This window comes from Mixophyes fleayi, chromosome 7, assembly GCF_038048845.1.
Source record: "Mixophyes fleayi isolate aMixFle1 chromosome 7, aMixFle1.hap1, whole genome shotgun sequence".
In the NCBI taxonomy this organism is placed as follows: Eukaryota; Metazoa; Chordata; class Amphibia; order Anura; family Limnodynastidae; genus Mixophyes; species Mixophyes fleayi.
In genome coordinates, this window is record NC_134408.1 from 89085734 (window position 1) to 89157822 (window position 72089).

Below are 72089 nucleotides of genomic sequence, written 5' to 3' on the forward strand. Positions count from 1 at the left end.
TAGAACCCCTGCGCCATCTGTTCTGCCCAATTTTTGACCTAAGGTAGCCACAAACCCTATTTGATACTTAGTTCTTTTTAAGGATATCCTTATGTCTATGACAAGCAAGTTTTAATTGCTCTACTGTATTAACCTCTACCACCTCTGATGGGAGGCTATTCCACTTATCCACTACTATCTTTGAAGTAATTTTTCCTCAAATTTAATCTGAACCTATTCCCTCCAGTTTCACTGCATGTCCTCGTGTTCTAATACTTCTCTTCCTTTGAAGAATGTTTCCCTCCTGTACCTTGTTAAAACCCTTAATATATTTGAACATTTCTATCATGTCCCCTTTTTCCCTTCTCTGCTCCCTAGCTGGAACAAATTACATATTACTGCCCAGAACAGTAGGGGATACTGCTCTGGGCAGTAATATAGTCTGCCACTGCTGTAGGCCCTTAAGGCAAGCCTGATTACTTTGTATCCACACACCCAATGGTGCCCCTGCATATTCCATGGTATTTAAATTAGGGATGTGCACCGGCGACTTTTGAGGTCTCGTGTTTTGTGTTTTGGATCCGGATTTTCGCGATGTTTTGGGTTCGGATTTGTTTCGCAAAACACCTGCCGAAAGGTTTTGGTTCGGATTTAAGCTTTTGGATTCAGATTTTTTTTGAAAAAAAAATAAAAAGTGTAAAAATCAAGTTTTTGGGCTTATTTTCACTCCTACGCTATTATTAACCTCAATAACATTAAATAACAATCATTTCCACTAATTTAAAGGCTATTCTGAACACCTAACACCTCACAATATTTTATTTTTTTTAGTACAAAACGTTACAACGAGGTATCTTTCTGGACTGCGTAGAGGAGTGTTCCCCACAATATAATTAAAAACCCATCAACTGGTCTGAATTACACCCAAAAATAGTATCTGGACTGCGTAGAGTAGTGGGCACTGTACACCACAATAAAATATATAGAAAACCTTCAACAGGTCTGCATTACACCCAAAAATAGTATCTGGACTGCGTAGAGGACTGGCCACTGGCCACCACAATATAATATATAGAAAACCTTAAACAGGTCTGCATTACACCCAAAAATAGTATCTGGACTGCGTAGAGGACTGGCCACTGGCCACCACAATATAATATATAGAAAACCTTCAACAGGTCTGCATTACACCCAAAAATAGTATCTGGACTGCGTAGAGGACTGGCCACTGGCCACCACAATATAATATATAGAAAACCTTCAACAGGTCTGCATTACACCCAAAAATAGTATCTGGACTGCGTAGAATAGTGGGCACTGGGCACCACAATAAAAAATATATAGAAAACCTTCAACAGGTCTGAATTACACCCAAAAATAGTATCTCTACTGCGTAGAGGACTGGCCACTGGCTACCACAATATAATATATAGAAAACCTTCAACAGGTCTGCATTACACCCAAAAATAGTATCTGGACTGCGTAGAGGACTGGCCACTGGCCACCACAATATAATATATAGAAAACCTTCAACAGGTCTGCATTACACCCAAAAATAGTATCTGGACTGCGTAGAGTAGTGGGCACTGGGCACCACAATAAAAAATATATAGAAAACCTTCAACAGGTCTGAATTACACCCAAAAATAGTATCTGGACTGCGTAGAGGACTAGCCACTGGCCACCACAATATAATATATAGAAAACCTTCAACAGGTCTGCAATACACCCAAAAATAGTATCTGGACTGCGTAGAGTAGTGGGCACTGGGCACCACAATAAAAAATATATAGAAAACCTTCAACAGGTCTGAATTACACCCAAAAATAGTATCTGGACTGCGTAGAGGACTGGCCACTGGCCACCACAATATAATATATAGAAAACCTTCAACAGGTCTGCATTACACCCAAAAATAGTATCTGGACTGCGTAGAGGACTGGCCACTGGCCACCACAATATAATATATAGAAAATCTTCAACAGGTCTGAATTACACCCAAAAATAGTATCTGGACTGCGTAGAGGACTGGCCACTGGCCACTGGCTACCACAATATAATATATAGAAAACCTTCAACAGGTCTGCATTACACCCAAAAATAGTATCTGGACTGCGTAGAGTAGTGGGCACTGGGCACCACAATAAAAAATATATAGAAAACCTTCAACAGGTCTGAATTACACCCAAAAATAGTATCTGGACTGCGTAGAGAACTAGCCACCGGCCACCACAATATAATATATAGAAAACCTTCAACAGGTCTGCATTACACTGCACATACGGCTGTTCCTCCATCCTCTCCATCATATACATGTTGGAGTTTCAGCGTGTCAAAACCTCTTGTTTTTGATAACGACAGTGCATTTTGAATATTTTTCGATTTGCCCCACAACACTGAATGTACTTTATCTATGATACGCATCTTTCTTTCTTGACTGCGTAGTGTGGTGGCCCCGGTACACAATTTGGTACCGAGGCCACAGTATAATTAAAAAACCCCTTCACGGGTCAGAATTCCACCAAAAAAGGGTATGGACTGCGTAGTGTGGTGTGCCCGGAACTAGGGATGAGCGCACTCGGATTTATGAAATCCGAGCCCACCCGAACGTTGCGGATCCGAGTCGGATCCGAGACAGATCCGGGTATTGGCGCCAAATTCAAATCTGAAACTGAGGCTCTGACTCATAATCCCGTTGTCGGATCTCGCGATACTCGGATCCTATAAATTCCCCGCTAGTCGCCGCCATCTTCACTCGGGCATTGATCAGGGTAGAGGGAGGGCGTGTTAGGTGGTCCTCTGTCCTGGTAGATCTCGTGCTGTGCTGTTTAGTTCTGTGCTGTGCTGTTTAGTTCTGTGCTGTGCTGTGCTGTGCTGTGCTGTGTTCTGCAGTATCAGTCCAGTGGTGCTGTGTGCTGTGCTCTGTCCTTCTGAGGTCAGTGGTGCTGCTGGGTCCTGTGCTGTGTCCTGTTCAGTCCAGTGGTGCTGTGTCCTGTGCTCTGTGCTTCTAAGGGCATAGTTATTTCCCCAATATTCCCCTGTGTTTAAAAAAATAAAAAAAAGTTATTTAAAAAAATACCAAAAACTACTTTAATTTTTTTTAATTACCACAATATTTGCACAACCAATCCTGCAGTATAAGCCCATTGGTACTGCAATATTACCAAGTTCACACATTCAGCAGTAAAAGTCCAGTGGTACTGCAATATTACAAAGTTTACACATTCTGCAGTATCAGTCCAGTGGTGCTGTGTCCTGTGCTCTGTCCTGCTGAGTTCCGTAGTGCTGCTGGGTCCTGTGCCGTGTCCTGTTCAGTCCAGTGGGGCTGTGTCCTGTGCTCTGTGCTTCTAAGGGCATAGTTATTTCCCCATTATTCCCAAGTTTTTAAAAAATAAAAAAAAAGTATAAAAAAAATTACAATTAAAAATTAAAAAAAAAAAATATATAATTATAACCAAATTTGCAAAACCAATCCAGCAGTATAAGTCCATTGGTACTGCAATATTACAAAGTTCACACATTCTGCAGTATCAGTCCAGTGGTGCTGTGTCCTGTGCTCTGTCCTGCTGAGTTCCGTAGTGCTGCTGGGTCCTGTGCCGTGTCCTGTTCAGTCCAGTGGTGCTGTGTCCTGTGCTCTGTGCTTCTAAGGGCATAGTTATTTCCCCATTATTCCCAAGTTTTTAAAAAATAAAAAAAAAGTAAAAAAAAATAAAATTTTTTAAAAAAAATAAAAATATAATAATTATAACCAAATTTGCAAAACCAATACAGCAGTATAAGTCCATTGGTACTGCAATATTACCAAGTTCACACATTCTGCAGTATCTTGTGCTACATATAATGGAGACCAAAAATTTGGAGGATAAAGTAGGGAAAGATCAAGACCCACTTCCTCCTAATGCTGAAGCTGCTGCCACTAGTCATGACATAGACGATGAAATGCCATCAACGTCGTCTTCCAAGCCCGATGCCCAATCTCGTAGTACCGGGCATGTAAAATCCAAAAAGCCCAAGTTAAGAAAAAGTAGCAAAAAGAGAAACTTAAAATCATCTGAGGAGAAACGTAAAGTTGCCAATATGCCATTTACGACACGGAGTGGCAAGGAACGGCTTAGGCCCTGGCCCGTGTTCATGACTAGTGGTTCAGCTTCACCCACGGATCTTAGCCCTCCTCCTCCTCCCCCCCCTACAAAAAATTGAAGAGAGTTATGCTGTCAGCAACAAAACAGCAAACAACTCTGCCTTCTAAAGAGAAATTATCACAAATCCACAAGGCGAGTCCAAGGATGTTGGTGGTTGTCAAGCCTGACCTTCCCATCACTGTACGGGAAGAGGTGGCTCGGGAGGAGGCTATTGATGATGTAGCTGGCGCTGTGGAGGAACTTGATGATGAGGATGGTGATGTGGTTATTGTAAATGAGGCACCAGGGGGGGAAACAGCTGATGTCCATGGGATGAAAAAGCCCATCGTCATGCCTGGTCAGAAGACCAAAAAATGCACCTCTTCGGTCTGGAGTTATTTTTATCCAAATCCAGACAACCAATGTATGGCCATATGTAGCTTATGTAAAGCTCAAATAAGCAGGGGTAAGGATCTTGCCCACCTAGGAACATCCTCCCTTATACGTCACCTGAATAACCTTCATAGTTCAGTGGTTAGTTCAGGAACTGGGGCTAGGACCCTCATCGGTACAGGGACACCTAAATCCCGTGGTCCAGTTGGATACACACCAGCAACACCCTCCTCGTCAACTTCCTCCACAATCTCCATCAGATTCAGTCCTGCAGCCCAAGTCAGCAGCCAGACTGAGTCCTCCTCAATACGGGATTCATCCGAGGAATCCTGCAGCGGTACGCCTACTACTGCCACTGCTGCTGTTGCTGCTGTTAGTCGGTCATCTTCCCAGAGGGGAAGTCGTAAGACCGCTAAGTCTTTCACAAAACAATTGACCGTCCAACAGTCGGTACCAAATTGTGTACCGGGGCCACCACACTACGCAGTCCATACCCTTTTTTGGTGGAATTCTGACACGTGGAGGGTTTTTTAATTATATTGTGGCCTCGGTACCAAATTGTGTACCGGGGCCACCACACTACGCAGTCCATACCCTTTTTTGGTGGAATTCTGACACGTGGAGGGTTTTTTAATTATATTGTGGCCTCGGTACCAAATTGTGTACCGGGGCCACCACACTACGCAGTCCAGATACTTGTTTGGTGGAATTCAGACCAGTTGAGGGTTTTATTATTATATTGTGGGGACCACTCTATCTATACCACACTACAACTCTATACCACTCTATTTAATACTTTAATTCTATTTAATACTTTAATTCTATTTAATACTTTAATTCTATTACTAATTACCATAAAGAGGAACTGCCGCTTCTATTTAATACTTTAATTCTATTAGTAGTTACCATAAAGAGGAACAAAATAAACCAATTTTACCAAAAGTATAATATGACTTAGACTTACAAACACTACACTTGAAAGATGGTGCCTTCAAATGAAAAAGTCAGTCTTCATTGCACGACTATGTGCAACAGGGACAGTTTTTTGGTTTACAAAGTCAACCAATAACACTTCGACCCTGTCTGTCTTTAACATACTTGATGGGATCTCAATGACGAATTGTCTGTACCATGTTTGGAGGAGGTATTGTGGCCCCGGTATCAAATTGGGTACCGGGGCCACCCCACTACGCAGTCCAGATACTTGTTTGGTGGAATTCAGACCAGTTGAGGGTGTATTTATTTTATTGTGGCCCCGGCACCAAATTTACTACCGGGGCCACTCCACTGTGCAGTCCATATTTAGGTGTATCAGATATTAAACAACGGTGACAGTTGATGCCCAATTTTTTAATTATATTGTGGCCTCGGTACCAAATTGTGTACCGGGGCCACCACACTACGCAGTCCATACCCTTTTTTGGTGGAATTCTGACACGTGGAGGGTTTTTTAATTATATTGTGGCCTCGGTACCAAATTGTGTACCGGGGCCACCACACTACGCAGTCAAGATAGATAGATGCGTATCATAGATAAAGTACATTCAGTGGTGTGGGGCAAATTGAAAAATATTCAAAATGCACTGACATTATCAAAAACAAGAGGTTGTCACACGCTAAAACTCCAACATGTATATGATGGAGAGGATGGAGGAGCAGCCGTATGTGTAGTGTAATGCAGACCTGTTGAAGGTTTTTTATATATTTTATTGTGGTGCCCAGTGCCCACTCCTCTAGGCAGTCCAGGTACATTTATTGGTGCGAATCATACAAGTTGATGGTTTTCTTATTATATATATTGTGGTAACCCACTCCTCTACGCAGTCCAGGTACATTTATTGGTGCGAATCATAAAAGTTCAGGGTTTTTAATATATATTGTGGTGACCCACTCCTCTACGCAGTCCAGGTACATTTATTGGTGCGAATCAAACAAGTTGATGGTTTTCTTATTATATATATTGTGGTGACCCACTCCTCTACGCAGTCCAGGTACATTTATTGGTGCGATTCATAAAAGTTCAGGGTTTTTAATATATTGTGGTGACCCACTCCTCTACGCAGTCCAGGTACATTTATTGGTGCGATTCATAAAAGTTCAGGGTTTTTAATATATTGTGGTGACCCACTCCTCTACGCAGTCCAGGTACATTTATTGGTGCGATTCATAAAAGTTCAGGGTTTTTAATATATTGTGGTGACCCACTCCTCTACGCAGTCCAGGTACATTTATTGGTGCGATTCATAAAAGTTCAGGGTTTTTAATATATTGTGGTGACCCACTCCTCTACGCAGTCCAGGTACATTTATTGGTGCGATTCATAAAAGTTCAGGGTTTTTAATATATTGTGGTGACCCACTCCTCTACGCAGTCCAGGTACATTTATTGGTGCGAATCATACAAGTTGATGGTTTTCTTATTATATATATTGTGGTGACCCACTCCTCTACGCAGTCCAGGTACATTTATTGGTGCGAATCATAAAAGTTCAGGGTTTTTAATATATATTGTGGTGACTCACTCCTCTACGCAGTCCAGGTACATTTATTGGTGCGATTCATAAAAGTTCAGGGTTTTTAATATATTGTGGTGACCCACTCCTCTACCCAGTCCAGGTACATTTATTGGTGCGAATCATACAAGTTGATGGTTTTCTTATTATATATATTGTGGTGACCCACTCCTCTACGCAGTCCAGGTACATTTATTGGTGCGAATCATAAAAGTTCAGGGTTTTTAATATATATTGTGGTGACCCACTCCTCTACGCAGTCCAGGTACATTTATTGGTGCGAATCATACAAGTTGATGGTTTTCTTATTATATATATTGTGGTGACCCACTCCTCTACGCAGTCCAGGTACATTTATTGGTGCGAATCATAAAAGTTCAGGGTTTTTAATATATATTGTGGTGACCCACTCCTCTACGCAGTCCAGAAAGATACCTTGTTGCAACGTTTTGGACTAATAACTATATTGTGAGGTGTTCAGAATACACTGTAAATTAGTGGAAATGCTTGTTATTGAATGTTATTGAGGTTAATAATAGCCTAGGAGTGAAAATAAGCCCAAAAACTTGATTTTTAAACTTTTTATGTTTTTTTCAAAAAAAATCCGAATCCAAAACCTTAAATCCGAACCGAGACCTTTCGTCAAGTGTTTTGCGAGACAAATCCGAACCCCAAAAATAACGAAAATCCGGATCCAAAACACAAAACACGAGACCTCAAAAGTCGCCGGTGCACATCCCTACCCGGAACACAATTTTTTACAGCGCCAACAATATAATTTAAAAATTGGGCATCAACTGTCACCGTTGTTTAATATCTGATACACCTAAATATGGACTGCACAGTGGGGTGGCCCCGGTAGTAAATTTGATGTCGGGGCCACAATACCTCCTCCAACTTCCAAGTGTAGTGTTTATAAAGACAGACAGCGTCGAAGTGTTATTTGTTGACTTTCTTAACCCTAAAATTGTCCCTGTTGCAAATATTCGTGCAATGGAGAGTTACTTTTTCATTGAAAGACTCAAGCTTTCAAGTGTAGTGTTTATAAAATATAAACAACAATACAGTAGTTCCAGAGCACGTCAATCCCTCTTGTTTTAAATTATGACAGGGCATTTTACTTTTGGTTTAATTTCTTGAATTTGTTTAAATTTGGTTTTACTTTTTGAACATGGCAAACGACTGTTGATTGGTCATATAATGCAAAAAAAAAAGTTCCAAGATAGAATTGTCCTTGGGCCCTCCCACCCACCCTTATGTTGTTGAAATAGGACATGCACACTTTAACAAACCAATCATTTCAGCGACAGGGCCTACCAAACAACTTTGGCTGAAATGATTGGTTTGTTTGGGCCCCCACACCAATAAAACAATTCATCTCTCCCTGTACAAACTAAACAGGCTCTACTGAGGAAAGATGTCGTCTTCATCCTCAACCTCTGATTCCTCTCCCCCTACAGTGTGTACTTCCTCCTCCTCACACATTATCAATTCGTCCCCGCTGGACTCCACAACCACAGGTCCCTCTGTACTGTCTGGAGGGCAGTGCTGTACTTCATTGAGTAACTGATTATTCATTTTTATAAACATCATTTTTTTCAACGTTGTGAGGAAGCAACCTCCTTCGCCGCTCACTGACCAGGTTCCCTGCTGCACTAAAAACTCTTTCCGAGTACACACTGGAGGGGGGACAACTCAGTTAAAAAATAGAGCCAGTTTGTACAGGGGCTTCCAAACTGCCTTTTGGAGTTCTACCACGTCACTACCTCTAGTTAATTTAGATTGCAAGGCTTGTAAATATAAATACTTTGAAGATAAAAAAAAGCAGGCTGCACAGACTAGAAAGTGTAATTAAATGGACCACATTACTTTGGTGGCTATCTATGCCCCCCCCCCCCCGCCCTACACTTGTAATTGAATATAAATAAAGCAGCCTGCATAGACTGTAGAACTAGAAATTCAAATATACAAAGAAATGGACAAAGGCAGTTTGGTATCTGTCTGCATCAGATCCCCTCTCCACTAGGAGTAAAACAGAAAACTATTCAGCCGTTATATAATCTAGAATATAAATAGAAATTGAGAAAGGCAATTTGGTATCTGTCTGCATCATAATCATCAACATCCTCCTCTGCGCCAGCTACATCAATATCCTCCTCCCGGTGTACAACATTCACACCTTCATTAGCCAAATCTGTAACTGGACTGTGGGTGATCCTTCCAGCATATGCAGAGGGCGTGCTGCAAATGCTGGATGGAGTCATCTCTTCCCGTACAGTGATGGGAAGGTCAGGGTTCACAACCAACAACACCCTTGGACTCGCCTTGGGGATTTGTGATGTCATCTGTTTAGAAGGCAGTGTTCTTTGCTGTTTTGTTGTTGTTGCTGACAGCATAACTCTCTTAAATTTTTTGTAGGGGGGGAAGAGGAGGGCTTAGATCCTTGGGTGAAGCTGGACCACTAGTCATGAACACGGGCCAGGGCCTAAGCCGTTCCTTGCCACTACGTGTCGTAAATGGCATATTGCCAACTTTACGTTTCTCCTCAGCTGATTTTAAGCTTCTCTTTTTGCTATTTTTTGAGAACTTGGGTTTTTGGATTTTACATGCCCTGTACTAGGAGATTGGGCTTCGGGCTTGCCAGACGACGTTGATGGCATTTCATCGTCTATGTCATGACTAGTGGCAGCAGCTTCAGCATTAGGAGGAAGTGGGTCTTGATCTTTCCCTACTTTATCCTCCAAATTTTGGTTTTCCATTATATGTAGCACAAGAGAGCGTACCCCTGCGCTGTCAAGAAGAATCCTCGGCAGTGCTGTATTATACTACAATACAGCACTGCCGTGGATGCTTCTTTGACAGCACCGCGGCTGCTGTGGAGTACCGTTGGTTCCAAGAGGGGAGGGGTTTCTGGGGCGTGTGCCACTGGGGGTAATGTTCCCCCTATCTGTGCCCGGATTCTGGTGCTGGTTCAAGGCTGTGTGACCAGAGGTTGCACGAGTTCTGCTTTCTCTACAGGTGCTGGGACGGTCACGGAGGTATGCTGGGCCACTTAGTGTGCGGGTTCATGGTAAAGTGCATGTGTGCTGGTCTAGCCTCGCAGTTATGATGAGCCACTTGGGACGTGGGCTTGTGGTAAGGTACTGGTGTGCTGATCTAGCCCCATGGTATGATGGGCCAATTGGTAATGTACGGGTGTGCTGGCCTAGCCCCGGACGTATGATGGGCCAATTAATGTGCAGGTTCGTGGTAAGGCACGGGTATGGTGGTCTAGCCCAGGTGACCCGTGATGGGACATCCTGATTATTGTGATCAGTAGTCAAGGCTGAGTACAGTATTTTCCCTCCACCATATCAATATAAGGTTAATTCAATAAACAAAGTTAATTGCCAACAAGTCAGTGCAAGTTCTTTTATTACATAGCATAAGTGTTAAGGTTAAGATTAACGGTTTATGATTATGTCATCAACCATTAAGCATTTTATTACCTTCTCTGATAGTGACAAGTTCTATCAAGGAATACTTTAAAATGAGTTATGTGACCCAAGTGATATCCCTACTCTCCAAAAAATAGTGACTAGCTGAAGTACTCGGCATTGCTCGTGTTTAAATCTTTAAGTTATTAAGTTAACAATGAGTTGGATGTAACTGTCAACATTTAAAAAATAATTAGTAGCTCAGAAGCACCTCCAACACACCCATTAGGTGGCTGCCCAGTGTCGTTTTTGTTTTTATATTAAATGTTTTCCAAATCCATCCAGTGGAATGCCTAGGTCAGGTTGCCCTGTTCAAAGCTCAGGCCAGCGTACACCAACGGGAGGTCTGACTGGGACTTCAACCCCCAAGTAAGTCTTCTGGGATCCAATGTTACCAGTCTGTTAAGGTTTTTGTCCAAATCCATCAGTGGAAAGCTCAGAACAGGCTCCCCAAGTTAAAGTTATGCCCAGTGTACACCAATGGCAGGTTCAACCAGGACCCGAAATCTCTTAAAACCTAGCCAGGATCCAAATGGACCACCTCGCATTAGTTTCTTCTCAATCGGTACAGGGGTGTCTGAATGCATAACCGAACAGACAAACAAACCAAATCCATCCAGTGGGAGGCCCAGAACAGGCTACCCAGCCCAAAACTCTGGCCAGCGTACACCAACGGGAGGTCCGATCAGGACCCTAATTTCCCTTACCCCTGGCCAGGATGCAAATGGACTACCTCACGTCGGTGTCTTCCCAATCGGTACAGGGGTGTCCATATGCATACCCAGACATACAAACAAACAAAATCCATCCAGCATACACCAATGGGAGGTCCAACCGGGACTCTAACCCCCTTAAACCCTGGCCAGGATCCAACTGGACTGCTTTGTATTGTTTTCAACCCAATCGATGCAGGGGTATTGAAGGTATTCGCCAACAAACAAAGAAACAAACTTCTTTTGAATATAAAGATGTTTTCCAAATCCATTCAGTGGAAGGCAAAGAACAGGCTCCCCAGGTCAAAGTTCTGGCCAGGGTACACTAACGGGAGGTCCGACCAGGACCCTAACCTCCTTAAAACCTGCCCAGAATCCAACTGGAGTACCTTGTATTGGTTTCATCCCAATTGGTGCAGGGGTGTCCAAATGTATAACCAGACTGACAAACAAAACAAATCCATACAGTGGAAGGCCCAGAACAGGTCCCCGGGTCAAAGTTCTGGCCTGCATACACCAACGTGAGGTCCATCCGGGACCTTAACCTCCTAATATGTTTTCTGGGATGCAATGTTACCAGTCTGTGAAGTTTTGTCCACACCCATTCAGTGGAATGCTCAGAACAGGCTCTCCGGTTCAAAGTTCTGGCCAGCGTACACCAACAGGATGTTTGACCGGGACCCTAACTCCCTTACAACCTGCCCAAAATTCAACTGGACCACCTTGCGTTGGATTCACCTCAATCGGTGCAGGGATATTCAAATGCAAACAAACCAAATCCATCCAGTGGAGGGCCCAGAACAGGCTCCCCCAGGTCAAAGTTCTGGCCAGCTTACACCATTACACTCCCTAGTATGTCTTTTGGGATGCAATGTTCAAAGTCTTTGAATTTTTCGTCCAAATCCATCCAGTGGAAGGCTGAGGACAGGCTCTGCAGGTCAAATTTCTGGCCAGTGTACACCAATGAAAGGTCCGACCGGATCCCTAAACCCCTTAAAATCTGTCCGGGATCTAACTGTACCACCTCGCATTGGTTTTATCTGAATCGGTGCAGGGGTGACGAAGATATTCACCTGCAAACAAACAAACAAACTTCTTTTATATATATAGATGTTTCACATAAATTACATAAATATTTACAAAGTAGAAAATATATTTTACATTATATTTTAAATATATTTATGACACTTGTGCTAAGACTAAGTCTAAGGGTTCGATGCAGAGTTGACCACAATTGCATCCCAAATTGCAAGTGCAAGTTGCGTTCACCAAAAAGCTACTATTGCGGGCATATGCAAAGCTGCAAGGTACATGCAGGTCTGCACCAGTAGTATATGCGCATGGGCTATGTCAGGCATTCCCCACAAACACACTCATATTTGTTTTGTTAGCAAAATATGTACTCTATATTAGGCAATAATAGAACTTTAAAAACATCTCTAATACAGGCGAAACAACTGCCTGTCTCAAGTACGAGAAAATTGTGTTTGCTTAAACGCACACAAAAAACAAAATATATGCACATGAAGCGAAGAAAGCATGTTTCTGCTTTGGCAGAGAATTTGCAAACAGTCACAAATGGTTCGCTATTGCTGGCGACCGTCATTATCATCCATTATTTGCACCTGCCTTTGACCAACCGCATATAATACAGCTTGGACAGGTATATATGCATTGGTTCCCCTGTATCACTTACACAAACACTCCCTTAATGTACTTGGCTTAAGTTATAATACATATTTATCATATTTATAATTCAGGACCCCTATATTTCTGGTGGTGTTCCAATAAACACTCCGAAATCTCTGTTAGCTTCATAATGCTAACCACCCAAAATATCTGCTGGCTTCACTATACAGACCCCAGATCTTTGATGGCTCTATAATGTAGATCCACCCTAATCATTACTGGCTTTACTATACAGACCCCAGACCAATGGTGGCTTTACTATACAGATCCCAGATCTCTGGTGAGTTTACTAAGGAGGCTCCTGACCTAGTGTGGCTTTACTGTGCAGAACCCAGATCTCTAGTTGCGTCACTATACAGACTGAAGGCATATGCTGGGGTATGTAGACATTAATTACCCCTCCTGCAGTCTCACATATTCCCTGGCTGTTCTGATTGTGTTTATAATAAAATACATTTAGAATGGCTGGGGAGAAACTGTTGACTACTTCCGGCTATCTGGCATGGCCAAGAACTGTGCAACCACAATTGGAGCATCCCAGGAAATTTTAAATTGCCCATTTGCCCCATGAACCATCCCTACCCTGCACCTGAGCAACAAGTGGGTGTGCTACAACACCTATTCACATCAGCTGCATCGATACTCACAGAGTCCAAACTGAGTTTTTTTCATTTTGTACAATATATATATATAGATATGTAATGCAGTATGTAAACCATGAGTCTGTATTTCAGCTCCTAGGAAAACTACATTAAAGGAGAAAGGAAAAGCAAGTGGAAAATGATTTCTGAGTGAAGGGGAAGACAAAAAAGACAATAATGATAGATAGTTCAAAATATTTGTGTGTGCGGTTTGTATAATTTTTTTGCATTAGGAGTAGTTGTTTTGAGTTGGCAGGCTTTTTTGTGAAACAGAAAAAAGCAGTTGAGCTCTACTCCTATTGTTGCAAGAGCAGCATTAACACAGGGTATCCCTCCCTATACACTGAAAATTCACTGGAAAGTTAAGCGCTCATTGACTGATATGTGAATACAGATCTAACTGTACCAATGATTGATTTAAAATCATATACACAAAATGCAATCACATAAAACATATTGTTTTATGTGATTGCGTTTTGTGTGTATGATTTTAATAAATTGTGGATTTTATCAACCGCAGACATTATCAGATTGACTTCACTATTGCAGAGTCACATACAGGTGAGATGCAGGTTACCTATAGGTGTACCAGCACTTATTAGAATCAATCATTGGTACAATTAGATCTGGATTCACATATCAGTCGATGAGCGCTTAACTTTCCAGTGAATTTGCAGGCTTTCTTTGTGGTCTATAGAGGAGTTTGTTGAGATTGAGACTGAAATATATAGATGGTGGTGGACGGGCAAGATGGATGGACCATTGAAATTGAATCCTCTACTTGAATATTCATTTTGATAACTTCTTTTATGCCCTATGTTACATTTAGCTTGGTGAAGTCTTGCACCAAATAACAAACATACTTTACATTTATTTTGATGGAAACCAGCAGTATTAGTTTGTAAAACACATAAATAAAGGGTATATCAAATTCAATCTGTATTTTAATAGTATTATTTAGGCAGAATGGATTGTGAATGTGTAAAAAGGGTCACTTAACTGGCACATTACCTGGATATTACACAACTAACATTTTTTCTGACATTTAATACATTCAGTTCCATTGCCATTGTACATTCTTTGTTCTATTTAGTAAAACTTCACTGCAGACACTTGTCTTGTATTCATACACACTCTCTAACATTTCTATTCACAGTTAGCAATGTTTCTGCAGACTGATTATTAAATTAGTATAAGTTTTCTTATATAAAACATTGAATGTATTTGATAAATGCTGTTCTTCCTATGTATAAGAACAACACTCCACATTTTTATTGGATGTCATCTCTATTATGACTTTCTCTCTATCCAATTATTGAAACAAATAAATACAGATTGTTATTTTCAAAATCTTTTTATTACAGCTTTTCCACTTAATAGGGCCCAAGTCTCTTATTATACTATAACATAGCAAAACACAATACAGCGTAGACAATACATATTGCAATGCCTCTAGCTGTCAATTAGACAAAGAATTCAAGTAGATACAGCTGCATACTCCCTACCCCCCTTGCGTTCCCTTCTCCCTTTTAATTCTGATGTGGGATGCACTAAACCACTCAATTATGCGATAAACAATTCACTCAATCAACAACACGCTTTTGCACTTTTTGAAATGGTGTTTAGAGGTAGATAAATGAAAACAAGCATGGCAGCCTGCCACCGAGTATTCTGCTCCCTGGATCTTTGCAGGGCACTGAGCAAGAAGAGACTTAACGTAAGTGTTTCCTGGAGCCCAAGACAAGTCATTTGTGAGCAGACAATAGTGGTTTGTTTTCAGGATAGCTGATGTCTAGTTTAATGCTAGTTGGCATTTTCGAGCAGTAATGGGCTCACAAGCTGTTCTGAGCATTGGGTAAAGGATATACTTTTTCATCCTTTTGCTCCTCCACATATTTCCAAACTGTAAACAATTCAAAGAGCTGTATAATATAGTCACAGTGAGATAAAATATTAAGTTCTAAGAATAATTGAACTTCCATATGTAATAATGTGCAAGAAAATAATTTGGTCAATAGTGATACTGGCCTCATAGGAAGCTGATTCTAAACTGAGTCTGTTTGGTTCACTTCTAATACACAGAATAAATTAAGAATTTCAAAGCTTAATTTTGTTTCCTGCTGTGTTATTGCAATCCTGAATTCAGATGTGCCAGATGGGTTTGTGCTATATGCTGTGTTGTTATTTTTGGCAATGAACGGGTTACTTTCTTTATCAGAAACCAACAAAGCAGTTAGTTTAATTTGGTCTCTTGCTGTGCTAATTGGTTTATTAAGCTTTTTGTGTTTTTCATTGACTATGGCCACATATATAAGTTACTGTAATTGTATGAATATATTTATTACAAAGAGTGGATTCCATCAAATTCTTAACTATATAAGAATAAATATAACTTTATGTAAATTAATTGCTTAGCTCTTTATGATAAATACTACTACTAATACTACTGCTATATATAATAGCCCCTTTTCCATCTGTGAATTGGTGTAGGTGTAAATTCCTTACGTCTGGATATTGCCACCCAGACCTAGCTCAGTCCTCTTCTTCTGAGAATATAGTATGTAGTTACACAAATAGGTTGCAGGTTTTGCAACAAGACTGTTAAGTATGGAGCTGACACAAACATGGTAGCGCAGTACAATCACATCTAAAAAATGAATAGCCACTTGATGAAATACAGAATCACTATTATTACATCCCTGCTCTCCTTTCCCACATACTTATCTCCTGGTCATTGATTATATTTTGCCCCTACAACTTCCATTGTCACACATTATGCCCCTCATCCTCGTACCTTTAGTGACAAATGATGCCTAACCCCCCTCTCTTTGCCATATTTTGTATGTGACAATGAAAGAGAGGCCTTTGGGCACACAAAGGAGCATAAAGTAAAGGGTGAACATATGATTCAAGGCGAGAGCGGATAGTGCATATGTTGTCATGTGTTCCCGAAACCCCATTCCCCACAGGTTCCTACCTGCTAAGGTGTAAGGAGGAGGAGGGCTCTAGTCTTAACAGCAGCTCCCACAGCTGCACTGTGAGGGAAGGATCCCTGTGCAGAACACCGTTGACTACCACTAATGACATCAACGGTGCTCTAGAGCTGACACAGTGGAATGTTGGGGTCCTATTTAACAAAAGGGATATGTACTAATCATCTCCTGGAAAGAAGAGCCCATAACCACCATAGCAACCAAATTAATAGAAACCATAATAAAAAACAGGCTTCCTGCCTTCCAACTAGCACCATTCATTAAATTATTATCCCCTATATGTAATAAAGAGAAACCACATTGCATTATTAGCCCCAACAATATAATAGTAACCATTAACCCCACTTTCTATTAATATTCTTCACATTTAATAACAAGAGACTCCATATTAAATAGCCCCCACCAGCTGCAAAATGAGATTAATAACTGCTCACATGACAATACCTCTACAAGGAACCACATTACATTAATACCCTGTCCAGCCTCCACATTATATTAATACCCCACTAAATTCCATTAACACCCCACCATCATCACAATTATTTGATTTGCAGAGTTTGAATGTTGTTGGAGGCAGTTTTCTCTGTCTGCTTTCAGTGCTGTCTTAGCTCCAGCACTAGGTATGTTGAAGGATGAATAGGGGGGCTGGCTTACGTGGAAAGAAGGAAAGTGGAGGAGCCAAAGGAGAGGATGAGGACAGAGCAGGAGAGGCGGTGGGCATAGCTAAAGTGGAGGTGTCAAGTGAACACTGAAACCCAGGAGGAAAGGTGAGTGAATGGAGAGGAGAGAGGGGAAGAAATGGAGGATATAGGGAAGTTGTGATTCAGTTGGGCATTAGGAAGGAGGAGCAGATTAGCTCCCCTGCCTGACTTGCTGTGCATCCAGTCTGTCAGGCTAGGCATTCTACCCTACGCTGAACCGCTCAGGGTTTTGGCCTAATCTCCACCATCATCAGTAGGACACTTAAAAGATAGCTATTCCCTTTGGAGGGACCAGTCACCATAAAGTTCCACAATGCCAGGACAGGCGTCGATAAATTCAGGCACGCCAGATTAAGACCTCGGGTTCCACTCACCCTGTGTCAGTTAACAAGAAAATTTAAAATCTATAAAATAAGGGCAGATGGGGCTGGAGCCTATTGCTGTGAGCCTTGGAAGTCACCATTTCCAATACTATTAAAATCTGCCACTGAACACTGCTCAGTGGGCTGACTTGTGCGGAGGGTGGCGGAGCAGGAGGGAAAGGGGAGGAGCAAGAGTGATTGATTCAGGAGAGAGGAAAGTGAAAAACAGGAGGAAAGGGGAGGGGCAGATGTACAGAGGAGATATTAAATACTAATAACACTCTTCTCTCTGAAAGTCAGGCTGAAAAGTAGTTACCAATCAGGGCAGGTGTCAGTTTGAGTTGCAGGTGAGAGGAGTCCAAGTGATCACACCCAAGATAAGAACAACACTGCAGCAGCAAAAAGAAAACAGCAGTTACCTTCTGTTCCTAACATCCAGAAAGTTCATAAAATAAACCAGAAAGTTGTGCCTTTTATTTGTAAACATAATCCATTTTTTTTAAAACTGGATGTAAAAAAAAAAATGAAAATTCTGAAATTGCAGAATATCTTAATCTACTAAATAAAAGTTTTTAAATTTCGATAGTAATTAAGATCATTTTAACATTATATCCAGCTTCTATACAGGCTTCTAACATAACTTTTTCACATATGTGAAACAGGTAATTTTTCTCCAGTTTGTGGAACTGTTTCTTCACTTCATTTATGTTAGCCCTCAATTCTTTAAAATATTCATTCAACTTTTCCATATTCTCGGCCACACCTTTCCCATCACCGAAAGTTATAGAAATAATGGTGCCTGTGCCCTCCTTTTCTCTTTCCGAACTTTCATCATAAATGATGGTATTTATAGATACATAGTTGATGAAGTTGAAAAAAAGACACCAGTCCATCAAGTTCAACCTATTTTGGATCTCCTGCGATCCCTCACTTATATTTGCAAATTAATCCAGATTAAGCAACCGCCAATTTGTTTCAATTGGGAAAAATCCCTCCAGACCCAATATTGCAGTCCTATTTTTTCCTTGTATCCAATACTGTCCTTCATTTTACTTAACGGTCATATCCCTGGATATACTTTTCTGCTAAAAATTTGTCTAAGACTTTCTTAAACCTATCAATAGAACCTTCCGTGGCAATGAATTCCATATCTTGACTGCCCTTACTGTAAAGAACCCCTTCCTTTGTTGGTTGCAAAACGTCCTCTCTCCTTAGGGGGTGACCAACCTGTCCTGTGTGTAGTTCTTGGGGTAAAAAGTTCCCATGAAAGTTCTCTACATTGTCCCTTAATGTATTTGTACATAGTAATCATATACCCTCTTAAATGCTTCTTTTGTAGAGTAAACATGCCTAAACGGGCTAACCTTTTCTCATAATTTAATGACTTCATACCCTTTATCAATTTTCTCACCCTTCTCTGAACCCTTTCTAGTTCCAAATTATCTTTTTTATAGATTGGTGCCCATAACTGTATTCAAGATGAGGTCTTATCAATGATTTATACAGTGGAAAAATTACACATCTTCCATTGCTTCTATGCCCCTTTTTATGCATGCCAATACTTTATTTGCCCTTTGGCGCACGCCAGTTCCCCGGGACTTCCGCCCGGGGACCGGCACACTCACCTTTCCTCCGATCCCCGCTCCGTCCGACTGTCAGCTATCTAGTCATCGGCGGTTCTGCGCATGCGCGGAACCGCTTCCCCTTCTAGCCACTGTCTTGCTCCCATTTCCTGCCCAGTCATTGGCAGCCCTATATCTAGCTCCCCCTCTCTATCCTGATTGCTGGTTCTTCTAGGCAGTTTGCTGCCTTTAGGACTTGGTGGTAGAGCTCTGCAGACCCTCACACCCATTGTGTTCACTCCACTCCTTAGTGGTAAAGTTCTGCAGACCATCGCACTTGCTGCCTCCGTGAGCCTGCTGCAGACCATTGTCTCCTGTGCATCCTCTCCACTCCTTAGTGGCAACGCTCTGCAGACCATCACACCCAGCGTGTTCTCTTCAGTCCTTAGTGGTAAAGTTCTGCAGACCATCACATCAGTTGTCATCATGAAGTTGCCCACAGACCATCACCTTTTCCTCTCAGGATTCGTTGGGAACTTCCATAGGGAGCCGCGACCTGCAACGTGGAAGCCGCGAAGTCCAAATTCCCTTGCGGGGATCCCTGGTGAAAACCTTCCGCTCTGTTAGACTCCGCGCCCTTAGGAGAAATAGCGTCAATCCCTGCAGAATCCAGTAGGATCCAATTAATCCTTGAAAGTTCCTGACAGTAAGAACCAGCCATGACGGATCCTGCGGTAGAACCTTCTGCTAAGGATTTGTTTCAGCACCTCGGAAGGTTAGAGCTACAAGACGCCGTCCAAATACAGCTACTACAATGTACGCAGACCTTAGCTGCTCATCTGGACGCGTTGCAGGTTGCTCCTCCTCCTTCCTTGGTGGCTCAGGCTTCTGAGGTACTACCCGCCGCATCTTCTACTTTGCGTTTACCTACTCCTTCTAAATCTGATGGTGACCCAAAGACTTGCAGAGGATTTTTAAATCAATGTTCCATCCAATTTGAACTCCTGCCGCAGAATTTCCCCACACCAAGATCCAAAGTGGCGTACATCATCTCCCTACTTTTAAGACAGACGCTGGCTTGGGCTTCTCCATTGTGGGAATGCAATGATGACCTCCTGAACGATAGTTCTGCTTTCATTTCCGCATTCCGTAAGATCTTTTACAAACCTGGGCGAGTTAACTCCGCCGCCTCTAGTATCCTCAGGTTATGCCAGGGATCACGTTCTGTGGCGCAATTTGTCATTGAATTTTGGACCCTTTCCTTGGAACTTCAGTGGAATGACGAAGCCCTGGTTGCTACCTTCTGGCAGGGTCTTTCAGACAGGGTAAAGGACGTTCTCTCCTCTCAAGAACTACTTTCCTCCTTGCTTTCCTTGCTTTCACTTTGCAACCGAGTGGATCTTCGGTTTCGGGAAAGATCGTCGGAGAAGGAACCTCCCCGACGGCCATCGTTTAAGCTGGCACCCCATTTTCAACATCCTAATCCCCTTGAAGAACCCATGCAGTTGGGTCATTCTTGTTTGACTCCGGAAGAGAGAGAAAGGAGAATGAAGGATAAATTATATATCTACTGAGGGGATCCTGGTCACATTCTGAGTTAGTGCCCTAAACGCTCGGGAAACGGTAAACCCTAGCTTGAGCTTGCACAGGTGAGGTCAGGCTGGGGATGTCCTAATCCTCTCCAAATGCTTGTGGGGGGCAAGCTTAAGCTTTTCCTGTTTCCCTACACTGGCCTTCTGGATCCGGCCACTCTAACGCATATTGGGAATTTTATTTCTCAGTCTCTAGTGTCCCAACTGGCCCTACCTTCTGTTCCCTTGAAAACCCCTGTGGCGGTTACCAGTACTGATGGATCCTGCCATTCAAATCATCTTGTTCATAGGCACACCAAACTACTCTTTCTCCAAAATGGAGACGTTACATGGGGAGCAAAACTCCTTCTTTTTCCTTCTCTAACCACCAGTCCAGTTATTTAAGGTCTGCCTTTGGCTTGGGGCACAGCCTGCGCAGGAAGGTTTCTTACTCAAATTAAACCGCTGTACACTATCCATACTTCGCTGGATTCCCTCTTCTCTTCCCTGCCATCCCAATACTACTCATTTTCCGATGTCTTCTGCAAGGCCTACTCTGAGCGCTTCCCACCTCATCGGTCCTGGGACTGGCCTATTGACTTACAACCTGGGAAAATTCCTCCGCATGGTCGTGTCTATCCTACTTTTTTACCTGAAACCGAGGCTACGACGCAATATATTAAAGAAAACTTGCAAAATGGTTTCATCAGACTCTCTTCCTCTCCACCCGGAACCGGCTTCTTTTTCGTGAAGAAGAAAGATGGAACCCTTCACCCTTGTATTAACTATCGTGGCTTAAATGCTATCACCATCAAAAACCGTTACCCCATTCCGTTGATCACCGAGCTCTTCGATCGTATTAAGGGAGCCAGAATCGTCGTGAAATTAGACTTTTGTAGGGCCTACAACCTTATCAGGATTCAAGCCGGGGATGAATGGAAAACGGCTTTTAATACACGAGATGGCCAATACAAATATCTGGTTATGCCATTCGGATTGTGCAATGTTCCTTCTGTTTTCCAGAATTTCTTCAATTAAATCTTTCACGTTCTCCTGTATTCTTATGTAGTGGTTTACCTTGATGACATTTTGATTTTGATTTTCTCTAAGGACCTAATCTCTCATCATCATCATGTAGCCGAAGTCTTCTATAGGCTGCGCAAAAGCAACCTCTACTGCAAACTTGAAAAGTGTTCATTTGAAGCATCAAAATTACCTTTCCTCGGATATATTGTCTCTGGGTCTGATCTACAAATGGACCCTGAGAAAGTCTGGACTATTCTGGAGTGACCACAGCCGACCACTCTCAAGTCCATCCAACGCTTCTTAGGGTTCGCCAATTATTATAGATGTTTTATTTCAGGCTACTCTCTACTCTAATATTGTGGCACCCATTGTAGCTCTCCCCCGGCAGGAGCCGAGACCCACTCCTAGTCACCGAAGGCCATCAAAGCTTTTCTTTTTCTAAAAATTGCATTTTCTTCTGCACCCATTCTGGAGCAGCCAGACTTGTCCCCAGTTCCTTGAAGTGGATGCCTCCACGTAGGGGTAGGGGCCATACAATCAGAAAGATCCTCTCAAGGCAAGTTCTAACCATGTGCCTTCTATTCTCGCAAGTTTCTACCAGCAGAGAGAAATTACGCTATTGGAGATAAGGAACTCCTGGCTATGAAGCTGGCTCTAAGTGAATGACCTTTTGGAAGGGGCCCGACTGTTAGGTCCGTCTGACACCCGGCGCTATACTTCCGGGTAGCGCTGCCGTGATAACGTGACCTGAGAGGCGGGGAATTCAAACTTCCTCACTATTTAGTCTTCACTCTGACACTCTCCTGTGTCAGAGCAACAAGTGTACTTAGCGTCTGGCTGCTCCTGAGCCCTGTGCTTTCCCTGTGCCTTTATCCTTGTGAAAACTGGCTGATCTTCTGTGTACCGAACCGGCTTGTCTGATTAACCCTGCATCTGCTGAATCCCTTGCAACACGTCCTGGCTGACCTTCTGTGTACCGACCCGGCTTATCTGATTAACCCTGCATCTGCTGAACCCCTGACAACATGCACTGGCTGACCTTCTGTGAACCGACCCGGCTACAGTTCCTGACTCTTCTCGTGTTTGCCTCACTGTGCCTCTCTACTAGACAGCAAGGTACGTCTGGCTTCCAGCTTCTTAAAGTTAAGCTGTTTATTATCCAGATAGATGAGGTCTTTTACTGTGTTCCCGGAACCGTTCACCATCCAACTACCCCTCTACCATGCTGGTGGGCTAACCTAGGGGCTGCGACCTGCGAGCCTCCGGCAGCTAAAACCATCCCGCCTTGCAGCGGTTCTTGGAGAAGACCGTGGGTTCCTTTAGACTCCGTGCCCTGGGAAGGCCAGTGCCAATACCGGTTGGTAGTTGTCTCCAGTGAGACGTAACAACAACATCCGGTCACCATTTTCACGGATCATAAAAACTTACTCTACCTGCAAGCTGCCCAGTGTCAAAATCCCCACCAAGCCCAGTGGTCTCTCTTTTTCACAAGCTTTGACCTCCATGTTACTTCCAGGACTTAGGAAGAAAAAGGCGGAAACTATATCCCATGCTCTTCCTGATGCTTCCGAACCCAACAACTTCCTTGATCCTGAATCCTAAATGCTTGAATTCTGGCGCCCTATCTCCTGCACCTACCCCTCCTCCTGGGAAGACTTTCGTTCCTCCTCGTCTGCGGAGAAGACTTCTGGTGTGGGTCCATGCTTTTCGGTTCGCTGGTCATGTTGGCATTCGTAAGACCTTTCAACTCATCTCCCGGAATTATTGGTGGCCTAATTGTCAGTCTGACATTAGAGAATTTGTGGTGGCCTGCACTGTGTGTGCTAAACATAAATCTCCTCGTCAGTCCCAGCCGTGTCTGCTCCATCCACTCCCTTTACCCATCAAACCTTGGAACCACATCAGTATGGATTTCATCACAGACCTACCTGCCAGCAAAAAATGTAATACCATCTGGGTAATAGTGGATCGCTTTTCTAAGATGGCACACTTCGTTCCCCTTGTGGAGTTACCTCCTTCTGCACTGTTGGCCCGGTATTTCATCAAGGAGATTTTCCACCTACATGACTGACCCTCTGACCGCGAGGTGCAATTTGTGTCTAAATTCTGTAGAGCCCTTTGTCATCTTCTTGGTATTTGTCTGAAGATCTCCTCTGCATACCACCCTAACTAATGGAAACAGCAGAAAGGGTCAATCAAGACCTTGAACCCTTTCTTATAATGTTTTCCTTTGCTAATCAATACAACTGGGTCGTCCTCCTACCATGGACAAAGTTTTTGCGTAACAATTCCTTTCACAAGTCCACCTCGGCCAGCCCGTTCTCGATTGTGTTTGGTGTTCATCCTTGTCTTCCTGAATTCTCTGAACACCCTCCCTCCCAAGTCCCGGCTGTCAACTCCTTACGAAGGGACTTCTTATCGGTTTGGTCTCAATTCCGGAGGACCCTTAAAAAATCTTCGGTTTGCAACAACTTCTTCACGGATAAGAAGCGCAGGGCGACTCCTCTTCTGAGAGTTGGTGACAAGGTGTGGCTATCTATGAAGAACATTTGACTCAAGGTTCTGTGTATGACATTTTCTCCCCAGTTTATTAACCCTCATAAGATTTCACAAGTGATTAGTCATGTTTGTTTCAAGTTGCATTTATCTTCCTCTCTTCGCATAGCCAACGCCTTCCACATCTCTTTATTGAGACCACTCATTATTAATCGGTTTTCTTCCTCTGCAGCTACTTCCTCCCTTCCTATTGTTCAACAAAATTAAGAGTTTGAAATGAGTCAGATTTTGGATTTCAAGAATTCCAGGGGAGGAATCAGGTCCCTTGTGGATTGGAAGGGATTCGGTCCCGAGGAGTGCTCCTGAGGGCATGCTTCTGATGTCAATGCACCCCTGCTTTTAAAGAAATTGCACATTAAATTTCTCAGTAAACCAGGATTTAGGTGATCGGTGACCACCTTTAAATGGTGAGGTACTCTCAAACGCCAGTCCCGTGGGCTTCCACCCAGGGTCCGGCACACTCACCTCTCCTCCAATCCCCGCTCCGTCTGGCTGTCAGAGGTCGCGTCATTGGTGGTTCTGCGCATCCAGGGAACCGGTTCCCCTTCTAGCCTCTATCTCGATCCCATTTGCTGCCAATTCATTGGCAGCCCTATATCTTGCTCCCCCTCTCTATCCTGCGTGCTGGTTCTTCTAGTCAGTTTGCTGCCTTTAGGACTTGGCTCCACTTGTGTTTCCTGCTGTCAGTGTGTGTTCTGCCTGCAGCCTATGTCCTTCAGTTTCTCCTGTGCATCCTCTTCACTTCTTAGTGGAAAAGCTCTGCAGACCATCCCATACCTTTTTCCATTTCAGATTCCACTAAATTAATCCTTTTTAATTTATAGATTGCTTGCTTTTTTTGATCCCTAAATGCATAACCTTACATTTATATTAAACCTCATATTCCATTTGGTCGCCCAATCATCCAGTTTAAATCCGTTTGTAGAGAAACTACATCTTGCTCTGATTTTATTACCTTACAAAGTTTAGTGTCATCTGCAAAAAGGGAAACTTTACTCTCTAAACCATCACCAAGGTCATTAATAAATAAATTAAAAAGGAGTGGCCCCAGCACCAAACCTTGAGGCACTCCACTTAAATATTTTGACCAATTTCAAAATATTCTATATATTACAACTATCTGTTCCCTATTCTCTAAGCAGTTTTCAACCCAAGTACAAATGTTATTTCCTAAACCCAGTTCCCTTATTTTGCAAACTAACCTCTTGTGTGGCACTGTACCAAAGGCCTTTGCAAAATCTAAGTAGACCACATCTACTGTACTACCATGGTCTACAAACTACCAAGTTCCCACTAACTTCCTCGCAGAAACTAATTAGATTAGTTTGACATGACCATGCTAAAATCCATGACCATGATAAATCCATGCTGATTCACACTAATATTCTTATTGCACACCAAATAATCCTGAATACTATGAGTAACTCCCTGAGTAACTTTGGTCCCCTCTATGCTGGAGAGACTGTTTCTCTGGTTGCTAGAGGAAGCAGTCTCCCCTAACTCTACCAATTCTGAACTGCCTTCCACAGTATCTTTATCTATTAAGGCAAATCTGCTGGGATTGCTTAGCTCAGAACTGGCCTCCCACTTCATCCCCCTGCTACCCCTAGTAACCATTAACCAGCGGCCTACCTGTGCATCCTTCTCTGTCTCTGCTCTACCCTGCTCAGCTAATGCATCAACGGTGATGTGTAAACTGCTCAAGATTGGCAATCTCTCTCAATGTTGCAATGATCTGCCTTAGAGCAGTTACCTGGGCTTCCAAACAGACCAACAGCTCACATTTCTCAAGGTATAAACCTTGGAACAGTTGATTCAAGGCTGCTATCACTCATCTTATTATGACTAACTTAACATCTTATAGCCTACAATGAACTTGAAAGTAATAACCTTTGCTAGCCCCTTACAAGATTAAACCCCTTCCTGGATTCAACTCCTTACTGGATCAAACTCCACACTTTAACCTAAAAGCACTTGAAATCAAAATGTAGTTGAAATCACCACCGCTTACCACTTCTTGTTAAGTAGCGCTTGCACTAACTATCTGTATCAACTGATGCAATTTAACCACACCCACTAGCTCTAACAAGAAAAAAACTTAATAAACACACAGAAAAGCAAATCCCCTTCAATAAGCACTCAGAAGAATTCCCCAATGTATCTTACACGCTCAGCACAGCACTCCTTACTGGATCTAATTCCACACTTTAAACAAAAAGCACTTGGAATCAAGATGCAGTTGAAATCACCAGATCCAAGATGAAGAAAGGTAAATTATTTTAATGGAACACAACATCCTTATTTACAATGGGACTACTACTATTTACTCACCTTGGACACTGCTTGAAATCACATTATGCTGATGGCCCTCCTGGGTCTGGCCAGGCATGCTACTGTGCTGGTCCATACCAACTGATATATAGAAGCCATTTTTTAATATAACGGTACAGGGTACACCTTACGTTTTTTAACCTTTTTAACAATGTTTAATTACTGTAACGGACAGAGGATCAGATGGGCCAATTGCAATTATTAATGTAACCGAACAAAGAGGTGCAGAGTCTAACGTACCCATGGACCCCCGCAAGGGAGTATGGACTGAAAAGGGTGCGTAGTTCGCGGTTCTCTGAGACAGTCATCAGCTAAGTGGTAGGTGAAGTAGGGTAGTCAACAATCCAGGTCAGAACCAGCTGAGCTGCAAGGTACAAGGGGATATCCAGAGAAGGGTCGGGATAAGCCAGAAGTCAAAACCTGAGAGATCAGTATGAGTCCAAATCACAATCCAAAAGGAAGGACCGGAGGCAAGCTGGGTCTTGAGCCAAAATTCACTGCAGCAAGGGAAGAACGCTGGAGCTAGGATTTGACATAGTACTCTGGCACTGTAGTGGTTCCAAAGCCTTCTATTTATAGGGTGGACAGAAACCTGATTGGCCAGGGGAAAATTCAGGTGGTAAGTATGTCACTGACTGCCAAAAAAGGAAGCAAAGAAGCATCCCATTGCCTAGTGAATGAGACGCAGCACCTGCTATGCATGCGCCCGCTATGCATGCGCCCGCTATGTACTGAGCCAAAAAAAAGGAGAAGTGTCCCGTTGCTAGACAAGAGGACACACCCGGCAGGAGGAGGCAAGTGGACGTCCCCAGCACATGGAGGAAGTGCGGGGACTGCACCTGACAATTACCTTCTTTTGGTTCCTCTTTTATTTCCAAAATTTCTATGTCTATTTCTTTTTTTATAGTCGCTACAGCATCTTCTTCCATTTTTATTTTCTGTGTAGCTACACAGCATATCTCATAGGGCTTTTTTCTTTCTGTAAATAGATGTCAAAGTTTTACTAATCAAACTAATCATTATTGTTGCCATTAATTACTAACACCATTGACTAGTTTTACAAAGTTTTAATAACCACTTTTGATACTCACTTTTTTTTTATGTTCGTTCAAATTCTCTTCAGCCTTCTTTGCTACTTGTTGTTTAGTTTGGACCACCTATTTTGAATCTGAAACTTGTTCTTTTTTTAACAAATTTTTCTGCCTAGCATCTTTAGGAGCTTCTCTCTAATTAGTTCCTTTCGATTAATGATTTTTTGTTATTTCTTTTATGACAGTCTTAGTCGTGCTGGTCCAGTACTTTCACTATCATCTCTAATTATTTGTTCTTTTAACCTCCTCCAATTGCATCTCTTCTTCTTCTCCACCCTCCTCCACCCCTCCATAACTTCTTTCCTTCATCTGTTCATCTACTATCATATCACATACCGCTGGCAACAGACTGGCTCCTCTATAATTTTTTAGAAGCAGATATGTGCATTCACAGTTGGTATGGACCAGTCACGGCAGCTGTAGCAACAGAGGGGAGTATTGTGGGTGAACGTGCATTCGTTCATTCGTCTACAGCAGCTGTGTTGAAAGAATTTTGGCTGAAGTTTCCGTATCATGCGAATGTATACAAGTATTTATTTACCTTATTTAATCGCTACTATAGCAAGTAAGTTCTTTATAGCATAAGACTTTGTGTATATTTTTTTGGGTGTGTATGTAAATATGACAAGACGTTATTTTTTGTAGGAAAACATTAAGGGGTCTATGCATCAAGCAAAAACTTACTCAAAAGATGCGGAAAGGACTGTTTCCGCATATTTTAAGTTTGCTATAAAATCTCCTCCGTTTAGGCTGACACCGTGCAGCATCGCAGTCCCCATAGATTATTATGGGGACTGCGTAAAATATTTATTTTCCATGTCGCTGACAATGAAAGTTATTTAATTTAACATACAATACAAATGTGCATACATTACAAAATGTACTGCCAGGACACAGCACCCTCACCATTGAAATATTCTAAATAAGCCTCCCTGTTTAACTTTGCCATGTGGCTGGTATATCTCATCAGTGAAGACTCCAATGGTGTCAAACCTACCACTTGCTCTACTTTTACAGTATTCTCTATACTACTGGGGTTTTTACACCTAAGAAAGCCATCACCACCTTGTCTATTTTGCCTAAGTGCAGATTTATGGTGGAATAGAAAATCCTAAATCTGTTACTCAATATACCAAAAGTATTTTACACAACTCACCTTACTCTTGACAATCGATAATTAAAGATCTTCTTTTCTGGTGGGATACTTTTTTGGGTATAAGGTTTTAATAAGGTTTTAGAAATTCATAATTGGAATTCACTATGGCCATCAGAATAATGTTGAAGAATCGTTTGTAGTTGTAGCAATAGGATCCACTTTTTGAGTATGGCACAATTCTCACATGTTTGCCATCTATGGCCCTGCCACAATTTGGGAAATTTCAAAGTGTTTCAAAATCTTGCGCAACAAGTTGCCATTCCTCAACCGTCACAGGAAGCTGTAAGAGAAAGATTGTTGTAATTTTAAATCGATACATTCATGTATTATCATACTAATTAGATTCTGTTTTTATTACACAGCCAGCTGTTTAATCTGAAACCTGATTTTATTATGTGGCACAGAAATTTGGGACAACACTGCATGTCCCCCAGCTGACAAAAGCCAGCCAGGAAACCACAGACATACCCACAAAGCTTTCCACAGGTGGAACCACACAGGACACTGCTAAAGCCAGCCGCCACAATGGGATAAAATAGGCAGGAGGGGGGGGGGGAGGCATGTGACCATGAACAAAACGATGTGTTTACAAGAAAATTGTCAGTCTGCAAACCTGCTAATGACAAAGGAACTAGACAAATGTGACATGCTTGGGGCAACAGCGGCAAAACACTGAGAAGGTTGCCTGTTGAAATGTGAATGGAGAAGGAAAGTTTGGTTAAAAATATGATCTATAAGGCACAGAGGGGGATCTCTCACAATACACTATTTTGACACAATGCTCCCACAAACAGGAGCATGGGCAATTCCGGCCGGTCCAATCTCAATCATTCTATCTGCTACCACTCCACAGCCAACCTCCCATCATGGGAAGCCAAACAAACAACCCTCCTGCCTACAGGACTTCAACACTAATGGGAAGCACAAATATGTCACAATACACAGAAAGTATGGCATAATTGGAAAATAGTGAGCATTACCATTATAAACAGCTGTGACAACTGTGATGGGTTTTATATAATAATGTTTTTTGTTAAAGTTTTTATATGTTTTATTTGTGCCCTATTTTACTTAAAATATTCATGTTGTTTTCCTTCTTCAGCCCAGATGGGTCTCATATCCCTCCCACCTATTGGACTAAATCAGTGCATCCACTGTATGCTGCCATATAGTTGAAGTGCATATTTGCCCTCAATTCTCATAAATTTTTGTTTCACTATTCCATCTTCAACCATCTATGATGCGCAGAGATGATTTCCATATCCTGACCGCCTATAGGACCATATCAGCACTTTCTACACTTCTACTGTATGCTGGCAATGTATATATTTTGTTTGTGTATTTTTTAATATGTTGATATGTTCAGTTTCTATTTTTTAAAAGAAAAGGTTTGTGGAACATAGGGGTTGTCGGTCAACTACACCAATATATTCCTACGTTTGTAAACACTTTGTATGCTTATTGTGCTCAATGTAACTAATTTGCTTATTTTTTGTTGTCAATCTCATAAATAAAAATGTTAAAAAAAGAAAAGGAGAAAAGGTTTGTTTCAAATTATACTATTTCTTTCACCAACCTTCCATATATTGTCCATGCAGAACTGGTACAATAGCCTCACAGTTCTCAGGTATTATCAAACCCAGAACTTGCAGTGAAATTGCTGTGCTGTATTTGAGATCAGCCAGTGTCCTTCTTGTGGCCAACAATTGTAAGGTAGCAACCAGTCTCTACTCTGCATTTATGGGTCTCCTTAAATGGGAGTCCTCCTTATGGATGACTGGGGTGACAAGCTGGAGCAGCTCCTGGAATGTGGGATCAGTCATCCGCATGAAATTCCTGAAGTCATGTGGGTTGTTGTCCCGTATCTCCTGTAGCAGTATAAAAATCTCTGTATCTCCTGTAGCAGAATAAATCATAGTAATTGTGCAGTTGCAAACTGAGTTAATGCACGTACAGTATACACAAAGATGTCCACTAGAATGAATGGTGATGATGTATTTCCTTTTCCAGAATCTTTGTGGGTGTTGTGTGTGCTGAGGTTCAGCCTTTTATTTAAATTTATCTTATTGCTGCTGGGAGGTCATATATCTGCACAGTGTGTATGGAGTCATAATCGTTTGAGATGACGGTTATGAAATCACAGCTCTGATGCTAACTTGTGTAGAAATCTTGTAAAATATCTATAGTGTGTACGCATGAATCGGCATGCTGATCGGAACTTCAGTCATTGGTAAAATCGCTAATGATATTACATTGTTAGAAATTTTCTATAGTGTGTGCCCAGCCTAACTCCTTCTTCCCTTTTATTATGTAGGTTGCTTGTTTCTTTACACTTTCCCAGTCTACTTCTGAATTGCTTCTATGAGTTGGTGTCCTGCAAAAATTCAGTTTATTTAGCTCTTTTACAAAAGGCTTTTTCCACAACACTCAGGTCCCCAATGTTACTATTTTGTGATCACTATTCTCTAAATGTCCCTTCACATTCATACATTAGTTTTAATCAGGTGCGGAACTTCAGGAGGCGCAGCCACTATGGGGGCCGGAAATGTTGGATCGTCCTCCACTGCTAATGAGGAAATGGGATAATGATTTTGATGGTGATGTTATTGAGGACTCACACAAATATTCTCTTACACTTAAATAAATGCAAATAATGAAGCTTTGCATGCAGCTGTGCATAAGTAGCAAAAAGTGATAATGACCTGTCACTATGATGCTTGGTCCCATGCATTGTTTAATAATAATATATGATTAATAATTAATCAGTTCATCGGTTGGTTACAACAGTTTTGTAAGATCATTGGAACCCACAAAAAAGACATGGGACCATTTTTGAGGGAAACACACCCTTTCTGTGCACCATGTTAACATATTTCTAATTAGGCATGGATGTACCCACAGAACAAACACTAAAGATAGACTTGTACACATAGGCCTTTAAAAAGACTGCTAGTCAAAGCTGAAACACATGTGCCAACCGTCTTGAACACGTTCAAGTTTAAATTGATACATTTGCGAACCTCAAATATAAAAATATAAAAAGCAAACTTCGACACAATAGTGATCACGGTTCACATTAAATAAATCAAATTAAATATTTTTTATTTGTTACAAATATATAATAGTTTTTACAATATTTATAAACACTAAATTTAATATGAATGGTGAACTTAAAGCTTGTACAGCGAACCTTGAGAGCAGACAGAGAACCTTAAATGTGAATGATGAATGATGAACCTCCAGTGTGAGCTGAAAATTTTGAACCTTGAATCAGGGAATGCAGACAAAAGTACATATTTGCGGCTTTCAAATTCAATTGATTTTTAAATTGGTTTGAAGTTTTTGTGCCTGATCCAACAAGGGCTCTAACGGTGCTGAGGTGCAGGGGACTGCAGTACCCCCTGAACCCATTTGGTGCCACTGATAAAAAAAAAACATTCAAAAGATGCTCAGAGGAGTTTTCTTCAAATATGTGAGCCTGTTCAGTCATAGGTAACATTAATAGCACAAGAAGTATTCCTGATTGAGTAAACCTCTGCATTTCTGGTTGTTTCACTGCATCATGCAACGCCAAAAATAATGTAATGGACCTGGTATCAGAGAAGGACTACAGTTATTAGGCTGGAAGGGATCAGGAATAAGCCAAAGTCCGAGGAGGCAGAAATGGAGCCTATGTAAACTAGAGATGCTCAGGCTTGGTTCCTCGGAAACCGAACACACCCGAACTTAGGGGATCCGAGTACCGAGCCAAGTCGGCTCAGTACTATCGCGCTTTTTTCGGATTTCAAAACGAGGCAAGACGTCGTCAGATCTTGGATCTCACGAGTTTTGGAGTCTATAAATACTGCCCTCCGTAGCGATCTAGCGCCATTTGAGAGAGGGATACAGAAAGGGTAGCATAGAGTGTAGAGCAGTTGGGCAGGCAAAGTTAGAGAATTGAAAGAGGAGGGTGGAAACAGTGTTAAACAAAGTAATCAGTGACACTCAGGAGAGCTTCAATAGCTCCAGTGTTAAATCTCATTGCAGAAAAATACAAATAGTAGTGCTGGCAAGGTTGGTGTAATTCTGCAGTACAATTCTACTGTGTTATATAGGTAACACACAGATAGGAGAGCTCCAGTGTTAAATCTCATTGCAGAAAAATACAAATAATAGTGCTTACAGGGTTGATGTAATTCTGCAGCCAATTCTACTGTGTAATATAGGTAACACAAAAAGGAGAGCTCCATTGCTCCATTGCTAATTGTCATTGCTGAAATGCAAATACTATTCCTTGCAGTCTGTTCTTCTGAATTTGCAGCAACAAGTGTACGGTGCTATATACGCCCAAAGACACGAGTTCCATTGCTCCATTGCTAATTGTCATAGCTGAAATATAAATACTAGGCCGGGCAGGCTTTTCTTCTGAATTTGCACCAAAAAGTGTACTGTGTTATATACATACACGAGTATAGCCACACATTGAGTGTGCCTTCCGTTCAAGTAGTACTTTTTTCTTTTTTCTACCGTGTTATATACACCCAAAGACAAGAGCTCCATTGCTCCATTGCTACTTATCAAATACTAGTCCTTGCAGGCTTTTCTTCAGGATTTGCACCAAAAAGTGTACGGTGTTATATGCACCCAAAGACAAGAGCTCCATTGCTCCATTACTAATTGTCATTGCTGATATACAAATAGTAGTCCTTGCAGGCTTTTCTTCTGAATTTGCACCAAAAAGTGTACGGTGTTATCCAAATGGATTCACAGCAGTACACAGAAGAGCAGGAGCAGCAAGCAGCTGCTGCCACCAGTCCTGATGATAGTAATCTCTATACGTCATCTGGTAAAGCCTATGTAAAAGTACATAGTCTTTTTAAGTCAGGGAAACAAACATCAAAAAAAACACCTTTTACCGTGGTCAAGAAAAAAAGAGATGTAATCCAGGCAAAGTTATCTGCCAGAAAAAAAAATTGCCAACATGCCATTCTACACACGCAGTGGCAAATAAAGAATGAGGCCTTTGCCTTTGTCTGTGAGTGAGAAAACTAAAACTGTTACTGAGTCATATTCTTGTAATGTCACTCGTGATCAAGCAAGACCAAGTAATTCTACCGTGTTATATACACCCAAAGACAAGAGCTCCAATGATCTATTGCTAATTGTCATTGCTGAAAATACAAATACATTGCTGAAATACATTGCTGAAATACAAATACTAGTCCTTGCAGGCTTTTCTTCTAAATTTACACCAAAAAGTGTATGGTGTTATATACACCCAAAGACAAAAGCTCCATTGCTCCATTGCTAATTGTCATTGCTGATATACAAATATTTGTCCTTGCAGGCTTTTCTTCTGAATTTGCACCAAAAAGTGTCCAATATACACTATTAATGCAGCTGGTTTTAGACAGTAGTTGAGGTCTTGTGTCCCATTACCAAATTCCATCATGACACCATTTCAGTAGAAAAGCTATTCCTCACCTCTACCAGAAGCTTTGTAAAAAGGTTATTATTGGGCTGAAAAATGACATTGTACCCACTGTACACTTAACCACAGATATGTGGACAAGTGAACTGGGCAAACTAAAGATTATATGACTGTGACAGCCCACTGGGTTGGTGATTCGCCTCCACCAGCGGGAACAGCAGCAGCATGTACCCAAGTACGTCACATTTGTCAGGCTACTCTGTGTATCACCGGCATCACTAAGAGGCATACAGCTGACAGTCTGTTACAAAAACTAAGGGATGTAATTGCAACATGGCTTATCCCGCTTGGACTCTCCTCAGAATATGTCATTTCTGATAACGCCACCAATATTGTGAGAGCATTACAGCTGGTTGAATTCCATTACATTTCCTGTTTGCTCACACAATAAACTTGGTGGTGCAGAGCTTTTTAAAAAATGACAGGGACGTACAGGAGATGCTGTCTATGGCCCGTAAAATATCTGGACATTTTCAGAATTCGGCAACAGCATGTAGAAGCTGCAAGAGCAATTTAATTTGCCTTGCCACCAACTGAAGCAAGAGGTGGTGACAAGGTGGTATTTCACCTTGTATATGCTTCTGTGTATGAAGAAACAGCCATCCAAGCTTACTCCACAAGCCATGACATTGGGAAAGGAGGGGAGATGTATTTTAGTCAAGCGCAATGGAGAATACTTTCCGTGTTGTGCAAGGTGCTGAAACCATTTGAAGTAGTCACCTGTGAAGTGAGTTCAGACACTTCGGCTTGAGTCAAGTGATTACCTTAATTAGATTTTTGAAAAAAGCAGCTTGAGAAACTGAAGGAGAAGTTTAAACAAAGCAATTCCGCTAAGTATGTCGGACTTGTAGATCAAGTACTTTATTACTTTATTTGCTTCGCCAGGATCCAAGAGTTATCAAAATCTTGAAAACGGATCACTACATTTTGGTGACTGTGCTTGATCCTAGGTTTAAGAGCTATGTCTTCTCTTTGTTTCCAACTGACCGAGATCTGAAAAGATGCAAGGAGCTTCTGGTGGGCAAGATGACAGCTCAAATGTTACGTGACAGGACGGCATCTCCTAATTCAGTTTCTCACTCAACTACTGCTAGGAAAAAACTTAGCTTTCCCAAGAGACCCTGGGATGATGCAGATGACTTTGCAACAAATGTTGACATTTGGTCTGGTCTAAAATAATTGACCAAAAAAAGGTGAAACCTGTGCCATAACTCCACCTGATCCTACTATCAACATCCAAAGGATGGTGGAGGATTATTTTCATGACAGCATAGAAATAGACACATCAGACGGTCCCTCTACATACTGGGAGGAAAAAAAGGGAATTTGGAGACCAATGTACCAACTCGCTTTGCACTGCCTAAGCTGCCCACCCTCCAGTGTGTACTTGGAAAGAGTTTTCAGCACAGCCGGGAACCTTGTCAGCGATCAGCATAGAAGGCTACTTCCTCAAAATGTGGAACAGATGATGTTCACAAAAATGAACTTCAAGTTCCTTGAGGAAGGCCTGTCCCGCCAATTTAATCAAAATACTGAGACTTCTGTAACGGTGGATTCCAACGTTGATGAATTAATAATGTGTGAGGATGATATACACACTGATGAGGGTGAGGATGAGGCTGAGCATGATGACAACAACATCTTGCCACAGTATAGTTCATTAACACCACTGTTACCTTAGGTGGTTTAAGGCCATTGTTACATTGTTTTGTGGGGGCCCAAGTAAACCAATTACTTCAGCCAAAAGAAGTGGCACTTTTGTGGCTGAAGTGCTTGGTTTGTTAAAGTGTGCATGTCCTTTTTAAGATCCAACATAAAGGTGGGTGGGAGGGCCCAAGGACAATTCCATCTTGCCCCATTTTTCCTTTAAGCTACCGCTGTGTGCCAATGTTAGCTACATGTGCTATATATTGTTGTGTGCTTAGCAAAAGTCTTACACACCCATTGATGATGCAGATGACATTTGGGGGTAAATGTATCAAGCTGAGAGTTTTCCGGCGGGTTTGAAAGACCAATCAGATTATAGCTATCATTTATTTAGTACATTCTACAAAATGATAGCTAGAATCTGATTGGTTGCTATAGGCAACATCTCCTTTTTCCAAACCCGCCGGAAAACTCTCAGCTGGATACATTTACCCCTTGGTCTTTTCTACTGTAAAAGTATTGACCAGTATTAGTGACACCTCTCCTGTAACTCCACCTGATCCTACTATCAACTATCAACATCCAAAGAATGGTGGAAGATTATTTTAATTTTTTTTGAGCGGTATAAAGAAAACAGTTTTATTAACAAAGAACAACGTTGCTTGCAGTAGTAATGTAAGCATGGATTTCTGAATATACGTGTAGATGTATTATCGTCCACTTTGCTGCTGTTTCACCAAGTGTTTATAATCTGCACTTTACATGAGAGGTACCTAACTAGATTATAATTTTGTGGAAACTGGGGCTGATTTGAAGATCACTGATGAACTGGCTTTTTGCTGGGAATTACAAAGGCTCTTTTTAGTGCATTGTCTGGCACCCTGGATTGGTGTGTGTCTGCTAAAAGCACGCATCCCGGGGGAAGGGGGGGGTTGCAGCGCTCATTGCCATGTATTAGCTGTAGAATTACCTCACTTATCCAAGAAACAGGTTGAGCGATGAAATGAACTATAACTGGTTTCATGATTCAAGGACAATTCCATGTTGCCCCACTTTTCTTTTCTGCCACTGCTGTGTGCCAATGTGTTCTAGATGTGGTGTGTGCCGTATGTTTGAGTCATTGCTCTGTCGCTTACCATCCAGCCAGATCGCTACAGTATTTGTCCAAACGTTTATGAAAATAATAATGTGACCTGTAAGGTGGTCAAAATTTACTGCAATTTACCTGAAATTAGTCTTATTGAGGATAATCATAATGTAGGATCAAAAAAAGAGCAAAATTATGTGATTTTAGCATATTTTAGCAAATTTTAAAAAAAAAATACAGATCTAAAACCAAAACACACGAGGGTGTATAATAATTTTATTATTCAATGTTAAAAACACAGATAGCAACCATTCTTTGCAAAATAGCAGTTGATATCTATCTTTTTTTCATGCACTAACATGCATTACAAGTGGTTCCCTACTGATGACGATGATGATGATCGTAATCGACATTTATTTTTGTAGTGCCAGAACTAACTTTGGTGCAGCAGATGCGGTGCACTGGGGCCCATGGGTTCCCTGGCAACTAGCGAGCTGTTGGCACTGGTTCCCTCCTCCCCACTTCCCTGCACCGGGGCCCACAGATCTCTTGTTCCGCCTCTGGTGCCAGCATATTCTGTAGCGCTTCACAATTAGGAAAAAACAAGAGGAATTTTATAAGCTTGCCTGAAGAGGTAGGTTTTGAGAGAACGCTTGAAGGTTTAATGACTAGAGGAAAGTCTTGTTTTGTGAGGAATGGAATGCCACAAAGTGGGTGTAGCCTGAAAAAAGTCCTGTAACAGCAAAAGGGAGCAGGTAATGAGTGTAGATGAGAGATGCAGATCTTGTGCAGAACGGAGGTGTTGACTTGGGAGATATTTTGAGACAAGTGAAGAGATGTATGTTGGTGCAGTTTTGTTGATGGTCTTATATTGTTGATAATAATAATAATAATCAGCCCAATAAAGCATGGTTACAATTATTTTGAGTAAACCAACACATTTAGCATGGGAATTATCTGACTATGTTGCAACTGTTGACAATTATACTGTTGACACCAAAATGGTGACAGTGTAAATGTCGAAAGTTTCATTCTGTTGACATATTTAAAATTCTGACATTGTGACTGTTGACAGTAGGGCTAAGTACTCCTGGTGGGATGGAGTCCGTTTTTTGCAGACAAAATCTACCTAAGGAATCCAGCACTGTGTTGACTAGCCTGGGGCTGGTTGTCATTATGGCAGGTGGACCCCACATTGCAGGTTCACCTAATATAGTGCCAACGGCCTTGGCTGGCAATGCCTAGTGCTGGTTCTAGTAAAATAGGGAGGACCTCATGCTTTTTGTCCCCCCGATTTTGCTAGTACCATTATTTACTACTGTCAACAGTGACAATGTCATCATTTTAAACATCATCATTATCATCAGTTATTTATATAGCGCCACTAATTCTGCAGCGCTGTAAAAAGAACTCATTCACATCAGTCCTGCCCTATTGGAGCTTACAGTCTAAATTCCCTAACATACACACACACACAGACAGAGAGAGAGAGAGACTAGGGTCAATTTTGATAGCAGCCAATTAACCTACCAGTAAACATGTGAACAGAATTTATCTGTCAACATTTTCATTGTCACTATTTTGGTGTCAACAGTATAACTGTTGACAGATTCACTGCCACCAAAAATATTTTGAGCTATAGTTAGAGAGCTCCTCAACTGCTGTTTAAATGCTTTCTATTCAGGCTTAAACTTTCCCTTCAGTGAAAAAAACCTTTAAATCCAGTTCACCCTAATGCCCATCCAATGCACAGCAGAATGAGACAATGCCGGTAGTTGTAACAAAAGATGGATTTGAATGCCACAGAGAGAGTATGAGACTTGAGAGGGAGACTCCCGAAACTAGTAAAAGTGAGAGAAAAATTGGTGATACCAATTTGAGTCCTGGTGAGATTTCAGAGGTGGAGCCAAGCCCAGTCAGCTTCACTCTGTCTTTGTTGGTTATAGTGTTCATATGCTTGCTTCACTGTGTTCCTGTTTTTGTGAATGGTCTGCCAGTTTTCCTGATTGATACCCGTTGTAATCTCTGCCTGGATACTGACCTTGCTTGTTTGCTCGTGTCCCTGACCTCTGCTGAATTCTGACCTTGCATGTTTGTTTGTGGCCCTGACCTCTGCCTGCATTTGGACTCTGCCTTTTCGTCTGAGAAATCACCTCTCAGCCGCAGGATTGTGGTGCCAGCTATCATCTCCATCAGACTCACGTGTCAGCAGTGTTTCTCAGTACAAATTTATTGCTCTATCTTGCTCTGGCATTTTCCCTGACACTGTGCTGCTCTCTCTAGCTTCATCTCACACAGGCTACAGCTGGTACTACACAATCCTCTACTCCACACTGCCAATCTGTCATACTGGTGGAGGTTGGTACTGCATCCTGTTGCTATCTCAGTTTTCCTGCTTAATCTGGTCCAGGTGTATCCTGCATCCTAGTTACCATAGATACAGTATCTCCCACTGTCAAATCCTCTGTGGTGCCTACCTACCGGAGTTGAGTTATCACTACTTGACAATATATTTGTTTTAGAATTGTATTACTTTCTTTGTAGTATGTGTGATTAGTGAGGGTTAATTTAAGAAAGTGATCACATGACTCTGTGACCCTATTTAACTAGCAATCATAGGATGTGTAAGCTTGTTAGGCTGTGTTACCTAGGGCCTGATTCATTAAGGATCTTAACTTGAGAAACTTCTTATTTCAGTCTCCAGGACAAAACCATGTTACAATGCAAGGGGTGCAAATTAGTATTCTGTTTTGCACATAGGTTAAATACTAACTGTTTTTTCATGTAGCATACAAATACTTGATAGCTTATTTGTACACTGAAATATTAAAGTTGATATTTGTGTGCTACATTAAAAAACAGTCAGTATTTAATTTATGTGCAAAACAGAATACTATAGTGATGGGAAATCTAGTTCATTTTGAAGATTAGTTCATTCTGATCTAGTTCACACAAAACATTAGTTCAAAAGATTAGTTCATTTCACTCATTTGACTCAGTAGTTCATTTCACTCATTTTACTCATTTTAGTTACATAGTTACATAGTTGATGAGGTTGAAAAAAGACACCAGTCCATCAAGTTCAACCTATATTGGATCTCCTGCGATCCTGCACTTATATTTGAAATTAATCCAGAGTAGGCAACCGCCCATCTGTTTCAATTTTGAAAATCCCCCCAGACTCAATATTGCAATCCAATTTTTACCCTATATCCACTACTATCCTTTATTTTAAATTAACGGTCGTATCCCTGGATACACCTTTCCGCTAAAAATTTGTCTAACCCTTTCTTAAACATATCTATTGAATCTGCCATCACAACCTTCCCTGGCAATGAATTCCATATCTTGACTGCCCTTACTGTAAAGAACCCCTTCCTTTGCTGGTTGTGAAATTTCCTCTCCTCTAACCTTAGGGGATGACCACGTGTCCTGTGTATGGTCCTTGGGGTAAAAAGTTCCCATGAAAGCTCTCTGTATTGACCCCTAATGTATTTGTACATAGTAATCATATCTCCCCTTAGACGCCTCTTTTCTAAAGTAAACATGCCTAAACTGGCTAACCTTTCCTCATAACTTAATGACTCCATACCCTTTATCAATTTTGTCGCCCTTCTCTGAACCCTTTCTAGTTCCAAATTATCTTTTTTATAGAGTGGTGCCCAAAACTGTACTGCATATTCAAGATGAGGTCTTACCAACGATTTATACAGTGGCAAAATTACACTGTCTTCCCTTGCATCTATGCCCCTTTTTATGCATGCCAATACTTTGTTTGCCCTTGCAGCTGCTGCTTGACATTGAGCACTATTGCTAAGTCTACTGTCTACGAGCACTCCTAAATCCTTTTCCATTATAGATTCTCCCAAATTAATTCCATTTAATTTATAGATTGCGTTCTTGTTTTTGATCCCTGAATGCATAACCTTACATTTATCTGTGTTAAACCTCATATTCCATTTAGCCACCCAATCCTCCAGTTTATTTAAGTCTCTCTGTAGAGAAGCTACATCTTGCTCTGATTTTATTACCTTACAGAGTTTAGTGTCATCTGCAAAAATAGAAACTTTACTCTCTAAACCATCACCAAGGTCATTAATAAATATATTAAAAAGGAGTGGTCCCAGCACGGAACCTTGAGGTACTCCACTTAAGACCTTTGACCACTTAGAAAATGTTCCATTTATCACAACTCTCTGTTCCCTATTCTCTAACCAGTTTTCGATCCAAGTACAAATTTTGATTTCTAGACCCAGTTCCCTTATTTTGTAAACCAACCTCTTGTGTGGCACTGTATCAAAGGCCTTTGCAAAATCTAAGTAGACCACATCTACTGTCCTGCCCTGGTCTAAGTTCCCACTAACTTCCTCGTAGAAACTAATTAGATTAGTTTGACATGACCTATCCCTCACAAATCCATGTTGATTCCCACTAATAATTTTATTGCGTACCAAGTAATCCTGACTCAGTAGTCCCCTCCCCCTACGCCCATACTCCGCTCCAGGAACTCCCAGATGTAACCAACATAATGTTGGCAATTATGACTAATCATTTTCTGTCATTTATCTAGCAGAGTCTATAAAATAGCAGAAAATTATTAGTTGCTAGGGGCAACGTTTCCACTTTATCTCTCTTGAAGGTTTAATACATCTTCCCTGTATATATGGTGCTGTAAAAAGAAATACAGTATATAGCATGCAGCACTCAGCAGTACAGTGTGCCTTGAGCTGACAGGGAAGAGAATGTATCCTGTGACTCATGAACTAAATGATCTAAATGATTGAAAAGATTCAGAGAGTGAAATGAGTCAGAGACTCATATGAGTCAGTGAGTGAAATGAGTCAGAGACTCATATGAGTCAGAGAGTGAAATGAACTAGATGAACTAATGAACTCCTGAGCCAGGAGAATGACTCATGACTCAGTCAGTGATCTGCTCCATAGTCTCACACAATGTCTGAGCACTGCAGTGCCACCTTTGGTAGTTTAGAGGTACTGACTCATGAGTATTAAATGAGAGAGCTGAATAGAAACAAGAGAGCCAGTGTGAATGAGACCGTGAGTAAGGCTGCTGGAGCTGCTCTGCTTTATATCTAACTCCTCCCACTTGTTTTAGTTCCTGGTGAACTAATCTTTGCCAGAGCTGTGAACTAAATGAATTAGTTCACTTTGAAGAATAATTCATTTTAACTAATCACTTGTGAACTACCCATCACTAGAATATTATTTCGCACCCCTTGCATTGTAATATGGTTTTGTCCAGGAGACTGAAATAAGAAGTTTCTCAAGTTAAGATCCTTACTGAATCCGGCCAACAGTGAGGATTTCTTCAAAGTGAGGATTTTTTTACAAATTTAAAAATTTAAATTGCATAGTAAGAGTTACACAAGAGTTGAACAAAAGGAGAATATTCTATCTAGAAACACTGCTACATGAGACATCATTTAATAATCATCTCTGAGCTCTGAAATCCTCCACCACCTGCATTGTGCACTTCCTGCACACACAATGCTGATCTGTTTCTCAACCTTAATTTTTGCATCTGTTGTTTTATTATGACTTGTTGGTTCACTTATGCTGTTGCTTGTATAACCACTTTCAAAACACACTTGTTGCTCCACTTACCCATATTCTTTAAGTGGCACCCCTCGCCCCCTTATACACAACTACCTCACTGCACCTTCCACTGTGGTTAATGTTTTATAATCTCACTTCACTCCTGCCCTGTCACTGTCTTGTCTGTTTCTTACTCACTCATCCTTTATCTCTACTGTCCTAACTACTTTTCATTCCCTTGCTGATCCTTTTATATCTTATCTTCCTCTTCACTCTCCAGCTACTTCTACAGTCTCTAACTTTACTCATGTGTCCTGTTCTCTTTTCCTCACTGTCACAGTCCTTACCTTCTGCCAAACTCTCATTTGTCTTTAACACGCATATTTTTCTCTCCTATTTCATGACTCTGCAAGGTCTCAGTTACTACTTTCTCCTGTACCTTATTACTCTCCTATCAGCATTTCCACCCATTTCCCCTCATGGCTCCCCACATCACTACTCCATACTACAGACCCAAGCCTATCCCCTCTATCCCCTGTTGCTCTCCTCTCAACCACATATCATCCTGTCCCCCTCTTACATCCAATCCCACCAACCTTATTCCCATCATCCCTCTTACTCACCTTCCCCTGTCCTGTGCACTCTGGAATGCAAGATCTGTATGCAACAAACTCACTCCCATTCATGACCTCTTTCTCTCCCATTCCTTTGGTCTCCTTGCCCTTACAGAAACATGGATCCCCCCTCAGAAACTGCTTCCCCTCGCTACACTCTTCCACGGGGGGCTCTCCTTCTCCCACACTCCTTGTCCTGGTGATCACCAAGGAGGTGGTGTAGGTGTCCGACTGTCTCCTGGCTACACCTTCAGCGCTATTCCCCCTGAACCCTCCCTCTTCTCCTCCTTTGAAGTTCACTACATCTGCCTTTTCTCTGCTCTCCACCTTCGTGTAGCAGTCATCTATCGTCCCACTGGCCCATCCTCTTAATTTCTTGATAACTTTGCTGCCCGGCTTTCCCATTTTTTCTCTTCTGCTCTTCCCAATATTATCATTGGAGATTTTAACATCCCCACTATTAAAGTAATTTTATCGTTTTCAAATAAGCATTGCCCAATCAATTGTATGTGTTTCCAAAGCACATAGAGATTTATTTTAGCAGATGTAAACAGTTAACAATTCAATACATTATTATATTATGATTCAGTACAGAACAGCCAATACCAAAAGATAAATACATACCGATGCTATCGCATGCCCTCGCTGCGCAACCACGGGACCCAATGGACAGTATATCTGCTTAGAATACTGTGTCAGAGTTGACTGAGATCCATGGGGAGTGCTGCGATGATTATATACAGTACAGTGTTACACACCACGCCTCGTGTTACGTGGCATACAGATCGCAATTACACGGCAAAACAATATTAAACCAATATACTTTCGTTCATCCAATTATACGACTTTGACAGTCCACCCTTTGATAGTACAATAAACTATCACCTTAATGATGTTATATGCAGGATCTCAGTACCACGTTTCATTGTTATGTAATACAAATCCCCCTTGGTGTATGACCACGCTGTTTGTAGATCTAAACAAGTTATCATAAGAGAGAGTCTCAATCCTCTAAACGATTTCTTCTGTTACTATAGACCGTACATTTCTGGAGCTTGGAGATAACCTTTTGTATGCCCTTCAAGGGTGCAATAAAACACGTAATACATTATTTAGAAAGGTACAGAGTACAACAGAACATGTATCAGTTATACAGAATACTCTACTACAGTTCTTCAAGTTTAACAAGTTCATCTGTCCAACGCATGTCTTTAAGCTCAGAATACATTTAAACACTTCATGTTCATTAATAGCATCATCCTATGTCTATCAATAATGTCATATATAATCTCCTTCAGCTTGCGTTAATATACACACTTCTAATAATGTCATAAGTTCTTTTCATCAACACTTGTGGGCAGGCTATTGTCCGTTCGTTCTTCCCAGTCTCCCAATACTCAGATTTAACAGTGATCGGCTTGCAAAGCATTGGGAGACTTCAGACTAAGTGACCTAGGTGTCGTACTTTTTCCCTTAATGACCTCCCACCCATAGTTCGGGTACCTCAAGAATATTTAGTGGGAAGAGAACTAGTCCTACTTGATATAATCACTGAGGTATGTGAGAGCACGCCCAGTACTTTGTTTGGTCTAAAACCTTACCCTCCAAAGAATGATAATCATTCTCAAGGATGCCTGCTCAAGTCCGAAAATTACTGGACTGGCATCGCTGGGTGTACCTCTTTTTTAACTATGGGGTCACCGTACTTACGGACGTAATGCTACTCAGACAATAGCCCCTCGCACTTTCTCCAAGCTCCAGGGTTTCCAAATTTTCCTTTACCCCTGAATTGAATAGAGTAATTGGCTGGACCGATTATGCTAATAACTTCTCCTTCCTCCCCAATACCTCCTTATCATTACCTGAACCAGTCTCTGTCACCTGCTAATAATCAAAAGAATTAACCGTCCTGAGAAGAGAATGAAATGAGAGAACACAAAACAGGAAAAACTACAACTTCATGCTGGACAACAATCTTAGCCTTTCTCTCAGGTGCTACTAACTGCATTTGAGGCCTTCCAGAACAGACTCATGAGTGCCTTTGGACCCTTCTCTGAGAGTTGGCCCCTCTGCAGTGGGTGGAATGGGCACCAGTGTGTCTCTGCTACCCTTGAAGCCGTGATGCTGGTAGCCTACACCTGGTACCTGTCTGTCAAATAACCTGAGCCTAAGAAATTTATGTTCCACAACTTACTCTCCCGAACCAACATCCTGACAGTTAGTGTGACTTTCCAGGAAACAGTGTTTTGGATGTTCTTGGTTACTGTCTCACTATTTACCTTCTCTCAAGGTCTAACCTAGCCTCCCAGTTACAATCTCATCTCACGAGGGGTCAAGAACATTTCAAAAACTGACAGGTTAGGAGTCTGCCCAGGAGTGATCTTTTGGTAGCGGGAAAGGACTAGTGGCCGAAGCTATCAGTCAATTCAATCAAGTTCCAACTCTTATGCTTTTCAATTCCTTCTACCGAGTACCACTACTTTATGTTCACACTGGTTTATGGCTAATTGAAAGTATGTGATTTGTTACCACTACTCATACATTATACATCTGTTTTTAAATAACATGAATACCCCTATCATCTATTATAACTCTAGGACTATCACGTTGAATAACAAAAGCTTTGAGTATGACACAGTAATACATTAGACACATTTCAATACACCTTTACCCAGACATATTTCATTAGTACACCACTGTATACTTGAGGATCATGCATGGTGGTAATTGGATGACGTGGATTTGTTTTACCTGGAGGAAAACCCATCAGCAGGAGGGATATGGGATGGCTCTATTAGTCTACCTTGTCCATCTTTCCAGAGTCCACCAGACTCCTCACCACATCTCTTCACCTTCCAGACAGTTTATTCCTCAGGTAACACAAATCTTCATATATTAACCAATATGTGTATGCGTGCATGTTTGTGTGTGTGTTCACATTTTAAAACTAAAACAATACAACGAAAAACAAAACAAAACATAGATTTGTTAGCTGTCACATAAAACCCTGCTGTCTATTTGACAGCTGTGTTCGCCTTGGTGTGACAGCTATGTCTGGTTGTGTGTGTAAGTGTGGACTTTACTAGCAGCTACTTCAGTTGGTAACTGTGTCACTGTATAAAGTCCTCTATGTAGTGTCCTACTCATGTGTTGGTTTTGCTATAAAACGATTTCTCAGTCATCTCAACATCGCACCCTAGACCAAAAATAATGCTGAAGACCAATGTATATCAATCGATTTTCCCTCTGCCAACTCACATGTCATTCTCAATACCTCACATTCAGCTACTTGACTAAGTGAGAAGGACACAAGGGTCTATTTCTATAACACTTTCTTCAAATATAACAGTATCCAGTACATGTCTGTCTAACAGTGAAAAAATATAAAACATCAAAATTCTACATTTTCTAGGGTTTCACATTATGTCGTATCTTGTGGTAAAAATCCTACTCCAATGTTCTATACAGAGATGCATATCTGTATGCCTAACCTCCAGCAATCTCCTATCCACCCTTTGTGCATCCATATAAAGGCACATTTTTGTACAGGAGGCACGAATCATAAAAAACCCCCAAAAAAACCAGATATGCAATCTATAAAACATGAATCGTATTTCCACAACAGAACCTTTCTGCATAAAATCAGCAGTTTCTATACACATGAAAACAAAACCCCTGAGTGTTTCTGTAACTCATGTCAATCTAGTGTGTGTATCTCTGAATTTGTCTTATGTAAAAAAAAAAAATATGTCTTAGCCCCATTGTTGAGACTGTGTCTGATTTTATCTCTACCAGAGCAGAGAGAGAGAGAGAGAGAGGGAGGGAGAAAGAGAGAGAGAGAGAGAGAGAGGGAGAGAGAGAGAGAGAGAGAGGTACTAGCGTTTGTGTAAAGAATGAGAAATAGGAAAACAATGAATGATGGGAATACAAAGATTTGAATACAAACATACATGTAGAGAGGGAGATTTTACAGCAAAAATGACAGCTGGATTGGACTCTATGGGGAAATGGCTGAATTCATTCCACTGCTCCCCTTAGCTATTTGCTAACTATGACCCCTCCCCATACTTGACTAGGGGGTCTTAACCGTGCAATCCAGTGTCGTCCGTCATTTGTTCATTAAGAACTCGGTATCTCATTGAGTACATACCTTTTCAACAGACTTTCCTAACTTATGATAGAGAAATGTAAAAATTAACTGTTGACCCATCTGAGATACATAAAACGATATTTTGGCGCAAAGTATGTATATACTTCATTGTTGGATAATGATTCCCAGCCAAACAAATTATCATGAGACACTGCAGCTTAAAACAAAGAGTGTTCCAATTGTCTATTGTTAATTAGTCTTTCAAGAGTAATTCTTCTATTTCTCTATCTCACCCCTTTTAAACACTAAGTCTATATATCTTTTGTGTACCCTTTATCTGTAAGAGGGAAACAAGATAGTTATCTCAAAACAGCAATTAAAACAAACATTTCCATTCTTTACCATCAGCCAGCGTTTTAGGAAAACAAACATGTGACAACATAAAGCAAACAAACAAAATCAACAAAGATTACCTTTTAAATAAGTTTCTTTCTACATTTTGCACATTAATACTTACCACAGATTAACTCTAGAGTCGGCTATATTTCTCCCCCAGAATATTAGTTGTTACAGAGTGTGCAATCAATTGTAGGGAAACCTCTGAGAGAAGTGTACGCCTCCTTTGTAGATGTCTATGTGATTTCCAAATCAGGTATCCATTCTTCTCTCTACACATTACTTTTAACATTACTTAAAACAACATACAAGTTACTACTTACAGTTTTTACATTTTTGGTATTGGCTGTACTTCCCGCCCCGCCCCGACCGAATTTATCGGGGGCGTGTTTGTGCTCAGTTCGCCGCGCTTTGCAACGCACACTTCCGGAATGCTTGTTTCCGGTACGCTTACTTCCGCTGTGCGCGTGCTTTTCGCCACACTTACTTCCGCTGTGCATTCGCTGCTCTGCCACGTGTTACCTTCCATTTGTCATGACTTTAAACAATCATTATGTGCATTTCTCACTTTCGTTGACTTAATCAACCGTACTTTATCTTTTACGTTATTTAGTACCTCTGCATTAAAACTCCCTATTGTTGGGAAAGGCCTATCACAATCTTTGGTCATCTTGACCCACGTGTCACAATACACAGTTGCGTATGCACCATATTTCTTACACATGAGAAATCTCGCTGAATCAATAAGGCCTTCTTTAGGCAGTATATTGGCCATCTCTAGCGTATGCTTAGCACCCATGTTGAACAATAGGGTTCCAGGAATAACACAATATCCTGCCACTGATTTCAACACTACTGCTAGAGATATTTTACCGGCCTGTGGACGTATTTGCTACAAGCCGCGTCCACTCGCTTCCTCTTGTCTTAGACAAGGACCCCTAATACAGAAATATCAATGTGGGCTAAGGGGTTATCAGCTCCTCGATTACCCCTGACTCTCCAACAAAATCTGTTGAGTTTATTACGCCCGACAGCATCCGGTAAAGTCAATTACCAGCCTTACCACGTAATTTCTCCCCATTGCTCCCAAGTCGCAATTACGGCTTTCATTATTCTGCCACCATATAGGGTCCCAGGAATATAACAATATCCTGCCACAATATAGGGTCCCAGAAATATCCGTGCCATGCGGTGGAATCGCAACGCTTACAGATACGGATTACCAGTAAACGATGCGATTACCCTTGGGTGCACGTCGCGAAAACGTATTCAGTTTCCGCCCCCGGTATACCTGCCTTGTCAAACAGCAACTGACACTCTATTTTACAATCGATAAAACCTTAGTGTATTCAAAGTCAACAAATCACACGACATACACCTTTTCTGCGCAGAAAATTAAAAGGTTCCCAACAATAGTAATAATGTTCCAGAGGTAACAACTGATTATACTATGCATGTATAACAACTATCAAAACGATTGTTTAACCACGTGGCAATTTTACCGGAAGTACACATACGCAAGGCAGGAAGTATACATACACTAGGCAATGCAGTACACTTTAAAACGTAAAACGACAATAAAAAGAAACACTTTTATTTCTTGTCCCTAGATTCATATTAGCGTTCCTTCAGTCTATGCAACAACGGACATTCGGTTTCGCAACACACAGTGAACCACAGGTCTTAAACACATTGCGTTCTTTCCTGTTATGCGACGCGTCCGCCAATCCACCCTTTGTTGAGGAACCGAATACCGTTAGCGTTGCATACCTGCCGATAACGTAACTCCTAAACTCACGAGCCCCCAAATTATTAAAGTAATTTTATCGTTTTCAAATAAGCATTGCCCAATCAATTGTATGTGTTTCCAAAGCACATAGAGATTTATTTTAGCAGATGTAAACAGTTAACAATTCAATACATTATTATATTATGATACAGTACAGTACAGCCAATACCAAAGGATAAATACATACCGATGCTATCGCATGCGCTCGCTGCGCAACCACGGGACCCAATGGACAGTATATCTGCTTAGAATACTGTGTCAGAGTTGACTGAGAGCCATGGGGAGTGCTGCGATGATTATATACAGTACAGTGTTACACAGTGAACAATAGAGATGACGTAGATTGTTTCTATAGGTCCAGACGTTGGGTGGGTCCAGGGTAAACAGGTCATAGGCTGATTCAATCTAAGGAATCCAAAGGTGGGGGTCTTCTCTCCAGGGGGTCTGCTCCTTTCATAGCCAGCATCATACAAAGGATTATTCCCTAATATCAATAACTAAAGTATGCAATGTGCGATCTCTTCGCCGACTGCACCGGACAGCTGCTGATGAATAGGGGATCAATATGATATCAGGCATGACACCTTTCCTATAACCTAAACCTTTAATAACACTAAAATGTACATATAATCATATTATATAAACTAATAATAAACCAAATACTATCTGCTCATAAATTACAGTGTAACGGTACCAATATGAATACGAATTATATAGATAACTAAATGTTGTAATGCGAGTGTGTGCGTGCGTATTTTACCGTGCGATCGCACCACGCCACGTGTTACATGGCGTATGGATCGCAAATACACGGCAAAACAATATTAAACCAATATACTTTCGTTCATCCAATTATACAACTTCGACACCACTGACTCACTACTGAATCCCTACTGACAATGGACAGCTTCCGCAACCCACTGTGATGGTCACTCCCTGGACTTAGTGTTCTCCTACCTTTGTGAAATCTCCAACTTCTCCAATTCTCTCTTCCCCCTCTCTGACCACAATTTCCTTTCTTTTACCACTTGCCCCACCTCTTCCACCCAAAGTCGCTCGCATGCTTCGTTCCATCAACAGCATTGACCCCATCATCTCTTCATTCTTTCTCGAACCCTTACTTGCTCCCATTTCTTCCCTATCATCCCAATGCTGCTGTCGCTCTTAACAACACCACACTCTTTGTTGCCCTTGACACTGCATCCCCTGCCAACCCCTTTGTCCCCTCCAATCTAAACCCCAACCCTGGCACTCCCCTCTTACTCCTCCATACTATGTTGCCCTCTTTCTTCCCAAACAAACCTATTTCACATACCACATCTCCTCCCTGTCCAATAAACCCAGACGACTCTTTTCTACCATTAATTCTCTTCTGTATCCTAACCCACCTCCTCCTCCATCATCCATCACCGCTCTTGACTTTGCACCTACTTCAAAGACAAAATTGACTCTATACACCATGATATCTGTTCTCGTCAGACTTGCCTCCACCCACCTGTCTTAATTACTCACTCTGCCACCCTTAGCTCCTTCCAACCTGTTTCTGTGCCTGAGATCCTCTCTTCACTCCTCTTCTTCTACAACCTGTTCTCTCTATCCTGTCCCCTCCAAGTTCATCTGCTTCCTCTCTTCCAATGCCTGTTGTAACCTTGCTCACCTCTTTAACCTCTCTCTCCACTGGTATCTTCCCCTTGGCCTTCAAGCATGCTCTCAGCTCTCCTATGCTCAAGAATCTCTCCCTTGACCCATCCTCTCTCTCCAACTATTGCCCCATATTTCTGCTTCCCTTTGCTTCTAACATTCGCAAACAACTTGCCTCCAATCGTCTGACCCACTTTCTCTCTTCAAACTCTTATTGACCCTCACCATTCTGGCTTCTGTCCCCTTCACTCAACTGAAACTGCCCTCACTAAAGTAAAAAATAACTTATTTTGAGCTAAATCCAATGGTCACTTATCCCTTCTTGTACTCCTTGACCTCTCTGCTGCTTTCTACACCTTCAATCATTCTGTTCTTCTCACCACCCTTCACTCCCTAGGTCGTTGCGAAACAGCTCTCTCCTGGTTTGCCTTCTATCTATCTGGCTGCTCTTTTAGTGTGCCTGCTTCTGGATCTTACTCCCGCCCCTCCTTTCCTTTTCTATTGGAGTCCCTCAAAGCTCTGTCCTTGGCCCTATGCTCTTCTCTCTCTACACCACCTCTCTTGGTGAACTCATTCAATCATTTGGCCTCCAATGCCACCTCTATGCTGATGACATGCAAATCTATCTTTCCTCCCCTGACCTCTTTCCCGCTGTCTTAACCCAGGTATCTAGCAATCTCTCTGCTGTAACTACCTGCATGTCACAGCGATTTCTGAAGCTTAACATCTCCAAATCCAAGCTCATCATATTTCCTCCTGCCAATGTTGCTATCCCTCCCAATATCTCCCTCTTGGTTGACAACATTACTCTTTCTCCAGTCACCCAAGCTTGACTCAGTCACCCTTGACTCAGCCACCTTGACTTAGCCCTCAGCTTTACCCCTCATATAGTCCCTCACCAAATCCTGCCACTTCTGCCTCCGTAACATTACGCAAATCCGTCCTTTCCTCTCTCACGAATAAACCAAAATCCTGGTCCATTCACACATCATTTCTCGTCTCAACTATTGCAACCTCCTGCTCACTGGTCTCCGTCGCTCTCACACTTCTGATCTTCAAACCATACAGAGTGCTGAGGCTAGGCTCATCTTCCTCTCCCACTGCACCTCTTCCACTTCTCCTCTGCATAAATCCCTTCATTGGCTCCCTGTATGTTTCAGAATTCAGTTCAAGCTCCTTACCCTCACTGGCAAAGCCCTTACCAACACTTCTCTTCCTTCCATCTCTTACCTTGTCTCGAGGTACATACCTACCTGGCCACTCCGCTCCTCCTCAATTCACCTCTCATTACCTCCTCCCATGCTTGCCTCCAAGACTTCTGCCATGCTGCCCCTAATCTTTGGAACTCCCTACCCTGTCTCACTCAACTCTACCCCAACCTTCAGTCCTTCAAACGCTACCTCCAAACTCACCTTTTAAAGCTTACCTATCCTACCACCTCCTATCCATTCTATCCATCACCTCCTCTTCCTCGTCTGCCATCTAATTTTTTCTCCCAGTTGGTCCTACTGTCTCTCACCACCCCTCCCTTTAGAATGTAAGCCCTTGCAGACAGGGTCCTCTCTAGCTATTGTCCCAGGTCTGTCTCCTGTCCCTCGTACATTCTCTCATGTCTTTTGCTGCACTTCTTGTGAGTGCCCATAGCACTATTCACACTCATCTGAGCTACTGACATGTATTGCCTCATCTATTTGTTACTTGCTTCTCTATCCATCGCTACGTAATCGGTGGCACCTTATAAATAAATAAATAATATGGGAAAGGGGTTTGCTATAGGTGAAGCTCTTGTCAAAACCAGTTTCTGATAACTCAACTCGCAGAGTGATTCTTGAAACTAGATGGAGACACATGGAGCATGTAAAACATGTTTATTATTGCTTCTCCATTATAAGAACACTATTCCCATTTGTTTGACGTTTTCATAGCGCACTGCATGATAGACATAGAGACAACATCAGAAATTTAAATATACACGCGCAGAAAGGTGTCGCTGTTGAAGGAACTATTGGCAGATTGTCGGGCAATTGGTTTTGAGATCGTACACACTGCAGGATTGTAACAACGTTGTTTCATTAGTAATCAAATTAAATCATATTATGTGCTTTGGAACAATTCTTGTTCATTGTTGGAGTGTACACACTAATGTGATATTGGGCCGAACACTCGATTATTGGGTGATTGACCCGATAATTGTCTGAAAACAATGTAGTTTGCAATCAGTCTTACTTTTTAGAGGTGGCCTAAATAATATGCAGAAATATATTCATGATTACACGAAGATTTGTCTAACAAACCTTTGGTACTAAAACTTATAGATAAAAAAGGATCATCACTTGCAAATGGAAGAGAAATGACTTCATCACGAGTTAACTAAGGGGTCTTTACTGTAAAGGTAGGTAAGCTATGGAATTTCTTACTACAGCAAATTCATAAGCATAATTTAAAAGTAGATTGGATGCCTGTTTTACAAGGAATAGTATCTGTAATAGCTCTGGCATTTCAAGCATACAGGCCCATCCCTGTTGATGAGCAGGACAAAACTGTGTGCCGCTGCGCAGCAGCGGTGCCAGAAGGGGCGTACCCACATTATGTTCGGGGCATGGTCAACGTGGGGCATTGATACATACATTATAATAAAACATTACATTTATCAGGCCCTCCCTATCATACCACACCCCACCCCAGAAACACATTACAACACCCCCAGCCCACTGCACTTATATATGCTTCTGATGCTGCTGACATCCATTAGAGTCGGAACTTCCTGTAGAGTGAGCAGGGAAGCTCTTAGTCTCACAAGATTAATAAATCTCATGAGACTTAGAGCTCCTCGGCTTTCTTTGCAGGCTGTGTCCTATCCAGGAACTGGGAGTAGCTATCCGCTCCCTCCTGCTAACCAGAGCTAGACTTAGGCTCAGGGGGCCCTAGGCACTTAAGACAGAGGGCTCCTATGATGTAATATGGTTATTAGACACATTTTCAACAAATACACAGGCAATACTGTGAGCACTATTAGGAGCACACAGTTCTGCCTTCACAAGCAGTACAATGTGAAGCAGTACATACCTCCCAACTGTCCTTGTACTCACACCAAATCCTGACTAAGCGGGACAGTCACCCACCAAATTCAGGGCAGTTGGCAGAATGTCCTGGTCTCTCTTACCTGCCTTGTCATTGTCTCCACTTGTGTCTGCTGGTGTCTTTAGATCAGTTGCTGCTTGTCTGGATCCTGGAATGTTGGGGGCCCTATTTGAAAAAAAAAAATGGTTACATGAAATTTAGAAAACTCCAACCAGCAGCAGTGTTAAATCAATATAACACCTACATTTTAAAATTAGGCCTTACTCCAGCCCCAACATTAAAATGATAGTATTCACATTTGATAAATACATCTATTTCCCTCCAACTAGCTCTGACATTAAATAGTATATACATTTAATAAATAGACCTATTTCCCTACAACCAGCCCCAACATTAAATTAATAGTATTCACATTTAATAAATAAACCGCTTTCCCTCCCTCCAATCAACCCCAGCAAGAAATTAAATAGCATTTATATTTAATGAAAATAACCATTTCCCAACCATCTCAGGCATTAAATAATTTATAATTTAATTTAATAAATATACCTAATTTTCCCCAAACAGCCCCACATTCACTTAATAGCACACATTATAGTCATATACTGTCCCCCACACACATTATAGTCATATACTGTCCCCCACACACATTACAGTCATATACTATCCCCCCCACACACATTACAGTCATATACTGTCCCCCACACACATAACAGTCATATACTGTCCCCCCACACACATTACAGTCATATATTGTCTCTCCACATACATTACAGTCATATACTGTACCCCCACACACATTGGCAATTTTTTATTTTTCCCCTCCTACAGCCATTGCCCCCCATGCAGACATTTTCACCCCCAATTCCCCCTGCAGACATTGTCACTCAACCCCCCAATCCCCCTGCAGACATTGTCACTCACCCCCCAATCTCCCTGCAGACATTGTCACTCACCCCCCCTTCCCCCTGCAGACATTGTCCTTCACCCCCCCTTCCCCTTGCAGACATTGTCCCTCAGACACCCCCTTCCCCCTGCAGACATTGTCCATCACACCCCCCCTTCCCGCTGCAGACATTGTCCCTCACACCCCCCCTTCCCGCTGCAGACATTGTCCCTCACACCCCCCCTTCCCGCTGCAGACATTGTCCCTCACACCCCCCTTCCCCTGCAGACATTGTCCCTCACACCCCCCTTCCCCCTGCAGACATTTTCCCTCACAACCCCCCTTCCCCCTGCAGACATTGTCGCTCACACCCCCCCTTCCCCCTGCAGACATTGTCCCTCACACCCCCCCTCCCCCTGCAGACATTGTCCCTCACACCCCCCCTTCCCCGTGCAGACATTGTCCCTCACACCCCCCTTCCCCCTGCAGACATTGTCCCTCACACGCCCCCTTCCCCCTGCAGACATGTCCCTCACACTCCCCCTTCCCCCTGCAGACAATGTCCCTCACACCCCCCCTTCCCCCTGCAGACATTTTCAATCACTTCTCCCATAAAGTCTCCCTGCAGTTATTTTTACTCATTCCCCCCCCTCCCCTGCAGTACCTGTCCCTATCCCCGGACACACCAACTCACCTCAACAACCTGCGCGTTCAACAGACCGACGGCACCTAGACGGCTGTGTGACGTCATGACGTGACATCGCGCGGCCGCGCGGAAGTTTAAAAAAAAAAAAAAAAAAAGGACTGGAAGCACAGGGACCAGACCGGCCCATACAGCCATCGGCCCTTCTGGCAAATGCCAGAAGTGCCAGATGGCCAGTCCGGCCCTGTCTGTACCTATTATTAGTAGAGGAAATTATAGATTGATTGATCTAGGAAATGTATCTATTTGCCCCATGATACTAACTTAATCTCTGTCACACTAGGCGTTTTGTCTTATATTCCTCTGAATCAGCATAATTAGAATTTACAAATGCTAAATTCAATAGACCTGTGCCTTTTTAACCTTACTAACTATGTAAATATGTTCCTTGCTGTGCAGAAGGGTATACAGACATTTCTACTCTGAAAATTAACTTGATTTTTGCACCAGCTGTGGGCTGCTTAGATTGGGTATCAACCTAAACTTATAAAAGTAAGCATTTGGCCCATCCAGTTTCGCACTTTGCCTAATGTAAAAAACATAGGTTCAAAAACAAAAATAACATATGTAATGTAGGCAGTCGTGAAGATCTTTAACTCTCATGGGGAATTTAAGCAACAAATGAACCTAAACTTAGTGGTATTTAACAAGGAAAAAATTTAAAAATTTTAATGAAATTAAAGTGATAGGAGGTTAGATTTTTGATATAATGTTTACACTTTCCTACAACCTCTAGATTTTTCTGCCCGGCTGCACTTGTAGTTTGTAAAGGGGCCTCTTGAGGGCAGAGGGCAGTTGTACACCTTGGTATGTGTTGGGTGCAGGGGTATGCTGGCAAATTGTAGCCCTGGGTGCAAGACTCAACTCAGCAGCCTATTAGATACATTTTAAAGGAAAAAAATTCAGATGGGCCACTGATCCAGCACAAGGTAGCCCACTATAGGACTGGCCCAGGGGGCAGATGCCTCTCTTCCCCCCAACTCAGCCTGCCCCTGGATGGGTGGTTTATTAAGTGCGCTATACATCCAGTGCATTACTTAAATTAAGTTTAGATCTATCAGACTATCTGAGAAGACAATCAAACGGCCTCACTAACTGGGCCCTATACAGTCATGGCCAAATGTTTTGAGAATCACACAAATATTATTTTGCTGCCCCAGTTTTTATTATGGCAATTTCCATATACTCCTGAATGTCATGAAGAGTGATCAAATGAATTGCAATTAATTTCCCTCTTTGCCATGACAATGAACTTTATCCCAAAAGCAACATTTCCAATGCATTTCAGCCCTGCCACAAAAGGGTCAGCTGACATCAGGTGAGTGATTCTCTCGTTAACACAGGTGAGAGTGTTGACTAGGACAAGGCTGGAGAACACTCTGTCATGCTGATTGAGTTAGAATAACAGACTGGAAGTTTTAAAAGGAGAGTGGTGCTTGAATTCATTGTTTTTCTCTGTTAACCATGGTCATCATTGCTTTGCACAAAAAGATTGCACCGAAATAAACCATTTATCGGATCATCAAGAACTTCAAGAAGAGAGGTTCAATAGTTTTGAAGAAGACTTCAGGGTGTCTAAGAACATCCAGCACGTGCCAGGACCATCTCCTAAAGTTGATTCAGCTGTGGGATCAGGGCACCACCAGTGCAGAGCTTGCTCAGGAATGGCAGCAGGCAGGTGTTAGTGCATCTGCACGCACAGTGAGGCGAAGACTTTTGGAGGATGACCTGGTGTCAAGAAGCCACTTCTCTACAGGAAACACATCAGGGACAGACTGATACTCTGCAAAATGTACAGGGATTGGACTGCTGAGGACTGGGGTAAAGTAATTTTCTCTGATGAATCCCGTTTCAGATTGTTTGGGGCATCTGGAAAAACAATTGTCCGGAAGAGGAAAGGTGAGCGCTACCATCAGTCCAGTGTCATGCAAACATTAAAGCATCCTGAGACCATTGATGTGTGAGGTTGCTTCTCAGCTAAGGGAGTGAGCTCACTCACAAATTTTCCTAAGAACACAGCCACGAATAAAGCATGGTACCAATACGTCCTCCAAGAGCAACTTTTCAAAACCATCCAAGAACAGTTTGGTGAAGAACAATGCCTTTTCCAGGATGATGGAACACCTTGCCATCAGGCAAAAATGATATCTAAGTGGCTCAGGGATGAAAACATTGAAATTTTGGGTCCATGGCAAGGAAACTCTCCTCGCCTTAATCCCATTAAGAACTTGTGGTCAATTCTCAAGAGGCGGGTGGACAAACAAAAACCCACACATTCTGACAAACTCCAAGCATTGATTAGGCAAGAATGGGCAGCCATCAGTTGATATGTGGCCCAGAAGTTGATTGACAGCATGCCAGAGCGAATTGCAGAGGTCATGAAAAAGAAGGGTCAACACTGCAAATATTGACTCTTGCATAATCTTAATATCATTGTCAATAAAAGCCTTTTTTTCACTTATGAAATTCTTGTAATTGTACTTCAGTATACCATGGCAACATCTGAAAAACATGTCTAAAAACACTAAAGCAGCAAATTTTTGTGAAAACCAATACTTGTGTCATTCTCAAAACTTTTGGCCATGACTGTAGAATCAGACAATTTGGAGCTTGGGTCAAGCAGTAGAAAAACTATGGGAGTACCAATAAAGGAAGATAGTGATGGCAGATTTACTATATTTAAAATTATTTTTTTAAAGAATGTAAAACATTCTTTAAAACATTTGTTTTTCTTACAAGAAAATAGTTTGTTTGCCAACAAGAAGTAAATAACATACAGGAAACTTTGTGATGATTGTTCCAGTAAGTGGCATTTATGGAATCAGGAAGAATTTCATAAACCATATTCATTGTGTGATATTAAATTAGCACCTGCTTCATTATCTTTCTTTGGATCAACAAAGGATTTAGGTGTCTATTTGGACCTTGTGACTACTCTCTACTCACCCATACCCACATGATGTGTGAGATGATTTAATTATTTATTGTTTGCAGTCCAGTGTTGGAAAGGTTAAGTTATAAACTTATCTAGGGGCCTGATTCATTAAGGATCTTAACTTGAGAAACTTCTTATTTCAGTCTCCTGGACAAAACCATGTTACAATGCAAGGGGTGCAAATTAGTATTTTGTTTTGCACATAAGTTAAATAATGTCTGTTTTTTGATGTTAAGATCCTTAATGAATCAGGCCCTTATAGTTAATAAGTCATTTTGAAAAATATTTTAGACGCTCATTAATGGGACAAAAATTCAGGAAAGCATAAGGTCTTGTACAATTAGAGCCTGGCTTGTTTCGATGGTACCAGCCAGATGGCAGAGGCACAATGCCTTAGGGCAGTAGATGCATTAAATCACAGGTGACCTGCACAATATTCATCTGAATTATTGCATGCGGCATTAACTGTGTAATGTCTTTAAAAAAAAATCAGTTATCTTTAAAGTATTCCTGCAATATGTTCGTATTTCATTTGCATACACTTTGTCTCATCTACAACTGGATACATTTGCACACCTAAAAGAAGCACACAAAAAAATTGTACTTTTATGTAAATGTTGAGTTCTAAACATCACACGCTTGTCCAGATCAATTACAGCAGTATTTGCCCCATTGGTATGTGAAGTGTACACTAACAAATCCCTGTTAGCATAGAAATAGTGACAGTGTTACTAGTAAATGCATTACCCTGTTTGTAGACAATGTAATAATGTAATTAGGTGTAATATACACAAGAGAGAATATTGTCTTGACAATTATTAATAAATGTGAAAGTTACATTTTCAATATAAAATGTAATGAGATAGAAACCCCTCCACGCCTGTATTTTAAAAATCAAATGGGAATTTTCTTTTTAGATTCCCATGTGATACCCCACTAAAGCAGGATATGCCTTTAAGTTATCCTGTTATTGTTGGCAGTCATGTGTGTGGCATTTGGCATGAAAAAACTACAGTTCTCAGCATGCTTCAGGACTTTGGAGGGAAAGAGAGGAACTGCAGGAAGGAGGTGTTAGTTTTCTGCCTAGCTAAGATTTTTGACAGGTTAAACAAGAGGGAGAGAAACAGCAGGCTGATAAACAGAGAATGTGAATCTTGAAGCTGTATGCAAATGAAAGGTCCATCAGTGGACTGTGAGTGAGTTATAACCTGTGAAATCCCACACTGCACACTCAGTGCTTTAAAGTAATTTAAAGACAAAAAGTATAAACCCTCGAGTAACCAGTTAAGGACTTGGTTTACTTGTCCAGCTGATTGACTGTAGACTAATATTACTGTAACAAAAGCCAGCATGTTTCTCACAAAAGAGGAACACAGGCTTAGCAATCAGCCTCAACAGGCTGCTAATTAACCCTGTAGGGGCTGGAGGTGTAAGGACACAAGCTACTCTATGGCAACCAGTAATACAGGCTTTTCCTATCCAGAAATAGAATACAATTAAAAACTTAAATAGGGAACTAGACCCAAAAGCAACCTAAAATACACATGTATTATTTATTTGCGGGCGCGCTCGTCAGTAGATCATGGCGGAGTGCAGCGCTGTCTGCAGCAAGCGTCCCGACCGTTGTCCTGGCAATGTTCGGGATGGAAGAGGAAATGATGTCCCGGTCGTCATGGTGACGGCCGGGACGCTGCTGGCGCTGAGGCAGAGAGCCGCGCTGGTGAGTACACAGCCGCGGCTCGTGACAGGTACAGGTGACATAAAGCAAATTGTGGCAGATAATGTTATTAGCCAAGGATGACATGATGTTAGTTGACAGATTGAACTATATTTTTAATTAGTCAAAGCAAGTGCTAATTAATTAGGGATATATTGCATATTATCTGCCTTTTAAATATGTAAAACAAGCATCTATGTAAAAGCACAGATATGTCTTTACTCTAACACTGGTATTCAAGAAGAGTATATAATAGCTGTGGGTAACACTTGGATGGCACTGTTATGTTATATATACTGTGACAGAAACACTAGGAAAGTGGCAAATGTCAGGTATATACACTATATGGACAAACACACAAGTATTTGGACGCTTGACCATTACACCAACAGGGACTGTAATGACATTATTTTCAAATACATATACTTTAAGGTGGAGTTGATCCCCCTTTTGCAGCGATAACAGCTTCCACCCTTCTTGGAAGACTTTCCACAAGATGTTGGATTGTTTCTGTGGGAACTTGTGTCCATTCATTCTGTAGAGCATTTATGAGGTCAGGCACTGATGTTGGGCGAGAAGGCCTGGCTCACAATTTCCGTTCTGATTCATCCCAAAGATGTTTGATGGGGTTGAGGTCAGGACTCTGACAGGACTAGTTATAGTAAATTGGCTTGCCCATGAAAGTTTTATTATTTTCTTCTTTCTCATCAACGCTCTTAGTTTGAAACAGATATTCCCTTGGCATCCTCATGACGCTTTGTATCAGGTCATACAGTTTCCTTAATGAGTACCCTCTACTGATTTTTTTTTTTAATTATTATTATTATTATTGTTATATCATCCAATTGTGAACTTAAGGTGTCCTGTTCACTAGTAACGATTTTCAGCATTTGGGGATAAGGCAATCACTTTTAAGAGCTTGAGGAGTATACCTGTCGGTCTGTTTCTGAAAAATGATGTAGTAAAGTGTTTTCCATTGTATTGCATCTTGACATCCATATAGTCAATTTTTTAGCCACTTGTATTTCTGGGCCATGAGGAATAATAAGATATGGATTACATACATCTGCTGTGTATAGTAGAAGGTGCTGTGGAAATTTTGTTAAGCCTTGTAATTTAACATGCAAACTCATTGGGGGGTATTCAATTGTTGCTTTTAACGCGCTAAAACAAAAAAAAAATGAGCGCTTTAAAAATATTAGCGTTAATACGGTAATTACTCGCTAAATTTCATCTCGCAGCTCCCTGATCTGCGAGATGAAATTCAGCGAGTAAACTACCGTATTAACGGTATTTACGCGCATATTACCGTATAAACTGTAATATTTTTCGAGCGCTCGTTTTTTTTTGTTTTAGCGCGTTAAAAGCAACAATTGAATACCCCCCATTGTGTCTTTCAAATATGTCTTCTCATGAACAATACAGTGTTGTAAAATAGAGTCCAGGAACTGTGAGATTGGTTGATAGAAATGATAGGTCTGCCAAGAGGGTTCTTCTAATATTTGTGTATTTTTGGGTACTGTGTACGGCGTAGGTATAATAGGAAACTCCTGTGGTAAATCTTTAATTAATTTTTCTTCTAAGTATAAACTCCTCTGAGCAGAAATCAGTATTGTATGCAATTCTTTTTTGTAATGTACTATTATTTACTGTAAACTTGTGTCTGACAACGGTCTTTTAATTTATTGTTTATAGTCTGCTGTATTCTGGATAACTATCACCATGGGCTGGTCGACAGACTTTTGCCCAAGGGGCAAGCACACAGCACTGCCCCATAAGTAGCAGCCCATCCTTATAGGGTGGCCTTTGGTATGATATATATGTATTAATATAAAAAGAGTCTATTTTAGTGTTGCTTAACCGAGTGATACTTTATTGCTATAAATGATAAATCTTAAAAAATGAAAACAAAAAACAAACCTCACTTTATATTAGAGATGCTCACTGACCCCTGTGAAGTGGTTTTGAATCTGGATTAGCTTCGTGTTTTGGTTTTGGCAAAACCACCCTTGTGTGTTTTGGTTTTGGATCTGTATTTATTTTCAAAAATTGCTAAAATATGCTAAAATCACATAATGTGGTTCTTTTTTTTTATCCTACATTATTATTAACCTCAATAACACTAATTTAAAGTCATTTGCAGTAAATTTTGACCACCTCACAGGTCACAATATTATTTTCATACACTTTCAAACAAAGATTGCAGCAGTTCTTGCCAGTGATAAGAAAAAGGCCATTGTCATGCCTGGCCATAAGACCAAAAATCCACCTCTTATGTGTGCAATTCTTTTTACACAAATCCTGACAACAGTTGTCTAGCCATTTGTAGCATTAGTAAAGCCACACTAAGTAGAGGTAGGGACATTAACCATCTAGGATCCTCATCCATGTTACTTCATTTGAAGCGAATTCATGGAAAGCTGTTGGGAAGATCAGAAACATATGTTAAAAATATAACAACAAGCAGTCCAGCATCATCTACCTCCCTTCTCTCAACTAGATCCCAGCACCTGCAATCTACACCCCCAACACCTTCATCATCAATATCCCCAGAAGTGATGGGAGTTAGTCCTGCATCCAAGTTGCTAAAGCTAGATGACTCCTCCACTAACCATGATTCCTCTGAAGAATTATTGAGCATTAGTCCCGCTGCTGCTGGTGCTGCTGGGGGTGGATTTTCAACCAGAAGAAGGTCATTAGTAGTTTACAACAATTGACTGTTAAACAATCCTTTGCTAGAGGAAGAAAGTAAAAAAGCTGTCACCCAGTTGCAAAGCGGATCACAGACGGCATGGGGACTATGCTAGTATTAGATCTGAGCACCATATACACCGACGGTTCCCAAACTGTGCGCCGCGGCTCCCAGGGGTGCCGCGGCGCTGTCACTGGGGTGCCGCGGGCCAGCCATAAAAAAAAAGAAAGAGCACATAAACTTACCAATCTGCCGGGCGCCGGGACCCAGCAGCCTCCTCTCTCCCGCAGCTGTCACTGAATATCGACGTCAGTGACAGCTGCGGGAAAGAGGAGGCTGCTGGGTCCCGGTGCCCGGCAGATTGGTAAGTTTATGTGCTCTTTCTTTTTTTTATGGCTGGGAGAAGCGGAGGAGGACAGAGGGAAGTGGAGGAGGACAGATGGAAGCGTAGGAGGACAGAGGGCAGCGGAGGAGGACAGAGGGAAGCGGAGGAGGACAGCGGGCAGTGGAGGAGGACAGAGGGAAGTGGAGGAGGACAGCGGGAAGCGGAGGAGGACAGCGGGAAGTGGAGGAGGACAGAGGGAAGCGTAGGAGGACAGCGGGAAGCTGGGGAGGACAGCGGGCAGCGGAGGAGGACAGCGGGAAGTGGAGGAGGACAGAGGGAAGCGGAGGAGGACAGAGGGCAGCGGAGGAGGACAGCGGGCAGCGGAGGAGGACAGAGGGAAGCGGAGGAGGACAGCGGGCAGCGGAGGAGGACAGAGGGAAGCGGAGGAGGACAGAGGGAAGTGGAGGAGGACAGCGGGCAACGGAGGAGGACAGCGGGCAGCGGAGGAGGACAGAGGGAAGCGGAGGAGGACAATGGGAAGCGGGGGAGGACAGCGGGCAGCGGAGGAGGACAGAGGGAAGCGGAGGAGGACAGAGGGAAGCGGAGGAGGACAGAGGGAAGCGGAGGAGGACAGCGGGCAGCGGAGGAGGACAGCGGGAAGCGGAGGAGGACAGCGGGCAGCGGAAGAGCACAGCGGGAAGCGGAGGAGGACTGCGGGAAGCAGAGGAGGACAGCGGCAGCAGAGGAGGACAGAGGGCAGCGGAGGAGGACAGAGGGCAGCAGAGTGACAGAGGGCTGCAGAGGGGGCAGAGTGCCTGGATGCAGAGGGGGCAGTGTGACAGAGGGCAGAGGAGGGGGACAGCGTGACATAGGAGGGGGACAGTGTGACAGGGCAGAGGAGGGGGTTAGCGTGACAGAGGGCAGTGAGAGGTGACAGAGGGCAGAGGGGGCAGCGTGACTGGATGCAGAGGGGGAAGTGTGACAGAGGGCAGAGGAGGGGGACAGTGTGACAGAGGAGGGGGACAGAGGGCAGATGAGGGGTACAGCGTGACAGAGGGCAGAGGAGGACAGAGGGCAGAGGAGGAGGACAGCGTGACAGAGGAGGGGGACAGCGTGACAGAGGGCAGTGAGAGGGGACAGCGTGAGAGATGGCAGAGGGGGCAGCGTCAGAGGGGGCAGCGTGACTGGATGCAGAGGGGGCAGTGTGTCTAGATGTAGAGGGGGCATTTTTGCATACAACTAAATAAGTATTTCTGTCCTGACCTAAATACTTATTACATTTTTTTGACCCAACTACTTCTAAAACAGGACTGCTCAGTAATTATTTTGGAGGGGTTCCTTGAAAAAATTTGGAGACTCTAAGGGTGCCGTGAACTGCAAAAGTTTGGGAACCACTGATATACACTATTAATGCAGCTGGTGTTAGACAATTACTTGAGGTCTTGTGTCCCCATTACCAAATTCCATCACGATACCATTTTACTAGAAAAGTTATTCCTCACCTCTACCAGAAGATTCGCAAAAATGTAATTATTGGGCTACAAAATTCCATTCTACCCACTGTACACTTAACCACAGATATGGGGACAAGCGGAACTAGGCAAACTAAAGATTATATGACTGTGACAGCCTACTGGGTTGGTGATTCGCCTTCACCAGCAGGAACAACAGCAGCATGTACCCAAATACGTCACATTTTTCTGAGGCAGGCTACTCTGTGTATTATCTGCTTCACTAAGAGGCCTATTATTGTTATTATATATATTATTATTAGTGTCAGTAGTGTTATCGAGGATAAGGACACCTCTAAAAAAAGTGATGGGTTTTCAAAGAGCATCTAAATATTTGAAGGCTGTGGGAATGTCTGATTGAGTGGGGTATGGAATTCCATAAGTGGGAGCAGCACGGGAGAAGTTTTGAAGGTGGGAGTGAGAGGTGGTTATCAGACACAAGACAAGGCGCAGGTCAGAGGTAATACCGCTGACAACCTGTTTTAAAAACTAAGGGATATTATTGCAACATGGCTTATCCTGCTTGGACTCTCCTGAGGATATGTGATTTCTGATAACGCTTCGCCAGGGTCAAAGAGCTATAAACATCTTGTAATGACGTCTCCTCCTTCAGTTTCTCTGGCAACTGCTTCTAGGAAAAAACTTAGCTTCCCCAAGACACCCAGTGGTGATGCAGGTGAGTCAGCACAACATTTTGACATTTGCTCTGCTCTAAAAGAATTGCCCAAAAATTGTGACAGCTCTGCCATAAAATGAACTACAAATTCTATGAGGAAGGCCATTATTGGCAATTACATCAAAGTACACAGACTTCTGTGATGGTGGATTCCATCCATTAGTATTGTTTGAGGAGCATGTACACGGTGATGAGGGTGAACACCTTTTTTAGAGAGGTGTTTTTTTCTTTAAAATGGTACAAGCTTTTTATTTACATTTTGGTTTCCCTGACTTAAAACCACTATGCACTTGAACATAGGCTTTAGCACATGAGGAAGAGGAATTAGTATCATCATGACTGAGACTTTAGATTGACAACAACAATGTCACCCCTCCTGTTTCTGTATGAGCTATGGTACAGTACAATGACACTGGAGACTTTTAAGAACACTGACAGCCCTAGTATTACAATTTCTGTTTCAGCACTGAACACTGCCACCTCTCCTGTTTCTGAGTGAGCTATGGTACAGTAAAATGTAACTGCAGATTTAGAGCAAGCCAGCCAGCCAGCCCTATAATTTCTATTTCAGCACTGACTCTTAGCACTGGAGCACTTCTCTTTGTCTGTTACCTGTATAACACAGTAGAATTTGCCTGCAAATTCAGAAGACAATCCTGCTATCCCTCCTATTTGTATTTTAGCAATGACTCTTAGCAATGAAGCACTCCTCTTTGTCTGTTACCTAAATAACACAGTAGAATTTGCTTGCAAATTCAGAAGACAAGCCTGCTAGCCCTCCTATTTGTATTTCAGCAATGACTCTTAGCAATGGAGAAATGGAGCTCTTCTCTTTGGGTGTATATAACACCTTACACTTTTTGGTGCAAATTCAGAAGAAAAGCCTGCAAGGACTAGTATTTGTATTTCAGCAATGACAATTAGCAATGCAGCTCTCCTTTTTGTGTTTTACCTGTATAACAAAGTAGCATTTGACTGCAGAATTACATCAACCTTGTAAGCACTATTATTTGTATTTTTCTGCAATGAGATTTAACATTGGAGCTCTCCTTTCTGTGTGTTACCTATATAGCACAGTAGAATTGGACTGCAAAATTACATCAACCCTGTAAGCACCAGTATTTTTTTTTCCTCCAATGAGAAATAGTAATGGAGCAATGGAGCTCTCCTGAATGTCACTGATTACTTTGCTGAACACTGCTACCACCCTCCTCTTTCAATTCTATAACTTTGCCTGACCAACTGCTCTACACTCTATACTACCTCTTCTGTGTCCCTCTCTCAAATGGCGCTAGATCGCAGTGGATGACGGTATTTATAGATTCCAAAACTCGCAAGATCCGATATCCTACGATGTAACAATGACGTTTTGCCTCGTTTTCGATTCTGAAAAAGTGCGAAAGTACCGAGCCTATGTTCAGGTGCGTTCGGTTCCCGAGGAACCGAGCCTGAGCATCTCTACTTTATATTGCATTTTTTTTTATATGTTCCTTCTCCCTACAGCACTTTTTTTTTTACATATCTCACTAATTAGAATGTGTATAAATAATATTAAAGCAATAGACTAATAATGTTCTATTACAGTACTGAACACGGGCTGATTTATTAAAATGCAAAAAGCCCTTTTGCTTTAAAAACCTGATCTTTTTGTCATCTAAAGGGCTTGTTTTTGATTTGCACTATATTTTGATTTGCACTATAGGGTTATTATTTGTTTTAGGGTTAACCTAAAACAAATAATATGAGTGGTGCTACTGGTAGGAGGAGCAGAGCACTAGGTGTCAATCTGACACCCTGGCCCAGAGCTGGATTAAGGCTCTGGGAGACTTGGGGTACTTTAGAGAAAAGAGCCCCTAAGATGTGACTTGGTTATCATTTTAGACAAATACACAGGCAGTCAGACCAAATCCTGACTAAGCGAAACAGTCACCCAAATTTGGGGCTGCACCACCAGATTCAGGACAGTTGGTAGACTGTCCTGCTTTCTCCTACTTGTTCTTGTCACTTTCACCACCTGTGGCTACTGGTGTCTTTAGATCAGTTGCTGCTGGTTTGGATCCTGGAATGTTGGAGGCAAAATTTGTACATGAAATTTAGAAAACTCCAAAGAGCCTCGTGTTAAATCAATCAAACATGTTTTATAATAAGGCCTCCCTCCAGCCTAAAATTAAAATAATAGTGTTCACATTTGATGAATAGGTCTAAATCACTCCAACTAGCCCTGTCATTAAATTAATAGCATACACATTTAATAAATAGCCCTATTTCCCCAACATTAAATTAACATTTAATAAATATAACCATTTCCCACAAATATCCCAGACATTAAACAATTCATAATCACATTTAATAAATATACCTCATTTTCCCAAAACAGGTCCATATTGAATTAATAGCTCCCAAACCACTCCAGCATTAAATTAAAGGTCCAATCACCCCAACTTAACTTCATAGACCCCACTATTAAATTAAATTGCCCCACCATCAACCCACAAATAAAGTAACACCCATACCTCCCACATTATATTAAGATCCCCCTTCCCTCATAATGTGTAAATTAGTATACTGGCTCCCACGCGCACGCACATTATATTGATGTATTGGCTGACCCCCTCACAAACACACACACACACACACACACACACACACACAATATACTTGTCCCCTCACACACACATAGACACAATATATTGGCCCTCCCAAATACACACATTATACTTTTTGCATGCCTAGTCACAATGTCTGGTTGTGTATCCTGCTTTATTTGTTATCAATATATATAATTTTCCCCCCAGCCCCATTATGAGTTTTGCCAACCCACTTGTAGTTGTAAGTATATTGGAAATCTTTAATGTGCAAACTAGCATGAAATTTTTAAAATGATGAGGTAGGTAATCTTTTTTAAAAGCAATCTTCTCTCTGTAACATAGCCTTTTTTAGAAATGGCCGAGGCACATGTGGCAGTGCAGGAGGGCAACCAGCGTCCACGCCTCCAGAACCAGCATCTAGTCCATCGTCGCTGGCCCAGGGAATTTGTCTTCAGGCAACGTGTCGGCCTCTTTGGCATGTCTGATGTTGATGTAATACATCGTTATTGGCTCCCGCCTCATGTCATCCTGGACATCCTGCACATTGTGCTGAGTGACCTGAAGCCAATGCACAACATCCCCACAGCAATACCGCCATTGACGAAACTGTTGGCAGTATTGCACTTTTGCGCCACAGGGTCTTTCCAGACAACTGTGGGTATTGCGGCAGGGATGTCCGAGAAGTCCTTCAGACACATGCTGAAGGTTATTGTGCGGGCGTTCCTGTAACGGCTCAAGCAATTCATCCATCTGCAATTCGATGAGGAGTCCCTTGTGCCCATAAAAGGGTGCAATTTCTAAATTTTGATATTTATTTATTTGCAGCTGACGAGGAGTTTATGGGCCAGACAAGACCACCAAGTCAACGTCTCATCAATAGAATAAAAAAAAAACAAGAAAAAAAATATAGAAAAAAGAGCAAAACATGCCAAAAAAACTAATACCTTACAAAATTAATGAAAAAGTTTTATTAAGTTTACTTTAAATGTGTTACTATTGTTTGCTAATCAAATTTGTTTCTTTTGTTAGTAAAGCTTGTGTGTATGTTTGATAGAGATGAGCGCACTCGGATTTTGTGAATCCGAGCCCACCCGAACCTTTCCGATCCAAGTCGGATCCGAGACAGATCCGGGTATTGGCGCCAAATGAAAACTTGAAACCGAGGCTCTGAGTCATAATCCCGCTGTCGGATCTCGCGATACTCGGATCCTATAAATTCCCCGCTAGTCGCCGCCATCTTCACTCTGGCATTGATCAGGGTAGAGGGAGGGTGTGTTAGGTGGTCCTCTGTCCTGCTATATCTCGTGCTGTGCTGTTTAGTTCTGTGCTGTGCTGTTTAGTTCTGTGCTGTGCTGTGCTGTGCTGTGCTGTGTTCTGCAGTATCAGTCCAGTGGTGCTGTGTGCTGTGCTCTGTCAATTTTGAGTTCAGTGGTGCTGCTGGGTCCTGTGCTGTGTCCTGTTCAGTCCAGTGGTGCTGTGTCCTGAGCTCTGTGCTTCTAAGGGCATAGTTATTTCCCCATTATTCCCAAGTGTTTTAAAAAATAAAAAAAAAGTTATAAAAAAAATACAAAAAAATAATTACAAAAAAATTTAAATACAACAAAATTTGCAAAACCAATCCTGCAGTATAAGCCCATTGGTACTGCAATATTATATTACCAAGTTCACTGATTCAGCAGTATAAGTCCAGTGGTACTGCTATTACAAAGTTCACTGATTCAGCAGTGTATAAGTCCAGTGGTACTGCTATTACAAAGTTCACTGATTCAGCAGTATAAGTCCAGTGGTACTGATATTACAGAGTTCACTGATTCAGCAGTATAAGTCTAGTGGTACTGATATATAACAAAGTTCACTGATTCAGCAGTATAAGTCCAGTGGTACTGCTATTACAAAGTTCACTGATTTAGCAGTGTATAAGTCCAGTGGTACTGCTATTACAAAGTTCACTGATTCAGCAGTATAAGTCCAGTGGTACTGCTATTACAAAGTTCACTGATTCAGCAGTATAAGTCCAGTGGTACTGCTATTACAAAGCTCACTGATTCAGCAGTATAAGTCCAGTGGTACTGCTATTACAAAGTTCACTGATTCAGCAGTATAAGTCCAGTGGTACTGCTATTACAAAGTTCACTGATTCAGCAGTATAAGTCCAGTGCTACTCTCCTGTGCCGCATATAATTTTTAAAGGCTTTGCTGAGTGTGCGTGGCTAAGGGGTACGCTCTCTTGTCCTACAAATAATGGAAAACCAAAATTTGGAGGATAAAGTAGGGAAAGATCAAGACCCACTTCCTCCTAATGCTGAAGCTGCTGCCACTAATCATGACATAGACGATGAAATGCCATCAACGTCGTCTGGCAAGCCCGATGCCCAATCTCCTAGTACAGGGCATGTAAAATCCAAAAAGCCCAAGTTCTCAAAAAATAGCAAAAAGAGAAACTTAAAATCATCTGAGGAGAAACGTAAAGTTGGCAATATGCCATTTACGACACGTAGTGGCAAGGAACGGCTTAGGCGATGGCCCGTGTTCATGACTAGTGGCCTAGCTTCACCCAAGGATCTTAGCCCTCCTCCTCCTCCCCCCCCCTACAAAAAATTTAAGAGAGTTATGCTGTCAGCAACAACAAAACAGCAAAGAACTCTGCCTTCTAAACAGATGACATCACAAATCCCCAAGGCGAGTCCAAGGGTGTTGTTGGTTGTGAACCCTGACCTTCCCATCACTGTACGGGAAGAGGTGACTCCATCCAGCATTTGCAGCACGCCCTCTGCATATGCTGGAAGGATCACCCACAGTCCAGTTTCAGATTTGGCTAATGAAGGTGTGAATGTTGTACACCGGGAGGAAGATATTGATGTAGCTGGTCCTGAGGAGATGTTGATGATTATGATGCAGACAGATACCAAATTGCCTTTCTCAATTTCTATTTATATTCTAGATTATATAACGGCTGAATAGTTTTCTGTTTTACTCCTAGTGGAGAGGGGATCTGATGCAGACAGATACCAAACTGCCTTTGTCCATTTCTTTGTATATTTGAATGTCTAGTTCTACAGTCTATGCAGGCTGCTTTATTTATATTCAACTACAAGTGTAGGGCGGGGGAGGGGGCATAGATAGCCACCAAAGTAACGTGGTCCATTTAATTACACTTTCTAGCTCCACAGTCTGTGCAGCCTGCTTTTTTTTATCTTCAAAGTATTTATATTTACAAGCCTTGCAGTCTGAAATTAACTAGACTTAGTGACGTGGTAGAACTCCAAAAGACTGTTTGGAAGCCCCTGTACAGACTGGCTCTATTTTTTAACTGAGTTGTCCCCCCTCCAGTGTGTACTCGGAAAGAGTTTTTAGTGCAGTGGGGAACCTGGTCAGTGAGCGGCGAAGGAGGTTGCTTCCTCACAACGTTGAAAAAATGATGTTTATAAAAATGAATAATCAATTCCTCAATGAAGTACAGCACTGCCCTCCAGACAATACAGAGGGAACTGTGGTTGTGGAGTCCAGCGGGGACGAATTGATAATGTGTGAGGAGGAGGAAGTACACACTGTAGGGGGAGAGGAATCAGAGGTTGAGGATGAGGACGACATCTTTCCTCAGTAGAGCCTGTTTAGTTTGTACAGGGAGAGATGAATTGTTTTATTGGTGTGGGGGCCCAAACAAACCAATCATTTCAGCCACAGTTGTTTGGTAGGCCCTGTCGCTGAAATGATTGGTTTGTTAAAGTGTGCATGTCCTTTTTCAACAACATAAGGGTGGGTGGGAGGGCCCAAGGACAATTCCATCTTGCAACTATTTTTTTGGCATTATGT